At 35.8% G+C, this 60,200-nt stretch overlaps 1 protein-coding gene across 13 annotated transcripts; it reads left to right on the forward strand.

Moving 5' to 3' along the window:
* The first annotated feature begins 1,666 nt into the window (after window positions 1-1,666).
* si:dkey-37g12.1 lies at window positions 1,667-46,867 on the forward strand. 13 transcript variants are annotated; one of them, XR_015476825.1, is made up of 29 exons: window positions 1,672-2,276; window positions 17,155-17,217; window positions 17,327-17,497; window positions 19,843-19,964; window positions 20,301-20,390; window positions 20,493-20,638; window positions 22,507-22,628; window positions 22,726-22,872; window positions 22,977-23,131; window positions 23,266-23,401; window positions 24,945-25,036; window positions 25,151-25,280; window positions 26,166-26,244; window positions 26,528-26,627; window positions 29,372-29,464; window positions 29,601-29,678; window positions 29,829-29,933; window positions 31,765-31,836; window positions 31,927-32,089; window positions 35,408-35,560; window positions 35,682-35,856; window positions 38,766-38,909; window positions 41,725-41,848; window positions 42,385-42,453; window positions 42,530-42,704; window positions 44,918-45,016; window positions 45,200-45,291; window positions 45,408-45,580; window positions 45,690-46,867. XR_015476825.1 is itself a non-coding variant. In XM_087237480.1 (28 exons), exons 2-28 carry the CDS (start codon window positions 17,211-17,213, stop codon window positions 45,735-45,737), a joined length of 3,087 nt encoding a protein of 1,028 aa, XP_087093606.1. In that variant the 5' UTR covers window positions 1,667-2,276; window positions 17,155-17,210; the 3' UTR covers window positions 45,738-46,867. The 13 variants fall into 13 exon arrangements, 6 of the variants coding, with proteins under 6 accessions (XP_087093606.1, XP_087093603.1, XP_087093604.1 ...); XR_015476824.1 differs by lacking the exon at window positions 1,672-2,276 and adding an exon at window positions 12,618-12,979; XM_087237480.1 differs by lacking the exon at window positions 45,408-45,580 and having other exon boundaries at window positions 1,667-2,276.
* Window positions 46,868-60,200: the final 13,333 nt, after the last annotated feature.

Here is a 60,200-nt window from a genome sequence, read left to right on the forward strand (position 1 = left end):
AGGCACATTCTGTGATGTTAAACTTTTACATCTTCTCTTTGATTATTATTCCTATAGCAATTCAAGTGTTTTGTTTAATTTTATTGTGATGAAGGTCTTGCCTTTATACAGGGTAGGTTTGATTAATTTCATAATTTATACTCCTGTATGTCTTGTATTGTGATATGCTCAGAATGTCTCCGCATCCAAAGTCAATCAGCTTGACTTTAGGAGAAGTTTCCCTATTTATCAGTAACACTTTTAGTCTGTCACATTAAAAGAGGCTTGGCTGACGCGCTGCTTGCGTTCCCGCTCCGGTATGAATCCCAGTTGTAAACATAGGAATAAATACGCGCTGCCCACACGCACTTATGCGTTGTGTTGTGCTAAGAAACGCACCCCTGCCGTAAAACGCACCCGTTTCATAGACTTTCATTAAAACTTATCTTCTGTAAGGCAGGGGTTCGCTGTTATTAAAAAGATTGTATCAATTTCAGTTAATAGATGCATATTTCAGAGGGAGTGCATTTTATGCAGGGGTAACAGCCTTTTATGTAGACTACAGGTGTCAGCCTTAAGTGAGTTTTGCAAGTCTAAAGTTTAAACAATGTGATGATTAGTTAGACAAATATAGATTTTTTATTTTTTTTTTGCATGAAGCAGAAAGGGGGGATGAGGTCAGGGAGTTTAGACTTCATTCATTCATTCATTCATTCATTTTCTTTATTTCTTTAGTCCCTTTATTAATCTGGGGTCGCCACAGTGGAATGAATCGCCAACTTATCCAGCAAATGTTTAACACAGCGGATGTCCTTCCAGCTGCAGCCCATCACTGGGAAATGCTAATACATACTCATTCTCACACATACACCACGGATAATTTAGCCTAGAATTGAGAATAGAATAATAATTGGATAATAATAATAATACTTTATTATAAATATTTTATAAAAAGTATTTATTAAAATAATATATAATTTTTATAGATTTATAAATAAATGGGGACGTGGTTTAGTGTGGGCGGGACTTGTGGGCATAGGGGCGGGGCATACATTCTCACCCAAGCTAAAGCCAAATGTTGGCAGCCCTGAGTTAGTATTCAATTTGTATTGCATAATCATTTTGGAGAAATTTTATTCATAACTGCAAAGTGCCTTAAAACAAATCAGCAGTAAATCTTTAAAGATGTTAAACTCCGCGTTAGGTAGAAGACGTTTAGTTTATTGAAACAAAATTAAATGGATAGAAGAGCCTGTAATGGCTTGTTTGTGTTTGTCTATTCTGTTTTAATAAATTTTATTATTATCTTATTGGTTTGATCATATGGGCTCTGTCCTGTAAATGTAGATGAAAATGGTCGAATTTTGCCTCGTTGTATTTGTGTTATACTGCAATAAACAAATTAAAACACGTGACCAGATTTCTGACGTGGAAATGGATGACGCGAATTTCAAGTTCAAAGGTGAAAATATCGTAATAAAGAAAAACGGGGACAATATTTATTTATCTGGGTATATGGGCCCTCTATTATTTTACCTAATATTTATTAAGAGAATTTCTGTGTTTAATAACATTTAACAAAAAACTGTAGTGAACAATACAGCTCCTGCTGCTCTAATTGACTTAACGCTGAAATTGTGTACATTTAAATGACCCTCGTCATTCTGTCACCATGGCAACATGAGTTGATTTACAAATCCACACAATTCTATATAGTGGTCGATTCTGATCATCCCGCTACACAACTGAACAAGTTTCATCAGTTTGGGAAGTTGTTTTGAAGTTGTTCACGATGGCACTGCGACGCTCACGAAGAACCAGGACTCTCCCCGGACACCTCAAGGACTTCCTGCTGGAGCGACACCTGAGGAACGCGGCTGTCCTTCCTGTCCTCCGCCATGCAGCTGTCCTTCCTGTCGTCCGTCCCGCAGCCTCAGTCTCCACAGCGGGTGAGTGTCCGCAGGAGGAGCCGCTCTCCATCCACGGCCGGAGTGTACAGGAGTATCAGGTTATCCACCGTAGTGTGATGGACTCCACCGTGAAGAAGCGTGCTGGCAAGTACACCCTCCAGCAAGGATTAGAGGTAAAGCAGCGGCTGTGGGAGAAGCTGGACCGGCCTGCACTGCTGGAGACAGAGCTGCCTGATGGACGTGTGCTGATCACAGAGGTCAGATCAGAGTCCAGCGTCCCCCCTCACATCAAGGTGGACATCAGCAAAGAGCCACTGCCCAAGGAGCCCCGGAGGAAGAGGCCCAGGCACTGAGTCATCCTAGTGCCAGATGGAGGACCATGGGCACGTATGTACATACTGTATATATTGTATATAGTTATAGAATAAGTTTGCAATAAATCAAATTTAACTTTTCATTCAAGTTTATCACATTGCTGGATGTTTTGGTGATGGTCCGTGCTGCTGATATTCAGCTCTTGGGTTCTTTTGGATGTTGACATGCGTTTAGCAAGGTTTTCTAGGCGGTTTCTTGCGTGTTGCTGGTCTCCTCTGAGTGGTTTTTGGCACATTTGTGATTGTTGTTAGGGTTGTTAGTGTTGGCTGTTGGGTTAGGGTAGGTTAGGGTCCCTCACATGGTTTGCAGCTTGACGTGCTGTGAGGGCTTGTGTGCATCAGTGATGCTGAGAGCTACGCCACTGGTACTTCACAGCTACCGGTAGGGTCACCCATAGTGGACAGGTCTCAGCTGAGATGCCCGACCAAGACAAACCACCTAATTCTGGACAGCAGAAGATTTGCCTGATGCTCCAGACAGAAGATGTCACCCGAATGACCGGACGAAACTTTAAAATTACTGCTTATGTGGAGTTACGGATGGACCAATTCAAGCTACTGTTAGCTTTTCTCTAAAAAAAAAAAAAAAAAAAAAAAAAAAAAAAATATATATATATATATATATATATATATATATATATATATATATATATATATATATATATATATATACACAAACAAAAACCTACAAAAAAAATCTTGCAGATGTAAGAATTAAATATTTATTGGTGAAATATTTATTAATTATCTTAATTTAAAGAACATTTTAAATCATTTTGTAAAAAAAAAAAAAAAAAAAAAAACACTTTTCAGTTTCTTGAAATGGGCGAGTTTTCCTACAACACATGAATGAAATGAATAAATTGTCCTCAAACATGTACTACTTACGACCCTGAAGAGAAACAACAAATGACCATTACTGGGTCATTTTTGTGTTTCCTGAGTTAAATTCAAAAAAATTTAATTGAAAGTTGTAAAATTGACTCAGAATTGACCACCGAAAGAAGATTTCAGTTCATTATTGTGTTAAATTAGAAAAGAAGTAAGCAAGTAAACATTTACAAAAGATCGTCTACAGTACAAAGAAATTCATACAGATTTAAATGGCACCAAAGTGTGTAAATGATGACAAAATTATTTTGTGTGTGAACTATGCCTTTATTTAAAAGATTATAGTTTATTGTACTTTATTGCATTTTAATGTGAAAAAGTGTGATTTTGATTAAAAATAAAAATAATCCTCAAAATAAGAATCTAAATCTTCCAGCAGGTGGTAGTAAAGTCAAACGAGTGAGACCATTCGCTCAAACAATTGAATCATTCAACAAAGAAGTAAAGCACTGTCTGGACTGTTTAAAACGGATTCGTTCAGAAAGTAGACAACAAGAGATATTTTGAGGCTATTAAGGTAGTGTTTAATGTGATTCACAGCACTTTTTTATTGTTAAATAATAAAAAATGTTAATTTGACCTAATTTTCATCATGTGTATTTTTAAACCTGAGCGGCCATGAGCATAAGATCTGAGTTCAGAGATTTCAATAAAGAGTTATTATTGACCCAGAGATTACTAATACTATATTACTACTACTATTAATGAAGGGCGAAGCCAGACATTTTAAACAAAGTGGACCTCGGTGGAATAGTGTTGGGCTTTAGTGCCTACTCTTAAACTCTTAACAGTGTATAATAACTAGTTTCTTATATTTATGATCTCTGATAATTTAGTAATTGATTTAACGATTGACATTTTGAGTATCCAGTCTTCATTTTCAATTTTCAAAAAAAACTGCAAAATTGTGCAGAGAATCTGAAATTATTCCCTGTGCCACAGAAAACTGACATTCTCATTCAGCAAAAAATCTATAATTATAAGGATTTTTAAACTGATTCTGATATAAAATGTATTTTTTCTTTATTAAGCTAGAAACAATAGCAACAAAAGCACACAATGGAAATATGACAACACAAACTAGGTGTTTATTTGCTTTATCACAGGCTGTGGTACACTGATTGGCAATTCATTTACTGGCAAGCACTGCAGTAACAGTGATCCACACAGTGGCCATTAGGTAGCTTGAGTCGTTGTTTATTTAAAGTCGATTTATTATTTCAAAATAGAAATTAAATGAAGATTTAGAAACACATCTTGGCTTGGTGAAATTAAGTTGCATTATTCACCCCTGTAGAAAACTCTTCATCATTCTCTCCCAGTAGCTGGCGCGCACAGGTCAGTAATGATGACCAGTGAAGTATCTACGCTTTTGATAGTAAAATAAGACTAAATTAAGGGCATTAATTAACAATTTGGTTTAGATTAAGGTATATATTAAATATTCAAGTAAATAAAAAATCATTTTAATGCTTTTTTATTTTTCAGCCAGTTCTTAGTGAACCTGCAATAATGTCAAAAACGCATAACATGACTGAGCCTCTCACAACCTGTTCTCTTGCATATTCACTCTCCTCTCTAGGATTTCTAGGGTATTTAATTTAATTTGCATGTGTCTCTTCCTCCACATGTAAACAAACACCAGCCATCAGTTCATGAGATCGGCCAGATTGGCGAGTACCGATCGAGTCATAAAATGTGATTATCGGCCAATACCAATCTCCGGCCGATCGATCAGAGCATCCCCAGTTTAGATGCTTAATAACTGCAAATAAGTAGAGGTTTAAATAAGCACATACTCTTTAAAAACATAATAAATAAATAAATAACACGCACTTTGACATTACTTTCCTTAAATAGTAACTAAGTAATGTATTTAGCTACCTTTTTAATTGACTTTAGATTGTAACGTAATACTTTTACACTACAAATAAGATCAACAAATGTTATATTCTTCATACTTTTGAAGTGTAAAACTCCAAACGATCGCCTAACAAGATTACTACACTGCAACAGTACAACTAAACTACCAAAATAAGGCATTTAATGTAATGTTGAAAACAAGTTAAACCAGATTCATCTCTTATTATGCCTGTTACGATTGACCGGGTGGATGGAGGCAAAAAAAGTGTCACAGAAGCCGCTGGTGAAAGTGAAGAGTGATTTATTTACACAAAGTGAAAACAAAAATCCAGCAAAACAGGTGAAAGTAACAAAATAACAATAAAGAAAAATAAACTATTCTATATTTACAATGTATATACAGGCTTGTTCAGCTAAATCAAGTAAATGACCTGAACAAACTCTGTTACCAATACTGACAAAACACAACCTTCTCCTACAACTACCCACTCCAAGTGAATGTTTGGGGCCATTTTATTGTATTGGCCCCTCCCATGGGTTAAACCATTTTACTTTTTGTGGGTTGACATGTAGACAAAAAAATACATAAAAAGACATTCAACAGAAATATAAATTAATGCAAGTAAATGAATATGCATACAAAACTCAAAATACAACACAACAAATAACCAATACAAATTTAAACAACAAAACTGTGATTTTTATTTACTGACCAGGGGGTTGTGACCCTGATGATGTTATGGAAAATGGCTGCTCCAAAGTGAAGGCGGGAAAAATCTGTATAAATGGCTTTGTTTGAAAGTTAAACAGGTTTGGTGCTGAGAATAGGAAACTGGTAAGTATATGTAAACTCTATATGTTTGGTTAATAAATGAAGTTTGAAAGAAAATGTGTCTGTGGTTATTTCAGTGTTGCTATGGGCTATTGTTTGACATAAGTGAAATTTTTACATAAACACAATGCTAGTCTTGACAGAAAACAACATATACATATTACACAAACACACACATGCACAATACAAATAAAACAAAGGTCCATGTTTAAAAGTGTGTATTTTATGTATGAGTGCAATGTGATGTTTGTTTGTTAGTCACAGTGTCTTAGTTTTACACTGTGACAATGCCTCTCTTATATTAATCATTTGTCATTTTATTACTTCTAATGTTTTTGACCAGCAAATCCGAATAGTCAGCTGGACAGCACTTCTAGTTTCATTTTCAGAGCTGCTGCCGCCTCTGTCAATCAAATCAAGCCAAAAACAGAAGTGCTCATCAGCAAAAACTTTAAATGTTTTTGACAAACTTACAATAACTACTGTAAATGGTACTGTTAATCGTCAACATTCAATTACATTCATATTCCGCCTCACATTCTTTACATGTTTTTATTGCAGAATTTTTTAGCTTTCAAATATTTTCATCTGGGCGGGCCAGCCTTTAATTTGAGTGGGCCAGAGCCATCCTGGCCCTTTAGCCTCACCACTGCTTATAGTACTGTCGGCCTAGTTTGTTTACTAACTGACATCCAGTGTTTTATAATTACTGCAATACAGTTTAAAGTTTTCTGTGTCAAGCAGTCGGATTAACTGTTCTGTTAGAAACAACTGGAAATGAATTAGAATGGATTTAATACACATCAGACTCCACTCTAATGAAGTAAATAATGTATTCTCACTGAATTTCTCCAGATGTAGATGCACAAAGCCATCTTCCTGGTGCATGATTGTCCATGAGGCATTTATCAGAACGGCAACACAAATGCTCTTGTGCGCAGGAAGAAGTTCCTCAGAAAGGAAGTGGAGAGCAGTACTTTGGGACGCCCTGCTGCTGCTGCTGAGCTTCTAGAGCACCTGCAGTCCAGATACTGGATCTCTGCTCACCTGCATTCGACTCAACTCTGATGCAGCACCAGGTGGGTCCTCATTCACTGTCACTCTGTGCTTTTGACAAATAGAAACTTTTGGTTGCTTTTGGATTAAGCCTGATTCACACACTACATGATATCCATTGTAATATGAAGTCAAAGTAATCAGCCCTCCTGTGAATTTGTTTTCTTTTTCAAATTTTTCCTAAAGGATGTTTAACAGAAGAAGAAATCTTTCACAGTATTTCCTACAATATATTTTCTTTAGTGTAAAGTCTTATTTATTTATTAGACTAAAATAAAACCAGATTTTATATTAAAAAAAAAACACTTAAAGTCAATATTATTATTTCTCTTGAGCAATATTTTCTCAATTGTCTACAGACCAAACCACTGTAATACAATGACTTGCCTAATTACCCTAACTTGCCCAATTAAGCTAATTAACCTAGTTCAGCCTTTAAATTGAACTTTATTTTCAAGTTATGTGCATATAAGATGCAACATACTGTACATTCACCGGCCACTTTATTAAGCACACCTTACTAGTTAAGGTAGTACCCTCTGAAGTAAAGGACCCTCTTTTGCAATCAAAACTGCACTAATTCTTTGTGGCATAGATTCCACAAGGTACTGGAAATATTCCTTGGAGATTTTGTTTAATTATGACCTGATAGTTTCACCCAGTTGCTGCAGATTTGTCGGCTGCACATCCATAATGCAAAGCTCTTGTGCCAACAAAATATCCCCCACACCATTACACCACCACCAGCAGCCTGAACTGTTGCTACAAGGCAGGACAGATCCATGCTTTCAAGATGTTGACACCAAATTCTGACAATACCATCTGCAGAAATCTTTTTTTGTCCAATTTTGGTGAGCCTGTGCGAATAGTAGCCTCAGTTTCCTGTTCTTAGCTGACAGGAGTGGCACCCGGTGTGGTTATCTGCTGCTGTAGCATATCCGCCTCATGGTTTGACGTTTAGAGATGCTCTTTTGCATACCTTGGTTGTAACGAGTTGTTTTTTAAGTTACTGTTGCCTTTCGATCAGCTGGAACCAGTCTGGCCATTCTCCTCTGACCTCTGGCATCAATAAGGCATTTGCATCCACAGAACTGCCGCTCACTGGATATTTTCTCATTTTCGGACCATTCTCTGTAAAACCTAGAGATGTTTGTGCATAAAAATCCCAGTAGATCAGCAGTTTCTGAAATACTCAGACCAGCCTGTCTGGCACAACAACCATGCCACGTGCAGAGTCACTTAAATCACCTTTCTTCCTCATTCTGATGTTCGGTTTGAACTGCAGCAGATCGCCTTGACCATGTCGACATGCCTAAATGCGTTGAGTTGCTGCCATGTGAAGGGCTGTTTAGAAATTTGCGTAAATGAGCAGTTGGACAGGTGTACCTAATAAAGTGGCCGTTGAGTGTACACTATATCTGCTACAACGTATGCCCAAGGAACTTTTTTTTCACCCATATCTGAAATGTAGTGTCATGGAAGTAATTTTAAACAAAAAGAGGACAATTTGCTAACGGTTTGCATGCTTTCGTTATTTTTGATCGATGACAATGTGAACTCAAGTTTGATTCTATACCTCTTGCAGTTACAGGTGTGAAAAAGGCTCAGAATAAAATGTAGATATCAGTTTAAAATGAATAACAACAAGCTGTTTGTCCCTTCAGGCTAAGAATAATGAACAATGCTGCCCTAAAGATCAGCTAGTTTCTCTCACTTGACCAATGTCTTCCTTTAGAAGGTAATGTTCCTGCCGTCATCCAGCAAGGTAGTGAGATCCAGAAGTAGATTCAGTTGTTTTGTCATTGCAGACTGTGGAGGAAGCTCCTACGAGAAGCTTGAGTTTGATTCAGAATGGCTGGCCATTAAAATCGACAGACAACCTTCAGAAACCATCCCAGTTTCTGGAAACCTCCGCTGGACAACAGACTACACAGCAGATACAAAACACATGACAATGATCACATTTTCTGAAAGCTTTCTATTACCACATATTCATTTCTATTTCTTTTTTTTTTTTTTTTTTTAATTAGAATATGTAAAAATCATACAAATATATGAAAACATCAACAGATAACAAATACAAAGCAACAAAACAAAAACAAAACAAAAACATCAACAATATAGTCAGGTACTGGTATGTGCATGAGTGTGTGCATGTGAGTGTGTGTATGCATGTAAAGGTAACTTGGTGGACAGGTCAGAGTACATACATTAGGAACAATAACAGTCAATAAATGAAGCAAGTGTCACAGATATAGATAAAACGTATAGAAAGAAACCAGTCAGAGGTAGGGAGTAACAACAATGCTTATTAATGTATGCTAGTAAATATGAGAGTAAAAAGTGAGAAAGGACAACAGTAATAACTGACAACAATAATAATAAATCACAAGTGCTACACCAACTACTACTACAGAAAGTTACTTATATTACAACTACTACTGCTTCTACTACAGCCAAAACCACGACTACTACTACTAAAGTGTCTACTAATACTGATACTACTATAGCGTTTGCTACAACTAATACAACAATGTCTACTACTACTACTACTACTACTACAATCACTTCTACTACATCTACATCAACAACATCTACTACTGATAATACTACACCAACAACGACTACTACTACTACTGTAACAACCACACCATTACTACTTCTGCTACAACTATACCAATGACATCTACTACTACATGAACTACAACTTCTATAATCTCCGTAACAATTACTCAATAATAATTACCTAATAATAATAATAATAATAATAATAAATAATAATAATAGTAGTAAGTAGAAGGGGAAAGAGAGGAAAAGAGAAAATAAACTAATAATAATAAACAAAAATTAATAAAATAATAATTAAAAAATAAAAAATAAATAAAAATGAAATAAAAAAAACTGAAAATGAAGGGGAGGAGTCGAAGAAAAAGAAAAGAAACAAAAAGAGTAAAAAATAAAATAAAATAAATAATGTTCAGCAAACAAAGCAATGAGAATAAGCAAAAAATAATAATAATAATAAAAACTAAATAAATAAAAAAGAAAACACTATATCAATGCTAATTATGAATTATACAAACCCACATGCAAGAATAATATTAAAGATATGTATGATAGATTATTAACTTGATAACTATAATATACTCATGCTGGTAATAATAATAATACTAATAATAATGATAATAATAAAAAGAACAACAGCTGTAACAATAAATTGAGGATTCATTCATTTCTATTTCTAAGTATTTTAGCATCCTGTTCCTCTGCTTCTTTCAGGTGGGATTTCAGTCCATCAGACAGACATCTACGTCCTGGTGCAGGGCAAAGCGGACAGGCTTACAGGGGGGAGTTTTTTCAATTTTCTTGATGATTAGAATTTTCAGAAGAACTGCATTTATGGCAATAAAAATTGAAGGACATTATAAACGATTAATCGTCAGTTTTGTTCAATTTAAAGTATCCTAGTTGAATAAAACTCATCATTTTAAAATGTTCTTTGACAAAAAGAAGAGAAGGGGGAAAATATACTTGCTCCAAGCTGTTCAGTATTGTAATATAATGTTACAAAAGCTTTTTTTATTTCTTTACAAAGTTAGCTTAATAGATTGTGATTTTCCCTATAATAATCAACTGGTCATGTTAAAATCAAAGATATTAGATTCATTTCAGATATTGTACATTTCTCTGGTAATTAGTCATTAGTTTTTGTTTTATTTTGTAAATTGCTGGTGACATTTTCTAAACATAGAAATGACGTTTAAACATTTCTCGCTCTTTTTTGACTAAAATAACAAGATAGGATCAAGTTTTCAGACATGATCATTTTAGTCAACACGACACTAATGTTTTAGCTTTAGAGAAGTTAGTCAATTACCAACCTCAATTTTCAGTCACAGTGAGTTTTTCTGACAGCTGCCATTTTCTGAAGAAATGCTCTAAATGACAATGTTTTTACTTGACATGTTGAGGAAATGTTTTCAGACTGTTATAGAATAAAATGCATGTGAACATTTTACTTAGATTCAGAAATTCAGAGAAACTGAGTCCTTTGTCTCCTATTTCTTCCGCCACAACTGTATTTAAATAGGATTATTATTCTAAATAAAGTCCATTCATTATCAGCATCATTAAATATAACATCAAATCAAAATATGAAGTCAAACAAATGTAAAGTTAAAGAGAAATTAAAAATTCAAACACTTGAAGCAAATATTTTGGCTTAAAGGGTAAGACCCACAAAAGAGTTGGGTTTTCTTTATCAAACGACAAAAGTATGCATGGATCACAGAAAAAAAATCTGTTTGACTGGAGACTTCCGGTCTCGTTCAACATAGATTTTTAGAGGTTAAAAACAGCTTGTTATGCTGCTTGATGCTCTGATATTTTCTTGTTGTATTATTCTACTTCTTATGTAAAATCGTGAACACACTTGTTTGTAGAGTACAAATGCCGAAGGCTCAGCTCAGGTGAAGACACTGAACTGAGGAAGAACCAGAATAAAGGAGAGGACCAGAGAGAAACCCAGCGCTCCTGACAGAACCCAGCACAGCAATCCCTCTGGTTCCAGCTGAACATCCAATACACACAACAGTCAACAAGATCACACACACCATCACTCCTCTAAACTCATTCAACTGACTGAAATCTTGAGCGTTCTCAGGTAAGAATAGCCCAACCCAGCCCATCCCTGTTTGTGGCTATTTTAAGGCAGTGTCGTGGAACTGATTGCCAATGTTTTTTAGGAATTGATTTAGTTCCCTAAAAAAGTATATAATTATATCAACATCACATCACCATACAGCTGTCGCCGCCCCCCAATTTTCTAAAAATTAAAATTTCTTTGTTTTATCAGGGGAAGATGTTAATATTCAATTTGTATTGCATAATCATTTAAGATAAATTTTATTCATAACTGCAAAGTGCCTTAAAACAAATCCACAGTAAATCTTTAAAGATGTTAAACTCAACGTTAGGAAGAAGACGTTTAGTTTATTGAAACAAAATTAAATGGATAGAAGAGCCTGTAATGGCTTGTTTGTGTTTGTCTATTCTGTTTTAATTAATTTAATTATTATCTTATTGGTTTGATTATATGGGCTCTGTCCTGTAAATGTAGATGAAAATGGTCGAATTTTGCCTCGTTGTATTTGTGTTATACTGCAGTAAACAAATTAAAACACGTGACCAGATTTCTGACGTGGAAATGGATGACGCGAATTTCAAGCTCAAAGGTGAAAATATCGTAATAAAGAAAAACGAGGACAATATTTATTTATTTGGGTATATGGGCCCTCTACTGTTATACCTAATATTTATTAAGATAATTTCTGTGTTTAATAACATTTTAAAAAAAACTGTAGTGAACAAACATACAGCTCCTGCTCCTCTAATTGACTTAACGCTGAAATTGTGTACATTTAAATGACCCTCGTCATTCTGTCACCATGGCAACATGAGTTGATTTACAAATCCACACAACTGTCTATATAGTGGTCGATTCTGATCATCCCGCTACACAACTGAACAAGTTTCATCAGTTTGGGAAGTTGTTTTGAAGTTGTTCACGATGGCACTGCGACGCTCACGAAGAACCAGGACTCTCCCCGGACACCTCAAGGACTTCCTGCTGGAGCGACACCTGAGGAACGCGGCTGTCCTTCCTGTCCTCCGTCCTGCAGCTGTCCTTCCTGTCGTCCGTCCCGCAGCCTCAGTCTTCACAGCGGGTGGGTGTCCGCAGGAGGAGCCGCTCTCCATCCACGGCCGGAGTGTACAGGAGTATCAGGTTATCTACCGTAGTGTGATGGACTCCACCGAGAAGAAGCGTGCTGGCAAGTACACCCTCCAGCAAGGATTAGAGGTAAAGCAGCGGCTGTGGGAGAAGCTGGACCGGCCTGCACTGCTGGAGACAGAGCTGCCTGATGGACGTGTGCTGATCACAGAGGTCAGATCAGAGTCCAGCGTCCCCCCTCACATCAAGGTGGACATCAGCAAAGAGCCACTGCCCAAGGAGCCCCGGAGGAAGAGGCCCAGGCACTGAGTCATCCTAGTGCCAGATGGAGGACCATGGGCACGTATGTACATACTGTATATATTGTATATAGTTATAGAATAAGTTTGCAATAAATCAAATTTAACTTTTCATTCAAGTTTATCACATTGCTGGATGTTTTGGTGATGGTCCGTGCTGCTGATATTCAGCTCTTGGGTTCTTTTGGATGTTGACATGCGTTTAGCAAGGTTTTCTAGGCGGTTTCTTGCGTGTTGCTGGTCTCCTCTGAGTGGTTTTTGGCACATTTGTGATTGTTGTTAGGGTTGTTAGTGTTGGCTGTTGGGTTAGGGTAGGTTAGGGTCCCTCACATGGTTTGCAGCTTGACGTGCTGTGAGGGCTTGTGTGCATCAGTGATGCTGAGAGCTACGCCACTGGTACTTCACAGCTACCGGTAGGGTCACCCATAGTGGACAGGTCTCAGCTGAGATGCCCGACCAAGACAAACCACCTAATTCTGGACAGCAGAAGATTTGCCTGATGCTCCAGACAGAAGATGTCACCCGAATGACCGGACGAAACTTTAAAATTACTGCTTATGTGGAGTTACGGATGGACCAATTCAAGCTACTGTTAGCTTTTCTCTAAAAAAAAAAAAAAAAAATATATATATATATATATATATATATATATATATATATAACACAAACAAAAACACACACCTACAAAAAAACACTTGCAGATGTAAGAATTAAATATTTATTGGTGAAATATTTATTAATTACCTTAATTTAAAGAACATTTAAAATCATTTTGTAAAAAAAAAAAACAAAAAAAACACTTTTCAGTTTCTTGAAATGGGCGAGTTTTCCTACAACACATGAATGAAATGAATAAATTGTCATCAAACATGTACTACTTACGACCCTGAAGAGAAACAACAACAAATGACCATTACTGGGTCATTTTTGGTTTTCCTGAGTTAAATTCAAAAAAATTTAATTGAAAGTTGTAAAATTGACTCAGAATTGACCACCGGAAGAAGATTTCAGTTCATTATTGTGTTAAATTAGAAAAGAAGTAAGCAAGTAAACATTTACAAAAGATCGTCTACAGTACAAAGAAATTCATACAGATTTAAATGGCACCAAAATGTGTAAATGATGACAAAATTATTTTGTGTGTGAACTATGCCTTTATTTAAAAGATTATAGTTTATTGTACTTTATTGCATTTTTATGTGAAAAAGTGTGATTTTGATTAAATATAAAAATAATCCTCAAAATAAGAATCTAAATCTTCCAGCAGGTGGTAGTAAAGTCAAACGAGTGAGACCATTCGCTCAAACAACTGAATCATTCAACAAAGAAGTAAAGCACTGTCTGGACTGTTTAAAACGGATTCGTTCAGAAAGTAGACAACAAGAGATATTTTGAGGCTATTAAGGTAGTGTTTAATGTGATTCACAGCACTTTTTTTATTGTTAAATAATAAAAAATGTAAATTTGACCTAATTTTCATCATGTGTATTCTCAAACCTCTGAGTGGCCATGAGCATAAGATCTGAGTTCAGAGATTTCATTAAAGAGTTATTATTGACCCGGAGATTACTAATACTACAGTACAACTACTATTAATGAAGGGCGAGGCCAGACATTTTAAACAAAGTGGACCTTGGTGGAATAGGGTTAGGCTTTAGTGCCTACTCTTAAACTCTTAACAGTGTATAATAACTAGTTTCTTATATTTATGATCTCTGATAATTTAGTAATTGATTTAACGAGTGACATCTTGAGTATCCAGTCCACTTTTTTTGAATAAATAAACTGCACAAATGTGCAGAGAATCTGAAATTATTCCCTGTGCCACAGAAAACTGACATTCTCATTCAGCAAAAAATATATAATTATAAGGATTTTTAAACTGATTCTGATATAAAATGATTTTTTTCTTTATTAAGCTAGAAACAATATCAGAGCATCCCCAGTTTAGATGCTTAATAACTGCAAATAAGTAGAGGTCTAAATAAGCACATACTCTTTAAAAACATAATAAATAAATAACACGCACTTTGACACTACTTTCCTTAAATAGTTACTAAGTAATGTATTTAGCTACCTTTTTAATTGACTTTAGATTGTAACGTAATACTTTTACACTGCAAATAAGATCAACAAATGTTATATTCTTCATACTTTTGAAGTGTAAAACTCCAAACGATCGACTAACAAGATTACCACACTGCAACAGTACAACTAAACTACCAAAATAAGGCATTTAATGTAATGTTGAAAACAAGTTAAACCAGATTCATCTCTTATTATGCCTCTCTCATATTACTCATTTATCATTTTATTACTTGTAATGTTTTGACCAGCAAATCCGAATAGTCAGCTGGAGGCCTGCGGCCTCGTGCCAGCGCACGCCTCCCACCAGTGCCGATACACAGCCATATCGCACTGCTACTCGTGTGATATTGCTCATATATATAAAACTGCAGATGTTTTACAGGTTTCCCTGTAATTAATATTAAAAGGAAATGTTTTTATACTGCACTGTACTTACAATGAATACACATTCTGTGTTCTGTGACTTGGTGATACATTTCAATGCCTGTTTTACCTGTATCAGTGTCACATTGGCTACCACTAATCAGTTTGTGTATAATTTAAACTAGGCTATACCCATAATTGTTATTTTTTGGCTAACAGCATTACTTTTATTTGACATAGAATAAAACTAATATATAAATAAATTATAAATAAATAAATACATTTTACAGAAGAAAAATATTCCCTGTAGTGCATTATTATTATTTTTTATCCTCCAAGAAGTTTTATTTCAAACTTTATAATTGCTTTGTTTCAGTTCTTGGGCTTGGGGGACTCCAGATATTCTATACATATTGGACATTTTGCTCTGAAATAAAATGTTTTGAATGCCTGCATCATTATTAATCATATCTAGCAAATAGCTAAGTAATATTATATCAGTGCATCCCTAGTTTAAACAATTTTATGATCTATTTAATTATATTGCACTTAACTGCCTCATACAATACCAAATGCAAATGTCTTTCCGCTATTTCTGTACTATTCCCATGTATTTTTGTGCAGTGGCATAAACTGACCCCAAAATAGTATTTGTTGTTTTTAAGTAGTTTGAGGGAAACATGTTGACAACATTTATCTCTCTTTGCCATGGTGTTTTGTTTCTCTCTCTCTCTCTCTCTCTCTCTCTCTGAGAGAGAATTCAGATGGACAGATGCACTTGAGGCAATTCCCACGATATACTGTAGAAACCTTTCAAGTGGCAGAGTGTGCAGGGCACTGACATTGTGCTTATTTCAACTTTAACCATTTGACCTGGCTGATTCTTGATCTAAGAATATTAATATGTGAATTAAACATCAATTATATTTAAAGTTTACATTATTTTTTTTGTTGGCAGTCAAAGTTTTTTTTTCTTGCCTCAATTTATGGTGAGAGATGGCAGAGAAAAAACTGTTTTTCAAGCATTCGGCAATTTTTAGATTTGGAGCTTTAATGCACGATAGGCTTTTTGCATTAAAATTTCTTCTACAAAAATTGTAAAAATGTATTTGTGTTCTAGCTGTTGGGAACTTACAAGTTGTTTCACTTTGAACAAGTGATGGGTGAGTAGATGATAACAGAATTTACAGTACTGGATGAATTATTCCTATAAACTAGAATTTGTACCCCTTCTTCCCCAACAATATTCAGATTTTTGTTCTAGGAAATGTATGCAAACTAGAGCATTCATAAAAGTATGCCTCATGCGTATTTAAAATTTTAAATATTTAATTTTAAATTTTGTGAAATAGTTAATGTAATTAAATAACCGTTAGTGTGGTTAGAGGTATTAAGTAATAGATGTATTAATTTAGACCATTCACCAGCTGTGTCATAATTTTAGGAAAACTATGTTTATGCTCTAAAAAGAGCCCTTATTAAATATGTAAACAGAAAACTTCACTACTTAAACCACTAACAGACACAACACAGTTTTGTCCGGAGCTCATGGACATGAGAGTTCCCATAGACATCTGTTTACTCATATGCTTATTTAGCTGTAAACAAACGTCAGAGGAGCACCAGAGCTTGAGATACAGGCCAGTATTAATGTGCGACCCTTGATTTACAGTCGCTCTGGGGAGATTTCTGTTGTGGATGGCTGCTTTCTGATCAAAACCATATGGCCAAAGTTTGCCACTAGATATCTTTCCCATTCTGGTTGCAGGTAGTTTCTGATATTTGTTTCGCTGCTTTTGTTGAAGCTGGAGTTATTTCTTTGGAATGAATGGTGAGTCATTTACATTATAATTAATTCCACTCATATAGTAATCATAGTGCATGTGCTTTTTAATATTGATGCTTTTATTTAAAGCCATTCAAGCAGTGTATCTTCACAGCTCTTGGCTCAATGCTGCTTTTGATGGCTCTGGTTCATGTAAGTCTGGGCACCAGGTTCACCTTGCTGATCTCCATGCCCAACACCTCCATTCCTTTCAGCTCTGGTCGGATTGGGGCTGGTGCTCTAATCGCCATCAGTTCTGTAAACAGCAGCCCGGAGCTTCTGCGAGGTCAGTCAGCTATTTGTAGAAAAGTAGATGAGAAATATTTGAGTTAAAGATGTGAGAAATTATATTTTGGTGTCGCATGAAATTAAATTCAAGAAAATTATTTCTATATTTAGAAAGCACATTAGATGCTAGTAAAGTGTTCACTTTAAAGGGATAGCTTTCCCAAAAATCACAAACCAGTCATCATTTACTTACTCTTCACTTGCTTCAAACCCGTGTGAGTTTTACATGTTATAAGGAAGTCAATAGTTAGTTCTCAATAGTTCTTTTTGTAAGTATCATCTTTTGTGTTCAACAGAAAAAAGTGGAATAGAAGTCGTTTGGAATAAGTGGAGGATAATCAAATGTTTACCAAATTTTATTTTTTGGGTGAACTATCACTTTAATGTTTCAATTAACTTGTGAAAGTAGAATATTGAATATGGGTGAAATGTTTCAACATCTTTCAGTGTAAAATATATATTTATGTGCAAAATAATCACTTCTTATCTGTGGCTATGCATAAAAGAAGAGGGTAATGGGTAAATCTTAGTGGTTTAAAGACATTATAATTATACAAGTACAAATATTCTTATTCTGAGGATGACTGAACTAATTTTGTATAGAAACACTGAATGACCTTGAACACTGAATTGACATTTTTGTTGGTGCTTTCTGAAACTAATGGTGAAAAAAGTATGATAGTTGGTTTGATCATCAAACAAAATACAGGTTTATGTGCCAAAAATCTTTGAATATTGAGTAAAAGTCCATTTAATTCAATAATTTATTTCAAAAAGGGAAACTTGTATGTTATATTAGTTTAATATGCACAAAGTGAAATATTTCAAGTCTTCTTTAGTTTCAAATCGAATGTTTATGGATTAAAGATGCAAAAAAAAAAACTATATTTCAAAAAATTAGAATATCATGACAAAGCTTAACATTGTAGGCTCCCTGTGTCTCAATCTAGTCCGCTAATTAATGCAAAGCCATGAAAATGTCTCAATCTGCCTTAGTAGGCTTCAGAACCATGGGGAAGACTGCTGACTTGCCGGTTGTGCAGAAGACCATCATTGGAATCCTCTGTAGGAAAAGTCTCAAAAGGCAATTGCAAAAGAGTCTGGATGCTCAGAGAGTGCAGTATCTAAGTATATTAATGGAGTGTTAAGAGGAAGGGAATGTGGCTGGAAAAGGTGCACAAGTATGACTGCAGCCCTTCAAGGATTGTCAAGCAAGGGCGATTGAGGCTGGTGTCAGAGCATCAAGAACCACTACATACAAACGTCTGCAGGGCATGGGCTACAGCTGTAGAATTCCATGCGTCAAGCCACTCCTGAACCAAAAACCATGTTAGAAGCATCTGTGCCGGGGTAAAAAGAAAAAGTACTGCTTTGTTGCCCAGTGGTCCCAAGTCCTCTTTTCAGATAAAGGCAAATTTTGTATTTCATTTGGAAATCAAGATCTCAGAGTCTGGAGGAGGATCGGAGAGACACAAAAGCCAAGCTGCTTTAAGTCCAGTGTGAAGTTTCCACAGTGAGTGATGGTTTGGAGAGCCATGTCATATGCTGGTGTGGGTCCATTGTCTTTTATCAAGTTCACAATTAACACAGCTCTATACCACTTGGAGATGAGGATTTTTTTTCAGCATGACCTACACACATTGCCAAAGCTACCAGTACCTGGTTTAAGCGTCATGATATCCCTGGTTTTAATTGGCCAGAAAACCCACCTGACTTAAAACTCATTGATAATCTATAGGCTATTGTCGAGAGGAAGATGAGGGAACAGAGACCCCGAAATGCAGACGGGCTAAAGGTTAATATCAAAGCAACTATGGGCTGCCATAACAACTCAACTGTGTCAAAGGCTGATCCATGTGATACACCCTTGATGATGTTATTAGCGCAAAAGAAGGCCCAACAAAGTACTGAGGAAATAATACAGTACATTGACACTTTTCAGAAGGCTAATATGTGTGTAAAATCCTTTTTTTATTGGTCACATGAAATATTCTAATGTTGTGAAAAACTCAATTAGTTTTTTTTTCATCTTTAATCCATAATCATTCAAATTGAAACAAATGAAGGCTTGAAATATTTCATGTTATGTGTAGTGAACTAATATAACACACAAATTTCATGTTTTGAAACAAAGTATTGAAATAAATTGACTTACCTCGATATTCTATTTTGGCACATACCTGTATATAATTAATCAGGACATATTCGAATATATAAAAAATGAACAGTTTATTTTCTATCTATTTAATATCTATTTTACATTTTTTTTGATCATTTAGAAGTTTTTGTCTTTATACAATGTATCATACTTAATGTAATAAGATGTTGATTGATTTGTCTCAGGTCATCATCTGGACTATCATTATGTGGATGATGAATGCAATGATCTACGTGGTCCAGGGAAAATTGCAGCGCTTTACAATAGGCATAAATACAGCGCTTTCATTGGACCGTCTTGCTCAAATGTACGTGCTTGCATTAGCGTCATTTTCAAGGCTAGAGAACTAAAGGTCAAAATAATAAAAATACAGCTGGTTCAATTGGAACATGTCAATCTTCACACATTATATCATTACTCACACAGTAGACTCTTAAATGAAGATACCTGTCTTCTACAAGCACACAATTCCAATTAAAGCTTCAAATTGACTTTTAACGCATGATGGGCTATCAAAAAGTAATTACGAAAGTCGTTATAATCTGATTTGTCACAAGATATCATCATTACAAGGCATATTACTCTCAAATATTCACGAAGGAGGAAATGGAGTATTATTATCTGTTGCTAATACTTATTTAAGGTCTGTGCAGTGACTGCTAAACTAGCAGCTTTCTGGAACATTGCTGTCATCAGTCCGGTATGTGCAGACCAACAGTTTCTGGATAAGAAGGTTGGTTGTGATGTGTATGTTAGCATTGATATGTTTGTATCTTATAATGTGCATTGATATTTGGTAACCTTATGGATTTTTCTTTTGGATCCTTATATTCAGGCCTACCCAACGTTAACTAGAGTGTTTGGACCCTTCACTAAACTAGGAGCATTCTTTGTGGAAATCTGTAAACAGTTTGGCTGGCAGCACATCGGCATCATCTATGACGGCAAACCAACCTGGGCTATTCCTGTTGAGGGCATCAAGTATGTACAAAATGTTCCTTACAAACATATTTTTGTCGCATGTTAGCAGACCACTGTAATCCACATATGTGGGTCCACACGTGAGCTGTGCTCTCATCGCGGGGAAATGGAAACAAAACCTTTATTGCGGCATATTTATAAACGCAACACTTACAACCCATGTCAACTCTTACAACTATAGTGAGATGCGATCTAGCGGTACATTCTTGATTAAACTGTCCGACGTGCACTGCTCTCTGGGGTTTCGTGCTCGAAGCACCTGCTGGCTGCCTGTAGCTCAGACGTGCGCATATGCTAGAGTGCATGACAGAGTGTGTGTGTGTGTGTGTGTGTGTGTGTGTGTGTGTTTGTGTTTGTGTGTGTGTGTGTGTGTGTGTGTGGTCAAGTGATGTGCGTATAGTGTGGATGGAGAGCTGTTTAGAAATGCTAAATGAAACACCAATGTGGACGTGGATCGTGTATCGGCTCAGTATCGTGATGTCTATCAACCCAGCCCTAATATGTTCATATGTTTATCATAACCAAAACCATGAAAAATTTGTAATCAAAGTCTATGGATAAATATCTGTAAATTAATAGAGTGAAAAACTAAATGATTTGATACAACGCTACAGTAAAACACAATTTATTTACTCAATTTATGGTAGCATCTTGGCAACCACTGCTGCTGCTTTTGTCTTGTTTTTTTTTTTTTTACCTGAAAACATTTATTTGAAATTCATAATTGTGCAAGAGACTGTTGTTTAGCAACCCTTTAACTGCCTGCTCTACCAAATGCTTGATATTTTAGAAAGTTATGAGATGTGTTGAAAAAAAGTACATTTAACTAGAAACATTAGGATTTAAGAAATGCAATCCAAATTTTTTTTGTTGTTGGTGGGGCAGTCATAGGGTCAAAGTGCAATTTAAAGTTTCATCTTGGTTAATTAGTTTAACTAGGCAAGTCTTGGACAACTTGGTTCCGTATCCAATCAAAATAAATTATCTTTGATCTTCAAATTTGTTTTAAAACATTTAAAAAAGCACCTTTATTTCAGTTGAGCTAAAATAAGACATTCTTAAGAAGAAAAATATTAGGAAATACTATGTAAATGTCCTCAAAAATAATTAATTTCACAGAAGGGCTAATAATTTTAATTTTAAATGGGAAGTCTTAGCTTTGTCCCACATATTTTATAAATAATATAGTTGCTGTTATATATCCAAGAAGATAATATTTAAAAAGTGTTTCATACTATTATTCATTCAGTCATTCCTTTTCTTTTCTGTCCCTTTATTAATCCAGGTCGCTACAGCGGAATGAACCGCCAACTTATCCAAGACGTTTTTTACGCAGCAGATGCCCTTCCAGCCGCAACCCATCTCTGGGAAAATACTTTTATTCATTCATTTATTTTTCTTCAGCTTAGTTTGTTTTTTATCAGGCGTCACCACAGTGGAATGAACCGCCAACTATTACAGCATATGTTTTATGCAGCCATGATGCCATTCCAGCCGCTACCCAGTACTGGGAAACATGCATACACTCTCACATTCACACACACTCATACACTATGTCCAATTTAGTTTATTTAATTCACCCATACCCCATGCTTTTGGAAACTGGAGTACCCAGCGGAAACCCACGCAAACAAGGGGAGAACATGTAAACTCCTCACACAAATGCCAACTGACCCAGTTGGAACTCGAAGCAGTGAACTTATTGCTGTTTGATGACAGTGCTCTATATATATATATATATATATATATATATATATATATATATATATATATATATATATATATATATATATATATATATATATATATATATATATATATATATATATATATATTAATATTATAATAAAATCTTGTTTTCTCCACAGGTATCAAGCAGAGCACAATAACATCACAGTGGCCAAGTATCAAGACATCCACAGCTCGCTCTCTCAGGGGTCCACGTCGAACTGGTCAAGGGTCTTAAATGAGATGGCTCAAGTGGCTCGCAGTAATAATTCCTCTGTTTGAATGAGAATGACATTTTATTTTCAGAAAAATTTTGTGAAACTAAATTATTCATCTGTTTTATTCTTACACCTGCACAGTTATTGTGATATCAGCACATGGCAAGGTGGTTCGTAGTTTACTAATTGAAGCTCACAAGAAAGGCCTGACCAATGGAGATTTTGTTTTCTTTTGTTTCGAGCCGTACAAGCAAAAGGTCTTGTTTGGCAGTTTTGACTGGGAACAAGGTGCGTTACATAACCACAAACACGATGACTTTGCTAACCCCCAAAAATAAGATATTACTTAACATGACGTAATTTTCTAATGCTGCATGACTTCTTTTTTTCAGGCGATTCATATGACTCAATGGCCAAGCAGGCCTATCAGGCTCTGTTTTTCCTGTCTCTGTATAAACCCAGTGATAAACGGTATCAGGCTTTCTCAGAGAATGTCATCAGTAGATCCAAAATAGACTTTGGCTATACATATGCTCAAACGGAAAAGGTTGGTTTTAGATTATAGAAATCAACAAAAGCTGACTCTTTTATTAATGATACTATTGGCAGTGAGTTTCTGTGTAGATGAATGAACGAAGCAGACTAACTTGAAGCTGTTTTTAATAATTTTTAATTCAACAGGTTTCAGTGTTAGCAGCGATAGCTCATGATACTGTCTGGCTGTATGCTCATGCATTAAACGAAACTTTGGCAGAAAATGGAAACCCATATGATGGCTTAGCTGTCACTAGACGGATGTGGAACAGAACTATCAAAGGTTTGTTGACTTTACACTCAGTAGCTTTATTCTATAATGATTGTACAATCTGAAATTCACAGCAGAAATCAAGACTCAGTAGACCATGCAAAATCTCAAACCGATCAGGTTTGGTGACACATTTGGCATCAACAACCATGCCATGTTTAAAGTCAATTTCCTTTGCTATTAGGGTGCTCTGTTTGAACTTTCCTTGACATATATATAGTACATAGTATTCCCAGCTGAATGGCAAACACTGTATTTTGTAATAATATGAATATTTTACTTTCCCAAACCTTTATGGACTTGTTTATAGCCTACATGTGCTTATCTAATGCCGAGTATAATGCCGAGTTCAAAGGTACGTACTTCTGGTTTGTATTTGGTAAAGGAATAATTAAGCCTTTGCCTATTCCTGCAGTTCCAACACAATTTCACAGCAATTTGTGAACTTTTCATTAAAAAATAAAAATAAAAATACAGTTGAAGTCAGAATTATTAGCCCCCTGAATAATTTGCCCCGTTTATTTTTTTTCCTATTTTATGTTTAACAGAGAGCAGATTTTTTTCACACATTTGTAAACATAATAGTTTTAATAACTCATATTTAATAACTGATTTATTTTATCTTTGCCATGATGACAGTAAATAATATTTTACTGCATATTTTTTAAGACACTTCTACACAGCTCAAAGTGACATTTAAAGGCTTAACTAGGCTTAACTAGGTTAATTAGGTTAACTAGGCAGGTTAGGGTAATTAGACAAGTATAATGATGGTTTGTTATGATGGGGCTAATAATATTGACCTTAAAATGGTGCTTAAAATTTTTTTCATTCATTCTAGTCGAAATAAAACAATTAAGACTTTCTCGAGAAGAAAAAATATTATCAGATATAATGTGAAATTTTCCTTGCTCTGTTAAACATCATTTGGGAAATATTCAAAAAAGAGAAAAAAATTCAAAGGGGGGCTAATAATTCTGACTTCAACTGTATGTATGTATATATATATATATATATATATATATATATATATATATATATATATATATATAGGCTATATTTTGGCTAATTTATGTTTTGTTTTGTTTTTTACGATCTCATATGTATGAATGAACTTAACGGTGAAAAGGTATACAATTTAATTTGTATGAAAATGTAAGATTTTAAAAAAGTAGGTGTGCAACCAAACCCAACCATCATTGAAGGATGAGCAATTCACATTAACGTGTGTGTATATATATATATATATAGGCTATATTGTGGCTAATTTATCAATAATATATATATATATGTATCAATATATATATATATATATATATATATATATATATATATATATATATATATATATATATATATATATATATATATATATATATATATATATATATATATATATATCAATGATGGTTGGGCTTTAGGTGCACACCTACTTTTTAAAATCTTACATTTTCCTTCAAATTAAATTGTATACTTTTTCAACAATTTGTAAAGTAGTTACAATAGTTACCAGGCAGTTCCTAACATACATATTTTAAAAATATGTGTTATACAGGTATCCAAGGAGATGTGACTATTGATGCAAGTGGAGATCGTGAGCTAAACTATATGATGAAACAGATCAGAGGTAGCAATAACCAATGTCAGGTGAGATATTACCATTAGCTGACTGACTAAATACAAATACACAGCAAATACAAACCACTTTAAAATTGCTGTGCTCTTCTGTCTTAACTAAATCACTTACTTGGTTCTCTACAGGTTGTTGCAAACTATTTTGGGACTTATAAGGCAGTAAAAGGAGTTCAGATCCTCTGGCCTGGAGGACTGACAAGTCCTCCAAAAGACTCTCCAGACTGTGGTTTTAGAGGAGAACTCTGCATCAATCTAGGTATTGGGAAACCCTGACTCAAAAGAAGAACAACCTCATTTTTACAGACATATTTGTGATTCAGATTTGGCTATGAGCATACCAAAGTATTTTTTGGCAAGAAATGGCAAAAAAGCTGAGTACTTTTTTGTGCTTTTGAATTATTTTACTACTTCTAGTGTTATTTTATGCTGGAAAGTGCAGTGAATTGTATCTAGAGTTGTTTTTCCCTTTAAAAAACTTTTCTTCTGGGTTAGTCTTGGGACTTGAATACTTTATACTGTTGGCCCATGCTTTGCTAATTTCCAAAGTGTCTGTATGCTAATAACACTCAGAAACATAATATGAAGCTTGGAAGTGTATTCATGTGGTTCTCGCTTATCGGCTTCTTCAAGAGGCCAGTCAGAGGCCACACTGCAATAACTTTGTCCAGTAGGGGGCACCAAATGCACACCATTGATCAGCACATTCACACCAACACCCCAGTTCTCCTTTTCTCATCCCTTAATTTTAATCTTTACACTATTGCCTCCTGCCCTCTCTTTGATTAAAAAAGGGGAGAAAAAAAAGTAAAAAAAAAATCTTGAATAATGTACTAATGCCTGCAAGACTCAAATGTCCAGCTCAACGTCAGTAAAGATTTCTCAGCTACTCGCTGACTGAATCTCCCTCAAGCTAACAGGTCGAAGCAATAAAGTCAGGACAGACTTATGCAACCAGACATAATCCTTTTATCAGAATTCTGAAAAGGTGACTGTTTCATTTTGCATTCCTGCAGAATTACCCTTGGCGGCTTTAAGTCTTGCTGTATCATACTTCTATAAATGGCCGCAGTTGGATGTTGACACCAAATGAGTGCTGATCACCCAGCAGAGTTGCAGATTACAGATGTGTTTTATTTTTCAGAGAGAAAATTCTTGATTGCTTTGGGGATTATTGCTGGCTTGATGGCTGCAGGGACCCTTGCAATCTGTGTTTTGTACAGGTAAAGTGTGTGTTTTGACTGCTTTTAGACCTGACATTGAACACTTTGAATAGCATAATCAAGATTAAAAGAGAGAATATTTACATAAATGAGATGTATGTGTTATGATTATCCTTTCCAACAGATGTTATTCAGCTGCATTCAGCTAAAGCGTTAGAGCCGATATTAAATGCAGGCCTTGTATTCAGTCTACCTTACTGCAGCTCTTTAGATTTCCTTGGCATTTAAATAATAATTTGCATTAGAAATAAACCTTTAAGTCTAAATGAGTTTTTATTACCAGGAAGTACAAACTCCCGGAGGAAGCTTCCAAGATGCTGTGGACGATCAATGCTAATGATGTCATAATGATGGAGCATCATTCCTCAACTGTGCCAGAAAAGGTTTGAGAAGATATAAGTTTTCATCAAGGCAATCCATTTAAGTATTCCTGTTATTTTAACAAGTCAAGTTTGGCAGGCGATAGCTTGGAACTGAACCTCATCATCAACACAGTTATATATGAATGATATGGCTAATATTTGGCTTTATCTAATTAATCTCCCTTTTAGGATTTTATAATATTGTAACAGACGTCATCAATATTGGCTTTGTATAATTAGGCCATTTTAGGAAGATTAGCACACAGTATATGTTCCATACTCTGAAATGTAAAGTTTTATGTGGTACAACTGCAGTGTACAGATACACCACCTGACAAAAGTTTTGTCACCTATCCAAGTTTTAAGAGCAACAAATAATAACTTGACTTCTAGTTGATCATTTGGTATCAGAAGTGGCTAATATGAAAGGCAACGGTTTCTAGATTACAATTACTTTACCAAAATAGAATATAATTATGCCTTGAATTTTAATTATTTATTTAGGACAGTAAGGTCTAAATAATGTGCAGTATAAAATATAAAGTAATGGTGCAGTGGAAAAATAATTAATATTGTGTATGACTCCCTTAAGCTTGGAGGACTGCATCCATACAGTTACAGTACATCTCTGCACTGACTCAAATCACTTAATAATAAATTCATCTGGAATGGCAAAGAAAGCGTTCTTGCAGGACTCCCAGAGTTCATCAAGATTTTTTGATTCATCTGCAATGCCTCCTCCTTCATCTTACCCAAGACATGCTCAATAATGTTTATGTCTGGTGGCTGGGCTGGCTTATCCTGGAGCATCTTGACCTTCTTTGCTTTCTGGAACTGTTATGTGGAGGCTGAAGTATAAGAAGAAGCGCTATGCTGCTAAAGAATTTGCCCTCTCCCTGTAGTTTGTAATGTAATGGGCAGCACAAATGTCTTGATACCACAGGCTGTTGATTTCCCCATCCCATTCCCATCCATGATGATCCAGCAGATCTCCCACACAGCCTCATACTGAATGTAACCCCAAACCATGATTTTTCCTTCACCAAACCTGACTGATTTGTATGAGAATCTTGGGTCTATTTGGGTTCCAATGGGTCTTCTGCAGTATTTTTAATGATTGAGATGGTTCAACAGATGATTTATCAGAAAAATCTACCTTCTGCCATTTTTCTAAATGGTCAACTAGAAGTGATTACTTTTAAATCTACTTAAAGTATGGATAAAGGATTATTTCAAGTATAAAAATAAATTTCTGAATCAAAATGCTGTTAACTTTATTTAAAGAACTTGTTTAGTTGCAGTAATTGAAATTATACACTTGAAAAAATACTACAAATACATTGATATTGAACGTGAATAGGGTATATGCGGAAGAACTTTTAAGTTGTTAGTAACCTGGGTCACGCGCTTTCAGTGAACTCTATGCCATCACAAAATCGTCCCGTTTAAAGTCTGATTTCTTTAATAATCAGCGATCTCAACTGGCTGAGTGATATCTGATATAAAATGGGTCTAATTTTCCCCGCCATGTCTTGATATCAACATTTATTTTACTCCAGTAAGTGGAACTTTTGCGCTTGCCTGCCGATTTTGACAGGCGCATGTGAGTAAACGGCTTTTCAACTCGTTTTACGCTTGAATATCTTAGTGAATGCCAAAGTCTATTTAACTGATTATATTTTAATTACATTACAGCATCGATGCTGTAAAAGGAACCGTATATTATAAAAAAAGAAACAAGAAACATATTTATTTATATTTTACATATTTTAACAAGTCAATTTTGGCAGGCGATAGCTTGGAACTGAATCTTTAATAATCAGCAATCTCAACTGGCTAAGTGATAACTGATATAAAGTGGGTCTAATTTTCCCCGCCATGTCTTTAAAATATGAACATTTATTTTACTCCAGCAAGTGGAACTTTTGCGCTTGCCTGCCGATTTTGACAGGCACGTGCGAGTAAACGGCTTTTCAACTTGTTTTACGTTTGAATATCTAAGTGAATGCCAAAGTCTATTTAACTGATTATATTTTAATTACATTACAGCATCGATGCTGTAAAAGGAACCGTATATTATAAAAAAAGAAACAAGAAACATATTTATTTATATTTTACATATTTTAACAAGTCAATTTTGGCAGGCGATAGCTTGGAACTGAACCTCATCATCAGCACAGTTAAATATGAATGATATGGCTAATATTTGGTCACATTAACCGTTGACCGGAAGTTTATCAATATGGGAAGAAACACTAGCTCGACATATGCCCTATAGCTAGCCCATCAGCTGTTACCTATTTTCTTATGGTCATAAACATACAGGACTCTCACTATTCATGATGTATAAATGTTTATTATTTGTTCAGTTAAAAATGTCAATAATCCACATATTGCTCGTAAACATCTAGATGTGTGTGTGTGTGTGTGTGTATGTGTATATTTATAAAACTGCATAATTTATTTTTACTTTATTTTCCACTTATTTAAATGTTCTTTTGTGTTCTTCTGTTGATGTTTATGTATGTACCCTGAGCTTCTGAAAATTACAAAAAGTCTGTTTTTGTGTACACTTTGCATATAAAGCTGATATGTATTCTGGATTCATGTTGGATTCTGATTAATATACATACTACTTAACTTATTTTTACTGCTTGAACATATTTAATAAAATAATATGTTAACATACACAAGGGCTTTCAATAGTTAATAAAGATTTGACTGAATGATTACATTAATAATACACTTCCCTCTGTTTGGTTCAGTCCCACAGATCCAAACCTCTTCAGGCTTCATTGGAGTCCATCATTTGCAGTATGCAAGACAAGCCATCAGCGCATAGAACCGCAGTCTACAAAGTAAAGTATCTTGCCATTTAAACCTTTACAACACTGGTATTATGTAAAAGACAATATACTCTGCAAAACACTGGTCATAATTTAGTTGCCCAATAAAATAATTCATAGTTCAGTTAATTAAATCTTTCTTCTTCAGGGCACAATTTGTTCTGTTTCCTTCGTAAATCTGAGAAGCACACATCTGAACAGCGAGCTGCTGGCAGAGCTCAAACAGGTGACATCTGTTTAAACATTGACAAATGCATTTAACTTTAATGTTATTGTGCATTTACCCATGTGGATAATGTTATGTAACTCGAGCAGTACCACTGATTTTTTAATCTGTCGCAACAACATTGACCGTTTAATCATGTATGTGTTTCAGTTTAGGGATCTGACCCATTATAACCTCTGTAAATTTATTGGAGCGGCACTGGAAACATCTCAACCATTCATTCTGACAGAGTACTGCCCTAAAGGAAGCCTGCAGGTAGCACAACATCAAGATACTATATTAATGTTTTATTTATATTAGTTACAGAACTAATCAGGTTGGGAATTAGCACTTTTGATCTATGCATTTAATTTAAATGCATATATGTAATGAAACAAGACTGTATGCAGTCCATGTAGAAACCTGACTCCAAGATGTGTTTATTTTTTTAAAACCTGGCGGCTTTAAAAAGGTTTGCAGTGTGACTGTATAATTTATAATGTACCTCAAAACATACATGTATTTTTAAAAATTGTTTACCACATACCTTACTGTACTCATAAATAAAAACAGCAAAATATAGAGAGAAGTCCAGAGAGAACTTTAGATCGTTCGTGCTGTAACCATACTAACCTTCAAGCATTTCATGTGTTTCATAGCCATTATTTTTTGACAAATTTATTATTATAGCATCAAATCTTTGTTTTGCAATTTGAAATGCTGGGTGGTTGCAACCCAATGTTGGGTCAAATATGGATAAACCCAACATTGGGTTAATTTATTTCAATTTAAATTAAATAACATGGGTTGTCTGTATTTGACACAACATTGAGTTATAACAAATCAGCATTATTTTAGAGTGCATTTATGTTTGGCTAATTAATCTATCAAGTTTAAAGAAATACAGTATAATGAGATGATGTGGACAATGTTTGATCAATGTTATATCATTACAATAAAGAAAGTATTTATATATTATTTCTGGCAGGATCATGTAAATGAGCTAAGGCTTATGTTTCATTCCCTGTGATTATTAGTAGGTGAAAACAAACTATATCTGTTAACTAAACACATCAGAGACTTTTGATATGCATAAACATGTCACTTGACTACAGCAATTGTTCAGTTTGGGTCCATTCACACTGTAGAATTTTTGTAAAAACTTTTCTCTACCCTTTATTTTTGTACACAACTGTACTAAGGAACTAGTTAATGTCACATTGCAAGGGGTATCAGAGCTTTTTCGGTCTTCTGTATGTACGGCACAGGATATCAGAGGGAAAGTGGTATGGTCTAACTAACATTCTCAGAACATTCTGTAACTTTCCTTAAAAGTTGTTTAAATGTTAGCAAATAACAACATTGAAATGTTTTTGGAACGTTCTTGTAACATTGATAAAAATATGTTCTTAGAACGTTAATAGAGCAAGACTGATGTTAATAACATTATTATAACCAAGCAATAATATTAATATAGCATCTACAAATATTTTACATGGACACTTTTTAAGAACCTTCCAAAAAACTTTTTATAACTTATAAGCATTAGAGAAACTTTATTAGAACATAGTCTATGATGATTTGAAGAGCTTCTTTTATCCTCCTGGGTAAAATTGTCTGCTAAATGAAATGTAAATGTAAACATGAATATGATCTAAATGGAATTCTAATAATGTTATAATTAATGTTCTGAGAACAATAATATAACATGAGACTGAAACGTTATGATTAACTTTATTGTAACCAAAAAAGGTATCGAACATTCTGAGAACATAAAAATAACATAGTGGGAATATTAATGTATTGTTTTTAGAACCTAAAATGATTAACTGGGTGTCTACAAACTGTTAAAAGGGTGTCTTGACTTGTTAATCTTGCCAGATCTTATGAGAAGAACAAAAACAAATCCTTAATAAACCTTAAACCTAACTGATTTACCTTGTAAACAAATAAACCACTTGCTCTACCAAACTATCACAATCTGCACCTTTCTAATCTAAAAAAAATCCATCAGTTATGCCAAATTATTCTGCTATTGCTATACTGCTATAATTTGCAACACAAAACTACAACTGTTTCAAGGTATTTTTGTTTCCAACACAAACAGGACATTTTGCAGAATGAGTCTATCAAGCTGGACTGGACGTTTAAGTTTTCCCTCATGCTAGACATTGTGAAGGTCATTGACTTTTGTCTTATATTCTAATCCAATTTGTTTGACAGTAGCATAAAATAACTATTATGGCTAATTTCTTTGACTCTGGTGTAGGGCATGGACTATTTGCACCATAGTCCCCTGCAGTATCATGGTCACCTGTCATCCTCCAGCTGTGTGGTCGACAGCCGTTTTGTCCTGAAGGTCACTGACTTTGGACTTAACTCAGTCAGGCGTTTAGACTCAGAGCAGAGCTCTGGATCTGACCCCTGGACCGGTAAGCTGGAAACATGAAAACAGATTTCCATTGAGTTGTTTGCATTATTTGTTGTTTGTTTTGTAACACTTTATTTTAATGGCTTTAAATATTTTATTTAATAGAAGCAACTTCACACCTACATGTCAACTAGCTTGTTAGAATATTAGAATGCTAATAGACAGTCTGCTTAATAAAAGTTACACATTATATTGATGATCATTGTAAAGGGATTTTACTAACTAGAAGTAGCTTTGCATAGGTCAACCTAAATGCCACAAATACTAGTTGTCCTATAGTCAATTACAATGGGACCATTTTTATTGTTTACATCCCTCGCAATGGTCTATAGTTGGAAAGATACTTGTATAGTCAGCAGAACGTCTAAAAGCAAACGACAGAGTGTGAAAATGCTTAAGAGTTCAATACTTTGACCCACCTGTTGTGTTTGTGAAAAATCTAAACTATAAAAACACAATGAAAAGGTTTTATGTAATAGATGTGAGAGATTTTATAATTTCTATCTGTTACTATTGTGTTGGGGTCAAATCTGTTCATTTTATCCACATTTTATCTTTAAAGTTTGCTAAGCGGACATAAGAAATTGCACAATGCACAGTGAGGCTAAAATTCCTGGGATGATTATTTAAATTTTAGTTGTAAATTTGAAGTTCCGTTTCATTTATTAAGTTCACTTATTATGTTTTTTAATGTATACTTTTTTACACATAATATTTCACAAGGAAGTAAAGTTGACCTTAACACAAAGCTACAACTTTTCCAGTTTACCACACATGTTGAATACACATTCATGAACCTTATCCCTTTAACTTGAGTTAAAGGGATAAGTTTTTTTGTATTTTTTTAATGACAACCTAACCTTGAAGAGATGATATATATATATATACACACACACACACACACACACACACACACATAGACAACTTTTTTTTTAAATATACACCATATATACACCTTCCTGCCTTCTTTGCTCTGGAAGAGGCTTGGTAGAACAACACCTCAGCAGCTGCCCCAAGGCTCTGGCTGATGGTTGCTATCATCGGCGCCATGAACAGGTGCTTGAGGCAATTGCTGCGAGCTTAGCCTCAGCCATCAGCACCAGCAAGAATCATCATGCTCCAAGGAAGGCAGTCCACTTCATCAAAGCTGGAGAAAACCCCTGGGCTCTCCCACAATTAACAACAGGCCTCCTTCACAAAGCCTGGGACTGGCAGCTGGAGGCTGACCTGGGAAAACAGTTGAAGTTTCCTCATCACATCGCAAAAACACGTCTCCGCCCAGACATTATAGTTATCTCACAAGCTTCAAGACAGCTAATTATTCTGGAGCTTACAGTGCCTAAGGGAAGAGCGTATTGAAGAAGCAAATGAGAGGAAGCACGCTAAGTACCAGGAATTAGTGGAGGAGTGCAGGGAGAGAGGCTGGAGAACTTTCTATGAGCCCATAGAAATAGGATGTAGAGGCTTTGCAGGGCGTTCATTTTGTAAAGTCTTCAGTCGTTTGGGCAGTACAGGGGTGGCAAAGGAAAGGGCAATTCGATCCGCAAATGAAGCCGCAGAGAAGGCCACAAGGTGGCTGTGGATTAAGAGGGCAGATCCGTGGACTGCTGCTAGGACACAAGTGGGGACTTGATCAACCCCGGATGGATCACCTGTGTGAGAGTGTATGATGTTGAGAGACCCGAAACACCCAATGATCCCATGATACATCACTGATGATGTGTCCCAAATGCATCCATGAGATGTTTCTTGTATATATATACAGTTGAATTCAGAATTATTAGCTTATTAGCTCCCCTGTATTATTAGTGCCTCTGTTTATTTTTTTCCCCAAGTTCTGTTTAATGGAGGGAAGATTGTTTCTGCACATTTCTAAGCATAATAGTTTTAAAAACTTATTTCTAATAACAGATTTAATTTGTCTTTGTCATAATGATAGTAAATAATATTTTACTTGATATTTTTCAATACACTTCTATACATTTAAAAGCTTGACTAGGTTAATGAGGTGAACTAGGCAGGGAAGGGTAATTAGGCAAGTTATTGTATGATGATGATTTGTTCTGTAGATTATCGGGAAAAAATAGCTTAAAGGGACTAGTAATTTTGTCAAAAATTTTTTTTTAAAAATTAGTAACTACTTTTATTCTAGCTGAAATAAAACAAATAAGACTTTCTCCAGAAGAAAAAATATTATCAGACATTCTGTAAAAATGTCATTGCTCTGTTAAACATCATTTGCAAAATATTTAAAAAAGAAAATAAAAATCAAAAGGGGGCTAATAATTCTGACTTCAACTGTATATTATATATATATATATACACACACACACACACACACACACACATATATACATATATATATATATATATATATATATATATATATATATATATATATATATATATATATACATATATACATATATATATATATATATATATATATATATATATATATATATATATATATATATATATATATATATAACTAAACCTATGGACAAAAGGGTTAAGGTAAAGCAGGCGTGACCAACCCTGTTCCTGGCGATCGACCTTCTGGCAGATTTCAGTTGCAACCCATATCAAACACACCTGCCTGTAATTATCAAGTGCTGTTCAGGTCGGTTAAGGTTACTTTAAAAAAAAATATGTATCAATATTTGAGTTACTTTTTTGTTTAATTAATACACTTTTAAAAAGTAAATTGCGGAATTACAATTGAAATAAGAAAATGCGTCCATTATTTTGAACACATGGAAGAAAAGGAAGTGTTCTTGAAAATGGTTTGTACTTAACTAATAAGACAAAAAACACAAAACTAGTAAACACATTGATTTAAACTTTCATTAATTTCTTAATCTTTAGAGCATTGGGCTCAGGACATTTTCAGAAGAACATTATCCTACATGATTAGTTTTCAATGTGGATTTTTAAGGTAAATAACGGTGTAGGCTATACAGTGTGTTGTTTATTGCAGAGCTTTTCTATTAAAAACAAAGAAAAAAATCCCCTGCAAGTTCTGAAAGAGATCTAGTCTCTGCCTGGAAAGAAATGTAACACAAAAGTAACTCAAAAAAGTAATGTAACACATTTCTTACCATAAAAAGTAAATAAGTAACGCAACTAGTTACTTTTTAAAAGAGTAACTTAATGTTGTTATGCATTACTCTTCAAAGTAACTTTTCCCAACACTAATAATGACCTAATAAAAACAAATATGATGTGCACATGGCATTAAACAGCGAACAGATCACTTGTATGGTATTAGTTATATTTGGTCAGATCTGTGTGATTTTAAATGTGTTTGCATTTTAAGCTCTATTGTGGAGGGCACCAGAGCTGCTGAGGCAGTCCATTCCTACTAATGGCACTCAAAAAGGGGATGTTTACAGTTTTGCCATTATCGCTCAAGAGGTAGTGTACCGCAGAGGGCCTTTCTACATCCCCAACAGTCACTTCAGCCCTAGAGGTATGAAAACACACACCACTACCTTTCTCCAAAACCCCATATCTGTCATTAAAGCCACTCTTCCCAGCCGTTTCGGATGGTCAGCTGTGAAGGATGGTCTTGGTGCTGGTGTGTTTTTCAGAGATTGTGGAGCGGGTCAGAGCAGGTGGCTGTAGTCCATCGAGGCCTTACATTGACCGAGCCGAGTGTGTAGAGGAACTGGAGAGTCTAGTGGTGAGCTGCTGGAGAGAGACACCTGCAGAGAGACCTGACTTCTCTTATATTAGGACAGCCATCAAAAAAAACTCTCCTCATGGGTCAGTAATACAGTAGCATGCTGTTCATATTCATGTCATTGCATCTCAATGTTTCTTTAAAATTATTACTACAACAACGACCATTATTATTATTATTCTTAACCTTAATAATTGCTGTTGAAATTATTTCTTAATAATATATTAAAATATAAGTTAAAGAGCCACTATTATGCTTTTAAAAAGGTTATATTTTGGTTTTGGGGGTCTTTAACAACAGGCTGATATGCATGCAATGTCAAAAAATACTTTCATTGTCTTAATATGCATTTATTTTTACCGACTCCTTAGCAGTATGCTAATCTGCGCTGATTGATCTGATGACGCAGTTTGTGATTGGTCGACTATGTTCAGCGTGAGGTAGAGAGAAATGTTCAGCACGGCTTATCAACATTGCTGAAGTAGTCAGAGTGCAGAGTGTATGTGTGAGCCCAATGCAGAGGTGCATTAAAGCAATGCAGTTAAACACAAGCATATTTCTCTTAACCATAAGTAAAAAAAAAAAAACTACACACATTCTATATTAATCGGCAAAAGCTGAACTATTTTGAAACTTGACCGCCGTACGTGTGTAGAAACAGCTGATGGTGGCCATAGCAACGACAAACGGCTGTGAATCGCGAGCTCACAAACGCATTTAAATTCGTAAACGTGCGTCACGTTTTCAACGCGGTTTTAGACGTTTTATGAAAATATAAGGAGTTAAAACACAATTAAATACATAATTTACAAGCTAGAGAAAACAAGGAGGCAGCCATTTTAATCACACTTAAGTTACTTACATTTGTGAAATGGAGGCAGAAACTGATCCATGAACTGTGTACTATAAAATTCCTGTCAAGCTCTGAAGTACCTCAATAGTTTTTTTGTATCCTTCCTTTAACAAATGGCTGATATATCTCCAGTGTAAGCGTGTAGATTGCTGAAGTACTCGTCAGAAAAATGATGGGAACACAGCACAAGGCTGGGGCTATAATGCTGAGGTATTTTGCAAAAATAAATTTCAACCACTTCACAGGGTAGGGAAAATAACACTAACTTTCCAGTACAATTCAGAGCACAGCCGAGAGTGCCAAATTCGTAGTCCCAAATTCTGATTGAGGAAAGTTGAAAATGCTGACTAATTTGCCAAATAAATGACAATGGGTTAGTTTTTAATTCAAAACAGATTCGTTTTGGATACAAATTCCTGTTTTTTAAATGATTTATGTAGTAATATATTTGTATTTTACAAAATATTATTGCATTCAGATTTCTTTATTCTAAAACTTTAGAAAATATTTTTGGTACGTCAGAACGTGCGGTAATGATGACCATCTGACAAGCTAATCAAGCAAAAAATAGTGCTTAAAATGTCCCTAAAATGCAGTAATTAAACCTCACAATTAAAATAGAAAATAAGGCAAGTAACTGCAAAAAGGTCCACTTTTTAAGAAAAAAGAACCACCCCTTTCAACAGGCTGGCTACAGGCCACTGACTACTGAGCAACCTTGCCGCCCCAACAGTATAATTATAAATGTGATTTATACTATCGCCCCCTTTCACACATAAAGATATTTCTGGAAAATTACCGGCAACTTTCCGGAAAGGTTGTATGTGTGAAAAGGCCCTTTTTGAAAATACCGGTAAATTCGTTCTGGCTATTTTCCGGAAAGAGAATTTGTAACATTAACGATAATTTGCTTGAATGCTGCGCTGTGTGAATGCAAAAAGAAGATTGCCGGAAAGAGCGCGTACACGTCTAGAACGTGCTGACGTGAGACGTCTACTTTAGCCAATCAGAACAGTCAGACGCATTCACGTGCGCGCGGTTTATGAGAATTAAAGCCTTTGAATATTTTTCCAGACACATTTAGCTGCTAGATGTTAGTCAGATAACGTTTCTATGTTTCTACTTAATGCTAACTGTGTAAATAATTATCGATAAAAATTTTATGATAATCCGTTGTTTGTTTACCTTCAAGCTTTTTCTCTTTTCCGGAAAAATTCCGTAACGTCCTCGCCTGTGTGAACAGCGCTTTTTTGAATATACCGGTAAAGTCGTTCTGGAAATTTTCGAACAGAGTAAGACTCCCAAGTGAAGTCGGTGTTAACGCTGAGGTTGGAGATAAGTCTGATTAAAGGCACTTTAAACAAGCATTGCTGAGACATCAGACGTATACAGCTCTCTCCCTCCCAATCTATAGCTGACATGATGCTGTAACTCTTGCATATTCTTCCTCTTTGTGCTTGTTTCAGGTCTAAACACAGCGTTTGTAACTAATGAAAGCTTTTGAGGTTAATAAAAAATGTGTCAGGGACACAGAGGATCATTAATTACACTTACAAATGACGGTGTTTAATCAGGTAGACAAACAAACAGGATATGAGCACTCTGGAGACCAATGACACACAACCCAGCGAGCACAGAGTCCCATGACAGCAACACTGTCACAACGCATAAGGATGAACATTTATACTGGCCTTACAAGATGAAGGGCTAGAAACACAAAGAGATTAAAAAAACAATTGTGTTATGTTTTGTTTACAGTGTAATCTGATAAATGTTTTTTTTTTTTTTTGTAACAGAATAGCCCTTGAAAGGACAAGAATGAATTGCTACTGCTTCTTTAGTGTGATCATACTTAAGCTAGTTAATAGTATTAACAATATTTTGTGTGTGTGTGTGTGTTTGTGTGTGTTTGTGTTTGTGTGTGTTTGTGTGTGTGTTTGTGTGTTTGTGTGTTTGTGTGTGTGTGTGTGTGTGTGTGTGTGTGTGTGTGTGTGTGTGTGTGTGTGTGTGTGTGTGTGTGTGTGTGTGTGTGTTTGTGTGTGTGTGTGTGTGTGTGCGTGTGTGCGTGCGTTTGTGTGTGTGTGTCTGTGTGTCTGTGTCTGTGTGTCTGTGTCTGTGTCTGTGTGTGATCCCGCACAGAGTCTCTGAGAACATTCTGGATGACCTGCTGTCCCGTATGGAGCAGTATGCCTGTAATCTTGAGGAGATAGTGAGTGAACGCACAGCTGAACTTCAGGAGGAGAAGAAGCGAGCAGAGGGACTGCTCACACAGATGCTGCCTCGGTAAACCTCCAGATTATAACCAAAAAAAAAATCACTGCTCAAAAGCTAGAACTCATTTCCATTCCCCGATGTTTCAGCAAGCAATTTGCAAATGAAAATATGCTTATAGGCTGACATCAAGCTTGACAGTCAGCTGTTGGCCAGTGTCGCTCTTGTTTTTGCTGTATATTCAGTGCCATCAACACAGTCTGCCTATAATCACAGTTTTTTTCCCCTCCTGCTGATTATGCTGTGGAGTGATGGAGGCTAATTGGGGAGAGCGATAACTTCAGTTGGCTGTTCAGCTAAGTTGTTTTGAAAGCATCAAGGCAGAATACTTTTCTTACTATAAAAGAAAATGCAAATACTTTACTATTATTATACATTATTACCTACCATAGCTATCTGGAGCAGCTATTATATGAGAATATAATTATTCATAAGAGTAAGGGGTAACACTTTATAATAATTACACACTATGAATCATCTATTAAGCATTAGCAATTAGTGAATTCATTGTTTGTTAAGCATTAACTCTACATTAATAGATGTCAGTGAGCAGTTTGTAACTGCAGATACAAATGCTTTATTCTTGACTTATAAGCATGTTTGTAATGTGCCTAATGATTGTACTTTCATACTTTGTTAATTATTAATTTTTCTAGTTGGTGGCTTTTAAGATCATTCAGAATGAATAAATAAACTATTTAAATCGATATCTATTTATTATTATTCAGGCATATATATTAATAGTTGATTTGTTTGTAAAATAAATGCTTTAAACGCAACTTCATCCAATTTTGTGACCTAATCTGAAGTGAGTACTATTTATGCTTTATAAATCCCTAATAAATGACAATCAAAGACTCAGCCTGAACAATACATCTTTGTAATGTTATCTAAAAAGTAAAATTACTGTAAAGTTTAAAGATCGACAAATAGCAGGAGTGTTAAAACATAACAAAACTGGATAAAACAACAATATAATGATTTACCAATACAGTGCATCTGGAAAGTATTCATCCCTTCACTTTTTAAAAATTGTTTGTAATGTTACAGTCTTATTCCAAAATTAATTAAATTCATTTATTTCCTCAAAATTCAACCCACAATACCCCATAATGACAATGTGAAAAAACCTGAAAAATCACATGTACATAAGTATTCAGTAGTATTGCTCAACACTTTGTTCATGCACCTTTTGCAGAAACTACAGCCTCAAGTCTTTTTGAATATGATGCCACAAGCTCGGCACACCTGTTTTTGGGAATTTTTGCCTATTCCTCTTTGCAGTACCTCTCAAGCTCTACGAGGTTGGATAGGAAGAGATGGTGTACAGCCATTTTCAGATCTCTCCAAAGATGTTCAATAGGATTTAGGTCTGGGCTCTGGCTGGGCCACTCAAGGACATTCACCGAGTTGTTGTGAAGCCACTCTATTGATATTTTGGCGGTGTGCTTTGGGTCATTGTCCTGCTGGAAAATGAACTATCGCCCCAGTCTAATGTCAAGAGCACTCTGAAGCAGGTTTTCGTTCAGGATGTCTTAGTAGATTGCTGCATTCATCTTTCCCTCTATCCTGACTAGTCTTCCAGTTCCTGCTGCTGAAAAACATCCCAACGGGATCATTCAGCTTAGATGGCCGGCCAGCTCTAGAAAGAGTCTTGGTGGTTCCAAACATCATCCACTTCCAGATGATGGAGGCCACTTTGCTCATTAACTAAAGTAACTCCAATACTGATTCAGGTTTTTAGAAGTTTCAATTCAGCATTTGATTTCTCCCAGTCCTTCTCGTGACCACGCGGCCGCTTTAAAGGCGAATTATACTCGCGCCTGGCTTTACAGTAATCGGCCCAAGCTCGTCTGTCCTTTGGCGCCTCCAGCTCCAACTCGGCATCAGCGAGCGGCCCGCAGATCCGTTTGTGATGCAGACGGGCACGCGCTAATGGCGGATCTGCGTGAACAGATGCGCAGAAGTCCGAATCTACATATGCTGACTGACAGTCTGACCTGCTTATCGGAATTATGGGAGATGTCGGTCCGACTCTATTTAATTGGATGAACATTTTTTAGTTTTATGCTTTACCCAGAATATAAAAATACATATAAAAACATTCAGATCATTTACTGTAATCATTACTATTGGACTGTGAAGAGACTTTCAACCAGCACAACAAAAAATGTTTCAGAAGACAATCACCTACTGCACCTTTAATGCTGAACCGATAATGAATTAACTGTTTGTTAATGCTTAATAAATGATTTACTGTGTGTAGTTATAAAGTGTTATAAGCCGAATAAGGAACACAGTGGCTTCTCGTAGCACAGCGAATTCCATTATTCTTTTTGATATTTGGCTCCAGCTTATCAAGAAGTGATGCATTGGATAGAAATGGTGCTTTTTTCCAGTTTTTGTGCATAAATTTAATTCATACCTTTGTATGGAAAGCTGGTTCAGGTGCGTTTAATTTGGTTTCGAGCTAAACTATATTTGGAAAAACCTGAAATATAATAAATGAAAGCTTGACGTGAAGGGACAGCAGTCAAGGTTTCATTTCACACCCAGATAATATCAGCTGAAAAGATATTGGCATTTTTTATAAATTCAAAACCTGGTTAAACTGGATGCTCAGTGATGCTCTGTGTGTGTGTGTGTGTGTTGATAAACTGAAGGCAAGGTGGCACAACTGTTCAATAGGCTCATCCGTTACTAAAAACTAGTTTGCAACTGGCCTAACAACAAGCCTACGTGACAAGACAAGTGATGAACATCACCCGACTCTCCACTTGAAACCTACTTTTGAAAAGTGCCTGTCTTTTTTCCTTCATATTTTTAGATCTGTAGCTTCTCAGCTCATCGCAGGAAAGACAGTGAGAGCCGAGACCTACGACTGCGTCACCATCTATTTCAGTGACATTGAAGGCTTCACAGCCATGTCAGCATCCCTCACGCCAATGCAGGTGATGAAAGACAGCAAGACTCAAACAGCATCTTAGAAAACTTCTGCATGCTACTTTCTGACTGTGCCTTGCGGGCATTTCAACAACAGTTCAGAGTTTTTCTCTTGTGTAGCTTCTATGTGGGGTCATTTGTATGGATTCTGATCATGTTTTGAAAACAAATATGTCCAGAGGTATTTTGTGTTGGACGGAGGAGATGCTATCTTGAGTTGGCTAGGACTTTGAAATAGCCTACACTTATTAAACAGTGTGTGTGTTTGTTCAGAGGTTTGTTGTAAGATCAAATACCCGCACAGTAAGCTCAGGAATGGGTCACGAATGTCAGGCTTCTGTTAGCATAGCAGTTGGCTCACTAGCTCGTCTGAGCCTTACACTGGAAATATTACAATCACATGAGATTATTTTTGGACCATACTGAAGCCCACAGCTGAACCACAACGGAAAACTATTGTCACCCTACAGAAACTTTGATCTGCACGTCTGCACCCATAAGCTGACTCTATATCCTCCTTGCGCTTCTTTATTTTTCCCTCTAGGTTGTGAATGTGCTGAACGACCTGTACACATACTTCGACAATATCATCGACTACCACAATGTTTACAAAGTATGTCTTTTGATATGCAAAACCTTATAATTGGTTGTCAGATTGGTTGCTTCATTTGTTCTTTTGCTGTATCCAGGTAGAAACCATTGGAGATGCGTACATGGTGGTCTCAGGCCTGCCTTTAAGAAATGGAGACGACCATGCGAAAGAAATAGCTAGGATGTCATTAGCTATAGTGCAGGGATTGAGGAGCTTCCATAGTCCACACGTACCAGAGCAGCAGCTGAGGGTCCGCATTGGAGTCCATTCAGGTAATAACTGGATGGTGACAGCTCTTTGGCTGTGCTATTCATACTTGTACATTCACTTGCTTGCAGTGCAGGGTTACCAACCCGAAAAAGAAATGTGCTTAGGATATGAGAGTAGTGTCGTGTATTTTGTTGTACTTGGTTTTATAAAACTCTTCATGTACACATTTTTTTTTGTGCTCATCTAATGAAATATGAGTACTGAATTATACAACACGTAAGTGGTGCTCAACCTAGTTCAAGAGGTAGGGTGGCACATTTCTTTTGTCTGCAAAAAAGATTCCCATCAAAGCTTTTTAGGGGAAAAAAAATCAAGTGTTTGGTACACCCTTCATATTTTCTCAATAAAAAAAGTTTAAAATTAATTAATGCTTTTACTCAACAAATATTAATCAAACTGATCAAAAGGGACAGCAAAGGCTTTCTGTCCGTCAAATAGTTCTCAAAGTTGTATCATAGTTTACACAAAAACACTTACCGACCACTTTATTAGGTACACCTGTCCAACTGCTCGTTAACGCAAGTTTCTAATCAGCCAATCACATGGCAGTAACTAGACATGGTCTAGACAGTCTGCCGCAGTATGGGGAAGAAAGGTGATTTAAGGGACTTTGAACATGGCATGGTTGTTGTTGCCAGACGGGCTGGTCTGAGTATTTCAGAAACTGCTGATCTACTGGGATTTTCACTCACAACCATCTCTAGAGTTTACAGAGAATGGTTTGAAATCCAGTGAGCGCTAGTTCTGTGGGCGCAGAAGACCACACTGGGTGCCGCTCCTGTCAGCTAAGAACATGATATTGAGGCTACAATTCACACAGGCTCACCAAAATTGAACAGTAGAAGATTGAAAAAGCGTTGCCTGGTCTGATAAGTCTTGATTACTGCTGCGACATTCGGATAATAGGGTCAGAATTTGGCTTCAACAACATAAAAGCATTGAACCATCCTGCCTTGTATCAATGGTTCAGGCTGGTGGTGGTGGTGTTATGGTGTGGTGGTTATTTGGCACACTTTGGGCCCGTTAATACCAATTGTGCATTGTCAACACTACAGCCTACCTGAGACCATGTCAATCCCTTTAAAACCACAGGCTTCCAGCAGGATAATGTCATAAAGCGCAAACCATCTCAGACTGGTTTCCTGAACATGACAATGAGTTCACTGATCTCAAATGGCCTCCACAGACACTAGATCTCAATCCGATAGAGCACCTTTGGGATGTGGTTGAACGGGAAATTTGCATTATGTATGTGCAGCCGACAAATCTGCAGCAACTGCGTGATGCTATCATGTCAATATGGACCAAAATCTCAGAGGAATATTTCCAGTACCTTGTTGAATCTATGCCACAAAAGATTAAGGCAGTTCTATAGGCAAAAGGGGGTCCAATCTGATACTTGTAAGGTGTACCTAATAAAGTGGCCGGTGAGTGTATATTTGGCAACACAGCAGTGTGTCCCATGGACCAGCATATTAAAATTATTTCTAAAGTGACAGAAATCTAAATACTGATGCTGGAATTTTAGATTTAGGTCACATGAATAAAGTGCACTCTAAGTTACATGAATTATAAATGAGTTATTTTAAATTTCGGAATAAATCAATTTAATGCATACAATTTTTACTTAAATGACTAACTAAATGCAGTTTGCGTGAGTGTATGAAATGTTAAAAACAAAACTCAAAGCTGACTAACTGTGGACTTCATGGGATACATTTTAATCTGCAAAATCTAAATAAAATCTTCTGCAAAATGTATATAAAATGTATAAACTGCAAATATATAGAGAAATCTCAATATACTTTGCAAAAAATAGATGAATAAATCATGCATTGTTATATACAGTCATGAGAGTGTAGTCCTCATAAATATGTTTGATTATGACATGTTATTTATCCAAAAGGTTCATAAAGTACATTTCATTTCTCAGCTTTGTTTTCAATTCAAGACTAATGACGCATTTGTATATTCATTCTGATTGGTCAATTCATGCATCAGAGAACTGTATACATTATCAGCTGCTCTGGCAGGTTCCAACTTGCCAACTTGTATTATGACACATATATACAGTACGAAAGATTCAAATAGAATACATCATTATACATTCTATTACACAACCGTGACATTAAAGTGCTGATTCAGGCATGCAAACCAGTCATCAATAAAAACTTTTTTGTTTAACAAGAGACTCATTTTGTTTGTTGTACAACAGGGCCTTGTGTTGCAGGGGTTGTGGGTCTGAAAATGCCGCGCTACTGTTTATTTGGAGACACCGTGAACACAGCCTCTAGAATGGAGTCATATGGATTACGTAAGATCACTTTTGAAGGATGTGCTGACAGTAGATTAAAAGAGACATGTCAGAGAAGAATTTTAAATGAATTTTAAGTGATTGATGTTGCATGATCTTGAACTGTGCACTCTTTTTACTGACCTTTGATTGTGAAATACTCAAGCCGGGCATCATAACATTTGATTTTTCTTCCCTCTGCAGCCCTGAAGATCCATGTGAGCAGCTCCACCAAGTCTCTCCTTGACACTTTCAGGAATTTCCGCTGTGAACTCCGAGGTGACATCCACATAAAGGTACAGAGTTTTTGTCACTGTGACATTTACCTCAGGAAGCTTTCATCTCGCCTGTCTTACCACGTCACAACAATCCGATCCGCTCAACTGAGTCTTTTCACATATATTTATTTTAGGATTGCTGCTTCAACAGAACTCTCGCTAGAACTGTGACAAATCCAATGTGTTACAAAGCTGTAGCGTAATGAAATGACATCATAACTACAATCAAGGATGTAAACATTGATATATCTGAAAAGTTATGCATACATGGCAACATCATTTCAGAAAGCATGGAAATATTTATTCAGTAAGGACACACAGCTGGCAAAGAGCTATAAATAGATTTCAATAGCCTCCTCTTAACAAGTTTTCAAAGCTTCGGCACTGTTTCACCTCCCTGTTCTCTTCCATTTCAGGGAAAGGGCTGGGTGAGGACATTTTGGCTTTTGGGAGAGGACTACTAAACCAGATGTCCCACTTAATATGGTTTAATATGCTTCAAAAAAGAGAAAAGAAATAATAGTTGTAGATTTTTATTAGAGCATGCTACACTCATGTATAATGTTACTTTATTTTGTGTGCTTGCAGTATTTTAGTTACAATAAGCAGTTCTTCACGGTATTTATAAAAGTTTGAGGTTAAGATTTTATTAGTATTTTTTACATCTCTTAACCTTCAGTTATTACCTTTTACTTGGGGCAAACCAAATTTACGGACATTTTGCTATTTCAGCCCAGTATTTTGTAAAACATCTGCAGATTTATGCAGAATATTTTTGGGAGTATCATAACAAAAAACTTAACATATGAAATAAAAAAGAATACCTTTTTAACATTTATAAATTTTTGCACAATTCAAATTCAATTAGATCCACTTAATTGGTAAATAAAAGCAAGTCTCCCATATAAGATATCTACTAAAAGACAACAAATATTACTTTACAAACTGTATTATAAATAAATCATAAGCTTTTATTTATGCCAATAATATTACAGAAATTAATTTAAAAACTGACTAAATATAAATTTTCACACATTTACAGAAATAAATAAATAGACTCAATGATGGGTTAAAAATCTGTGGATTTATGCATGTGCAGATTTTGTGCCTGTAACTCATAACGTTGTTATATATCATAGTATATAGGGGTATTTGGTCCTATCATATAATGTTTTTAACTTGAATAATACTAGTAATCTTAAGGTGTTACCATTTTTTCAGCATTTATTTAATCACAAAAACACTAAAGAGCTATTTTATAAAATATAACAATTGAATAATGATTTTTTTAAAAATCAGAACCGTTTTAATATTTTCACTATATTCTTCATAACAATATAATGATTTAAACAAATAGACAATGCTTAATTGACAGACAAGTATGGTAATATATAGTCACATTGTATTCTGTGTTATCCCCATGTGTATAATTTAGGTGGTCATTTGAGATTATTCTGGAAGGAATTATGTTAGGACATGCATTCTCACCCTGAATGTAAATAGTCTTTTAATTTGTATTACTATTATTTTCTTTTGATTTTTATACTTTTTTGTAATAGAAAATAAATGAATAAAACAAAAGAAAATAACGAAATTTGAGTACTGTGTATAGTTAGTACATCTGATAATAATGTATCTGTCACGATCACCAGCGATGTAACCCTTATAGATCACTGGAGAACATTCACATTCACTCAGACTACAATCCTGTCTCCATATGGACTACAAGTCCTGCCATGCACCACGTACACACACCCCTGCTCCAAGGCTCCTTTAATTACACTCACACAGCTGAAGCTGCTCATGTACTCATTACACTTGCATATATTCAGCTCACTTTGACACTCTCATTGCTGAGTCTTCGCCTGTTCGCCTACCCGTTTTCGCCTGTTGTTGATCATTGTCTATTTGACTATGATTCTTAATAAAACCTGTATAAGGATCTTCATTCCATTGTCACTCGTCTCCCTCATGGTTACAGTATCAGAAATATATTATAAATGGGATACTTTGAGGAATAAAATTACCATCACTTTTGCTTAATACATCTTTGCTGAACAAAAATGTCTTTGATAAAAAGACTTACAGAACCCAAACTTGAATTTATTGAACATATGCTGTTATTCACAAAGCTGAATGAGAAGTGCAAAAAAAGAAAAGAAAAACGCAGTGGTCTATATCAATAAAGTATTGTGAGTAGTGCTGTCAAAATTAGTGCGTTAACGCATGCGATTAATTTTAAATATTTAAGGCGTTAAAAAAAATGTACGCAATTAACACAGTTGCAGTTTTTTTTCCTGTTGAGTACAATTGTTTGTATTCAATACTTTATTATTATTATTATTTTCAATTTTCCATATCTGTAATGCCTGTATTCTGGCATTTTTTTTTGCAGTCCACTTACAATCCAACATGAAAATCAATTTTTCTTTATTGGCATTGATTTTTTTTTTAAATTCAAATAACACTAACATGCCTGTGTTTTTATTTTTGTAATAAACATGTCTATCAAGCCAGGATCTTGATGGTTTATTGTGGGTATGTTGTTTACAAGAAGAAATCTGTTACAAGTTAAACAGAAATTCTAATAAACATTTATATTTTGAATTTAAATAGTTTTTGTCTTGCGTTTGCATTAATTTTACATTCGAATAGCCAAAATTACAAGTTTCAGTCTTTTAAATGCGATTAATCGTGATTAATTTTAAAAAGTGTGATTAATTCATTTTTTTAAATTGATTGACAGCACTAATTTTAAGTAATTTAATATTTTTATATAGAGATAATTCTTCTTAAAATTGTTTTTACTATATTCCAAATCATAATACCATACTTTTTACTCCCAACACGCACTGAATGTTACATTCGTGAATTGGACTCATCACAAATTCCAGTCATCTTTCAATTACCAGTTCTATCTCCAACCCTCATCATGAACTCCATTACCCAGCATTCCCCTGGATCCACACCAATGACTAAAAAATATGGACGACGTGACAGCCCTTTTTCCCATTGAACGCCTTGAGGGCAAAACGCCTGCTTGACGGGCACAAACTGTCGCAAAACACTGCTGAAATTGGAGCCTTGACATGCGCAGAAGGACTGTCTGATGGAGCCAGAGGAGGAGCCGCGAAAATGAGCAGAGTCGAGCTTCCAACTAAACGCTTTATGTAAAATCAACCACGCCCCCCGAACTTCTCAGCATGCGTTTGCTGTCATATCAACACAAATGGACGTAATAACGTTAACAAATATGAGGGTTTTATATATATTTAATCGCGCCAGCTCCGGGCCGCAGCGCATAACCTACTCGCGGCGTCGCGGGCTGATTCCGGCTCGCATGCGGCAGCGCCGGCTCGCTCGGCCGCTGCATCTGGCTCGATTGACTCAGGCTGGAATCGGGCAGTGAGTCCAGGCATCCGGAGTAGGTCGGTCCAGCAGAGGTAGTCAGTCTGAGCTCTAAGGGATAAGTCTCCGGCAGGCGAGAATCTAGCCGGAACTGGCCCAAGTGTGTTTTGCTATCTGGGTGGTTAGGTGTGTATCAGCAAACTAATAAAGCCCGAAAAATGCCCTGAACTTAGCGATTAAACAGTGTTCCACCAGGATCATGTATGTCAGAAACTATAGTTTACTGCTGAACTCATTTTATCATGGTAAAATAACACAGAAATCGAATAATAACATTTCAGTCTCCTGCCGAAGCTCAGACGCGCTGCTTTGAGAAACTGTCAATCACAGCTGTCAATCACCATGACACGCCCAGCATTAAATTACTGCTAAAAACAAACTGTTTACAAAAATGAAGATCTGCACCTATTTCAGCACCATAACCAGTGCCTTAATCGACCAGAACCATCTTTCGGGACATTTTATTGCAAGTGTAAAATTTTTTTTTATTTGGGCTCAAGTCTCCTTCATTAACACGGAGGAGGCGGGCTTTATGACTTGTACTGCAGCCAGCCCCCAGGGGGCGATCTAACGGCCGAGACCTTCACTCAAACGCAGGCTTGCGGCACACTTGATCCACACCTGCCAGCCATCACCCTATTCCCCTCACCACAGGAGCAGTCACTTTTGACAGTTTTCTGCGTCTGGTCATGTCTTTGATTCCTTTCGTTCCTGACCCTTTCACCTAGCCTTTGTGTCTTTAGACAGCTCTTGCAATCTTCAAGTTCGGCTAAGGACTCGCCTCATCTTTGTCAGTTACGTGTCTAAACTAATCAGAATAGTTAACTTTGAAATACCTACCTGGAATTCATACTACTTACCTGCTTTTGGATCCTTGTTTGGCTGTCTGCACATCTGCCTGTCTCCAGTCTGTCTGTTCCTATTTCCGTACACCTGGAAAAGTTGACCAAGCACAAATTTCAAGTACTTGCCTATAAATAAGTTTATTTACGTCAGCATATCTCATTGAACCTGGACAGCAACAATGGACTATTAGCTGTCCATTACTTTAGTGAATCCAAGGCCAAATGTGTGTGCGATCTGGAAATGATCACAGGTAATGAAACGATATTGGATCAGAAAGTGAGTAAAAATAACAGAAGATGGAATCTGGAAAATGCAATTATGGATTGGACAGCAGAGATGGTGGAATTTATTTCAATTATAATGTCTATTTGCATTTCAGCACTAATTTTACATTTAAATATCATTAATAAATGCACTCCTGGCACAGCACATTTTGTTGGACTGTATTTTATAATCAGTCAGCTATACGGAGACCGCTGAGAGACAGTCATTACATTAATAGCACAGCCATTTCACAGTTGACCCTCTGTGATTCATCCCCTCTTTGGGCTTTTAACCAGTCATCTCTATCTTGCATTGGCACTGGAGCTTTCTCTAAAAGCCTGTAACTGTTGCACCATATTGACAGCAAACCTCTATGAACTCCAGATTTCATCTTAACCGTCTACAAATGACCATTATTGAAAGTGACCGTCCACATCGCCATTACTTCTTTTTTGCCTTCATGTAGCCTTTGCCCACTTTTCGATATCATTTATCACAGGGGTCGCAGATCCACATTTTTCAGATGAGATATTGCTGTATGGAATTGCTGTGTGCCTTGTCAGGGGGAAATGAAAAGGATGTGTTTTTGAGGATTGTGACCGTGTTATCTGAGCTCTTTTAGTTAAGAGAAAACTTATCTGACTTTGGCAGAATTTCTTCCTGCAGATAATCTTCAATTCGATTCGAACTGTATTTAGTTCAGAGTTTGGGGATTTGAAAATGTGCTTTTAAAAGTGTCAATTTAGGATTGAGACTGATAAATGAAGCAAAAAAAAAAAAAAGGTTCACAGTTTTCAAATTCATAAAAAATATATTTATTTTATGCCTTTAAGCACAGAAGCAGGGGTTTACCGACTGGACACTGGAACGCAATTTTTCCTCAGAGATTGTAGTAAAAAACGCATTTCTTCACAATCAAGCATTTTTACTGTAACTTCGCATGAATGTTTATCTCTGAATGTTTATCATTAAAATCTCTCTAACCTTAATTAAATCAAAAAACTTGGCCAAACTGATACTCAAACAACATTCATAGGATCATAGCTACATATCGTAGGATTATAATAATAAATAATCATATATACTACACAGTAAACACTATTTCAAAAACTGTGGTTGTTTCTGGTTGAAGGTCTGGTTGTGTTTCTCTTTCAGAGTTTATTCCATTATACACAGCTTTTGTGTACATACAGAAGAAGGCAAAATTATAAGCTCTCCTGTGGAACCTAAATTCTTTTAAAACAAGAAACTTCTAAAACTACGTCCCAAGTTGTTTTTATTATAGATGTTTAATGTTTTTAACTAATCTAAACTAATTTATATTTTTAATAACTAATTTCCTATAACTTTGCACAACCCAGGCTCATTCTGGAAACGTACCGCTATATACATTTCTTGAGATCACAAAATATGTCCTAAGGCAGTGGTGTCCAAACTCGGTCCTGGAGGGCCGGTGTCTTACAGATTTTACCTCCAACTTGCCTCAACACACCTGCAAGGATGTTTCTAGAAAGCCTAGTAATAGCTTGATTAGCTAGCCCAGGTGTGTCTGATTGGGGTTGGAACAAAACTTTACAGGACACCAGCCCTCCAGGGCCGTGCTTAGACATGCTTGTCCTAAGGGGTAAATTTTTTTTGCAGTTTTTATTTTCGAGAATACAACCTTGGTCGCTGTGTATGCTTTCTGAGATCTCAAATTTCTCTCGCTAGTGCCATTCGCACCTGCTGTAATCCCTTTGAGGCCGCTGTTGAATGACTAACTGACCAACTGATTGACTAACTTACCCACCCCCTCTCCTAAACCCAACCGACAGTTTTCAAAAGCAATCCAGAAAAAAAAAAAGCTCTTGTCTGATATTTACCACATTTTCAGACTTTACCACACGCTCACCCTGTTATTTATTAGTGTATTTTATTTTTTACCTTGTGTATTTGTCTTACCTGCTTTCTAGAGCCATTCTTCACCTTACTCTAAACCCATTACTTCGAGTACTTCTGTTTCCTGCAATATAGGGTATGCACATAAACTTCCGGTGAACGGGTTATGTGACTATTTTCAATTTTAGATGGCTCCATTTACAGAATCTGTTGTGATGTAATTTAAAATATAATCAGTTAAACAGACTTAAGCATTCATTTGGTTGTACAAGTGTAAAATGAGATGAAAACACACACACGCCATCAGGATCAGTAGGCTAGCTCAGAAACTCTTGAAAACTCTGGAGCAGTGTTTACCAACCACATTTTCAACCTCTGCCTAATCAAACACACCTGAATCAACTCATCAGAACTTAAGAAGAGACTCCAAAACCTGAAGTTAATGGATCAGATAAGGGAACATCCAACATATGTGCCTCCAGGTCCTGGATTGGGAAATGAAATTTCATATTTTAAAGACATGGTGCGAAAAAAAAATGTATTTAATGCAATCTTTCTTGTACGTTCTGACACCCAATTTACATCGTATATCAATCAGGCAGTGAAGATCATTTATTTTTGACGAAAACTTCTGCATGTACTCTATTGTATATGCTACAATGTACTGTATCTATTAAGCAGCAATGGCTCTCATCCAAGACCACCTTAGCCATTTCTCTCAGGTTAAGATTCTTGTCAGGGATGCCGGATCAGTGTCCTCTAAACGGCGCTTATTTTCAATGAGCCAAGACCCCAAAGGGGTGATTTGTTTCACTCATTGAAAGTGCTGATGGGGTCACTTCCTTCTTATGATCACCCTGTTGTGTCGGTGGTCAGCGGTGTTAAAAGTTACATACAGGTCATTTTTACAATAGGAACGCTTTGCGGAGTGTGTTTGCTTTGGCCTGCTGCTTTGTTGGCAGCTATATGTTCTGAGCAGTCATTGGCTGGATGAGGAATCATGGGCTTGTTCATATTGTCTAACTGAGGTGGTGTTGGGTGTTAAAGGATCTGCAAGTAGGAGATTCTTCAATGGCTCTGTGCTTTCCTCGCTGACCTATGACCGGCTCCGCTACAGTCCCATCAATCTCCCGGGCCTGTCAAAGTCTCCCTGCTGACCACTCAACAATTATGAGCTTGTTTTCTTTTGCGATGACCTGATAAGCAGCTGTCGTGAGGGGCTTTACATACTTGTTGTGGATCATTGTTCTTGTTGCATTGATGTTACTGAACAGGAGAGTTTTAACCCAAACATCCTGGAGCAGACTCAAGGATATCCTGCTTTCTTCAGCCAGCAAGGCGAAGATGGTTAATGTTATTGTAAAAAGATCTAGTGCATAATGTGATTTTTACATAACACTAAAGCTTACATAAGTTGTTCTTGCATTGTCGCTCTGATACATACTTCATTTACTAAAAAAATAATACAGTAATACTTGAACAAACATGAACAAACAATGAACTTTGTTAACAATATTTAATGATAATATTTCTCAGTGCATTAATTAAATTGTTAGTAAATAATGAACTAGAATTAATAAAGGCTATACAAACATTGTTATTCTTTGTTCATGTCAGTAAATGCATTTTCTAACATTAATGAGGTCCTGTTTTTTAAGTGCTACCAATAATACTTAATACTTTAAAAAAAAGACACTTTGAAATGGGAAAATTCTGGAAGAATTTGCACAATTTAGTTATGTTTTCTCCATCTCTTTTTTTAACAAACAATACTTTATTTGGTTAATATTTATTAAAGTAACACTTATTATTGATCATTTTATATCGTAAGGTGAGCTTTAGTCTCACTGTATCCTATAATGTAAAGTAAATGATAAATATCCAGATTTAAGTGCTATACCTCTTTTTGTTTGTTTATATGCTCTTCTAAAGACACAATATGTACATTTTTTTTACATTAAAATATGAGTGCTATATATTTTACTGACTTTTGTACTTGCATTATACAAAATGTTTAAAAAAAATGTTCAAATCCAGAGTAATAAGTCAATGGACTATATGCACAGCTAGTGTTTTTCAGCCAATGATGAATGTCCGGTGAAAGCTTTATGTAACTATTTTCAATTTTATAAGGTTCCTTTTACAGCATCAATGTTGTATTGTAATTCAAATATAATCAGTAAATAGACTTAAGCATCTTTTTGGCTGTTAAAGCGTAAAAGAGACAAAAAACTGTTTAAACGCAGGCGCCGTCATTAGCAGCAGGTTAGCACAGAAACTCCATTGAAAATACTGGGGTATAATTAATTTCCACGTTTTAAAGACATGGCGTGGAAAAAAAATCATTTAATGCACTGTTACTTGTTTGGTCTGATACCCACTTTATAGTGTATATCAGCCAATCAGTGAAGATCGCTGTTTTTTTAAAGTAATCAGATCTTTAATGAGAAGCCCTGGGCCTGGTTGACTGAAATTAAAAGTCTTTGTTGAAATACCCTATTAACTAGTGACTTGAAACGTATCCCCCTGTATTTCCATGCTAATGATCTCATACACACTTGATTTGTGATTTGATTTCATAAAAACAGGAAAAACAAAGACACTTTAATATGTTATGCATTTTGTTGAACTGCACAGAGCAGCATTATAACATAATTATAGCAGTGTTTAGTTTAACAAAACAGTGCTGCTTTTATCTCCTTTCACTTTGACAGCTTTCAGACTTACGCCCCATTCACACGGGGCTTCAGCGTCAACGCTTGACTGAAGACGTGTCTGAAGTTGGGGCTGATGCGATCGTCATAGTAGCGTAAGCCAATGAAATTCAGTCAGCAATAGGCCACTGTCTAGCTGCTGTATTTGCATCAAGCAATCTGATTGGCTGATGCTTCTGTGGGCACTTGAAAAGTTGAGATAGTTCCAACTTCTGCAGTGAGCAACGCCTCTGAAGCGGCGCCGACGGATCTACAATGCAGTTCACCAACGTTTGACGTCACCCATTCAAAGTGAATGGGAATCGACGATGACGCTCCTTGTGAATGGGGAGTTACTCTGCTTCATATAACCCAGATTATAAATTTGAGCTAATCCTTGAAAATTATTTGAGTCCTATATGAATGTAATGAAGATGACAACTCCCTCAGACAAAAACAGAAGCCAAACAATAAAATAAACAAGTAGATAACAGGGTGAAAATGTGGTGAAATCTGAAAATGTGGTAAAAATCAGGAAAGGGCTTTTCTTTTTCTGGATTGCTTTTGAAAACTGTCGGTTGGGTTTAGGGAAGTGGGTGGGCCGGTCAATCTGTACTTTTGAAAACACTATTGGTTGGGTTCAGGGAAGGAGGAGGGTGGGTCAGTAAACTGGTCAGTCAGTTAACTGACAGCTGCCTCTGGATAAGCACAATTTATCCAGGATTTACACGTGGATTTACGCGAGAACAGCAGGCAGGAATGACGAAAGAAATTTGAGATCTGAAAAAGCGTACACAGTGGCCTCTAGTGGATTCTTGAAAACAAAACCTGCAAAAAACGTAGCTCCTGGGACATTTTTTGCGCTCTCCAGAAATGAATATAGTGAAATGTTTTCAGAATGAACTTGGGCTGGATATCTCCCATCCCTACTGGCTATGGATGATTAGTTGTTTGGTTTGACAGACGATCAGATAAAATGATTTATAGTTTGTTGGAAGATTGCTTGGTTTGTAGTGAGATTGATGGTTGGTTAGACACAGGTCAGAGTTGGATGGATGGATGGATGGATGGATGCATGGTTGGATGGTTGATAGCTTGTTTAATTGATTAGACAGATATTTATAGTTATAGTGTTAAACATGTTACTGTTTATTTAGTGGCTAATTCGAATTAATTTGTTCAAGCTCATTTACAATCACATATTTTTTAAAGGTTTGCTCATCCCTAATGAGGGGTAGGGTTAGGGGGTGGGGTTTGGGGACACGCCTCATAGTTAAAACTGTATGTTTTTATATGAATGAGATTGAATTAATGAACACAAATTTGCCACTTTTCCTGACAATTTCTGATGTTCCCTCGTGAGAGCAGACTGGGTGAAGCCCAGTTTAACCAGTGTGTGCAACAATGTAGTGTAAGCTGTGATTACCTTCAATTAATTCTGCTGCTTTATAGTCATACAGTATCCTTGATCATATTCATAATTAACAAAACTCTCATTATACAGGGCTCGCTGTGACACATCCCTGCCTGTTGGTCTCAATCTGCTTTTTCAATAGCGCAGATGCTCTGTGCCTCTCCTGACAAACACTCACATTACATATGAATGACTGGGCTGGAGACATCATCCCTGGCCAAGGAGTGAGTGTGCCTTTTATCTGGGAGCAATTGAAAACCCCACATGTTTAATTAAAGCTCATCCTACACACTTGAAGGACTTGAGCACAGACAGACGTTCCAGGTATCTGGAGGGCAGTTTCACCTGCCAGATGCAGCACAGCAGGGGCTTCTGGGGGGAGAAGAGGTACGCGCACACACACATACACACATACACGCGCACACCTCATGTGAACGGCTAGCTTTGGTTGTGTTTGTGGAGGGAAAAACCTGCATTTGAAGTTACCATGAAATCAAAATGAAAATTTTGTTAAATTATTTATTTACGCACAGCTTTGTTGTTGTTCATATACATTTTTAAAAAGTACTACACTGTAAAAAAAATCTGTAATTTTACAGCGGCAGGGTGCCGGATATAAACCGTAAAATAACGCCTGTTAAATTACTGTAAAATAACAAAGGTTGAGTTACAGAAATTTACCAGAAATTTAAATTTAAGGAAGTTTTTCTAATATAATGTCCGTTATTTTACGGTAAATTTCTGTAATTTAATGGCCTTTATTTTATGTTTTTTTTCCAGCACCCCAGCTGCCGGTAATAAACCGTAAATATACGGATTTTTGTTTACAGTGTATATCTCACTTATGCAATGACAATTCTCTCTGGTGAAGTTTACTGGCATGAGAGAGAGTGAGATCCTCTAATAGCAGATAAATTCTCTTGTTTTCATCCAAAGATGCAAACGAACCTTTTATATTGCATAAAACATTGGCAAATAAACACCATTTCCATCCAATGATGAAATCTGTCAAAACAAAATCACATGACTCTCTTTTGATGCGCATCCAGTAAGTGTTTCCGCTATAGTTTATGCACATATTTTTCTTATCAAAGCATTTATGCCTCTCAGTTGTGCACAAGTTTATGTGTTTTTTTGTTCATGTGTATGTTTCACAATGTGAAATTACAAAATGTGCATTAAAATAGGTTTATTGAAACATAGCTACTTATTAAATAAATAAATAAATAAATAAATAAATAAATATATATATATATATATATATATATATATATATATATATATATATATATATATATTTAATAAGTAGCTATGTTTCAATAAACCTATTTTAATGCACATTTTGTAATTTCACATTATTATTTATATATATTATTTTTTTTATATATACATATATTTAAGCTGTAGACAAAATACTGTGGTTAGTATCAGCTGGTGGGTTGTGAGATGGATGGATGCTTGATAGATAAGTTATCACCCTTTTCTATGGATAATTAATTGGTTGGTTGGACAGAAGATCAGATAGAAAGATTTACAGTGGTTTAGTAGGTTACATGGTCTGTGAGTGACATGGATGGTTGGTTAGACACATAGCAGTATTTGACAGATGCATGATTGGTTGGTTTGGTAGCTTGTTTGACCCTAAAAGGGGCAAGATATCCTGCGGGATGCAAACATTTGAGAGGCTGTGGGGAGAGACAGATAGTGTGATTTGAATTTCTTGGTATCAACTTGAAAAGTTTGTTGTGAATGCTTAGATCAGGTGAGTTTGTTGATACATTCAGTGTTTATCTGTCTGGCTGTTAATTTTAAAAAAAAAACTACTCACCTCCAAGTTGATCTATTTGACAAATTAATAACATTTTATTTTCCAAGAAAAACGACAACAAACTGCTGAATCTTTTTTCTAAAGCAAAATGTTATAGCTTCTTAACCACTTAACCACTGCAGTTTTCTAAAAAGTGGTTAAGTTTTAGCTTGATCTGTGTAATCTGTCTCTAAATACTTGTACCTCAAATATGTTTAGAAAAACCTGCATACAATTATTTGCATATTTTAGCTTTATATAAGAAGCTATAACATTTATAGTCTGAAGTCTGATACATTTATTTATTGTTTTACAATAAATTTAAGCAGTTTGTTGTCGTTTTTCTTGGAAAATATGTTCAATTCAGTTCATCTTAATTTCTATAGTGCTGTTACAATGTAGATTGTGTCAAAGCAGCTTCACAGTATAGTAAATTGAAACGGTGTCAGTCCAGTTTTCTGAGTTCAGTTCAGTGTGGTTGAATTTTCACTGCTGAAAGTTCAAACACTGAAGAGCAAATCCATCGATGTGCAGCTCTAAACGTCCTGAACCATGCAAGCCAGTGGCTACAGAGGTGAGGAAAAACTTCCCAATTGGCAAAAGTGAAGGATAAAAAAACCTCGAGTGATCTCAGTTGGGCATGACCATTTCTCTTATGGCCAAACGTCTTGTGTATATAAACACATAAAATCTTATTGGAAACACAAATCCTTTTTTTGTATTAGCAAGATAGCTGTTTTTCATTTTATAAGCTTTAGCAAAATCCTGTAATTTAAAAAGTTTGCAAGAAAAAAAAAAAAACAATTTTAAAACAAAACGAAATCTATAAAATAAACAGAAATTAGGCTTTAATGCTATGAGTTGATTCATCAGCGCTATGTAGTATGTTTAGCTTTTATTCATGTCCATAATAACCAGTGAGTGGCAGTTAACCACAGTTTCATGTCAAGTGTTTTGAATTACTGAAAGCTTTTACAAGCACAATCCTGCATTGGTAATGCTTTATAATCCTGTCAAGGTCATTAAAAAAACACCTTAAACTCTCTTCTTTTTAGGCATTCTAACATCTTTTCCTATAACTGCACAAGTTGTTTGTATGACTATTTATGTTTTGACAAAATGTGTTTTTTAAAGTAGTGACCTTATTTAAGGTAATAAGATTTTGTCGTATTTAAACACTCGCTCTGTTTGTGAGTGCCTGTACTAAATGCTGCAAATGTGATGGACTGTGTTACCTTTGTGACATTTTAATGGTTAAAAAGGAAAGCTGGCGCTCATCCAATCTCCTGCAAATTATTTCTGCTAAACCTGTGACACTTGTGGAGAGCAGCAGACCTGCCATGAACAGATGTTCAAAATGGATCCGAAGGAATATTTCATCTGTTTATACTCAGCGTACTTGCTGTGCCAAGAAGCCTCAACTACCTTGGTGCTTTAGGCTTAAACCGGTATGTACATATTCACTTACAGTAGCATGCATTCTAAGCTATTGACCTTATTCTAAAATGCGGAAGTGCGCCTGTTTTCGCAATTGTCTTAGAACTTCCGATTCAGTCGCCTATGGGAGAAATGACTAGGATTAGTAAACGGCAGAAAATGGTCAAACTGCTTGCTCTACAAACAAATGTTTGCATGACTATACAGACCAAGTAGAATAATATAATAAGAAAATATCAAATTGCAACATCAAGCAGCGTAACGAGCAGTTTTTAACGTCAAAAATGAATGGAAGAGAATGAGACCGGAAGTCTCGAGCCAAAAAGATTCAAATGGTAGCGCCCACTCATCAGCGGAGAATAAGGTGAATTATTGTGCAGAAACGTCTAATATGGTTGACACGCTTCAGATATGTTTTCTTATTGTAGTGAATTTGGGGAGAAATTCATTTGGCATTAGAGTTCGAGAGTTAAAATAAAGTCAAGAGATAGTTAAGATAAAAAGTATTTAATAATATAAAAGAAATGTACAAATCATTTTTAGTAACACGTATATTCACTATTTCAAGGAATGTATATCATGCAGGATAAGGCATTAAAGGAATACCTCATCCAAAAATGAACATTTCCCCACCATTTACACACTCAAGTGAGTAATGGCTAAACAATTATGAATCACATCCTTCCGTTTACCACAAACATAAAGAAATTCAGAAGAATTGGAAAAAGCAGCCACTGACATCCATATTAGACAAAAAGTGCTACATGAAAGTCAATGGCTGCTTTTTTTCCAGCTTCAGTACAGTATGTTAACACTTATGTTCAGCAGAAACAAGAAACTCAAATGAGTTTGGAACAAATGAAGGATGAGTAAATGAGAGATTTTTAATTTTGGGGCAAACTAATACTTTAATATGTCTGTGTTTTATAGGTACCAATAAAGAGCCATTATGCAAGCTAAAAAGCAACAGTGCCCAGACTAAAGTATTTACTCAGCTACTTTGCTCATTCATTACAGGTTAATGTTAGCTCCATTGCTTTTTCATATGCTTTAGGTTCATCTCAGGTCTCCCGGGTTCTGTAGCTCAGACAAATTTGATCCATCTTGGCTTTTTGGACCTTTGTCTCCACTGTGAGCTATCATCCCACTGGCTCTGCTGGGTGGGCACAGTCAGCCTTTT

This window comes from Danio rerio, chromosome 1 (genome assembly GCF_052040795.2).
Source record: "Danio rerio strain M-AB ecotype USA chromosome 1, GRCz13ab, whole genome shotgun sequence".
Taxonomy (NCBI): domain Eukaryota; kingdom Metazoa; phylum Chordata; class Actinopteri; order Cypriniformes; family Danionidae; genus Danio; species Danio rerio.

Bases quoted from the DNA above. Each gene is read 5' to 3' on its own strand.
- si:dkey-37g12.1 (XM_087237477.1), top strand. The intron at 17,498-19,842 runs GTCAGTCAGCTA...GATTTGTCTCAG, and splicing joins CAGCCCGGAGCTTCTGCGAG to GTCATCATCTGGACTATCAT. The intron at 23,132-23,265 runs GTTGGTTTTAGA...TTAATTCAACAG, and splicing joins CATATGCTCAAACGGAAAAG to GTTTCAGTGTTAGCAGCGAT.